Source organism: Triticum aestivum, chromosome 2B (assembly GCF_018294505.1).
Source record: "Triticum aestivum cultivar Chinese Spring chromosome 2B, IWGSC CS RefSeq v2.1, whole genome shotgun sequence".
NCBI classification, from domain to species: Eukaryota; Viridiplantae; Streptophyta; class Magnoliopsida; order Poales; family Poaceae; genus Triticum; species Triticum aestivum.
Window position 1 is genome coordinate 431,545,914 of NC_057798.1, and position 72,089 is coordinate 431,618,002.

Below are 72,089 nucleotides of genomic sequence, written 5' to 3' on the forward strand. Positions count from 1 at the left end.
ACAATTTCTTATAATGAGAAAGGAGCTCCCGAGGACACATGGGAATTATCGTCAAGCTAGTTTTCATCACGCTCATATGATTCGGGTTCGGTACTTTGATAATTTGATATGTGGGTGGACCGGTGCTTGGGTATTGCCCTTACTTGTACAAGCATCCCACTTATGATTAACCCCTATTGCAAGCATCCACAACTACAAAAGAAGTATTAAGGTAAACCTAGCCACAACATTAGACATATGGATCCAAATCAGCCCCTAACGAAGCAACGCATAAACTAGGGTTTAAGATTTTGTCACTCTAGCAACCTATCATCTACTTATTACTTCCCTATGCCTTCCTCTAGGCCCAAATAATGGTGAAGTGTCATGTAGTCGACGTTCACATAACACCACTAGAGGAAAAGACAACATACATCTCATCAAAATATTGAACAAATACCAAATTCACATGACTACTAATAGCAAGACTTCACCCATGTCCTCAGGAACAAACGTAACTACTCACAAAGCATATTCATGTTCATAATCAGAGGAGTAATAATATGCATTAAGTATCTGAACATATGATCTTCCACCAAGTAAACCAATTAGCATCAACTACAAGGAGTAATCAACACTACTAGCAACCCACAGGTACCAATTTGTGGTTTGGATACAAGATTGGATAGAAGAGATGAACTAGGGTTTTGAGAGGAGATGGTGCTGGTGAAGATGTTGATGGGGATTGACCCCCTCCCGATGAGAGGACCATTGGTGATGACGTTACTGATGATTTCCCCCTCCCGGGGGGAAGTGTCCCCGGCAGAACAGCTCCACCGGAGCCCTGGATTGGTTCCGCCAAGGTTCCGCCTCGTGGCTGTGAAGTTTCGTCCCGTAAGCTTGCCCACAATTTTTTCCAGGGTAAAAGCCTTCATATAGCAGAAGATGGACACCAGGGGGCCACCAGGGGGGCCAGGAGACAGGGGGTGCGCCCAGTAGGGGTGGGCGCGCCCCCCACCCTCCTGGCCAGGGTGTGGGCCCCCTGATGTATTTCTTCCGCTCAATAATTCTTATTAATTCCAAAAACAAGTTTCGTGGAGTTTCAGGATTGTTGGAGCAGTGCAGAATAGGTTTCCAATGTTGGCTCCTTTTCCAGCCAGAATTCCAGCTGCCGGCATTCCTCCTCTTCATGGTAAACCTTGTAAAATAAGAGAGAATAGCCATAAGTATTGAGATATAATGTGTAATAACAGCCCATAATGCAATAAATATTAATATAAAAGCATGATGCAAAATGGACGTATCAGTAGGGCACGCCCTCCACCCTCGTGGGGCCCACGGGACTCCCTTCTGGCAACTCTTTATTCCAGTATTTTTTATATTTTCCAGAAAAAATCGCCGTTGATTTTCAGCGCATTCCGAGAACTTTTATTTCTGCACAAAAACAACACCATGGTAGTTCTGCTGAAAACAGCGCCAGTCCGGGTTAGTTCTAATCAAATCATACCAAAATCATGTACAACTATTATAAACATGGCATGAATACATCAAAAATTGTAGATACGTTGGAGACGTATCAATGCATGGGATAGAATTGAAGATTGTCCCCGAGAGAGAGAGAGAGAGAGAGAGAGAGAGAGAGAGAGAGCAGGAGTCCGGGAGAGGGGGAGGTCGCGTTTTATGCATCAAAGATTGATATAAACCATGTTTCGATATAAGCTTGCATTCAAATATTTAAATTGGAGAACATGTTGTGTGCTATCCACACATGAACGGAGATATGCGTATCAAACAAGTTCATTAGTTTGACTTTAAACATGTTCATGGAGTGCTATAATACTGTACAACATGCTACTCGATTGAGGTGTTCAATTTTGGATTTAGTTCACTATTTTGACCTGGTGAATGAGCTATTTCATTGAATCGAGATATTTCATTTTGGGTTTGATTCCAGTTTTTGAGTGGGTCAACTATTTGTCATATAGTAAATCGTTAGCAAGGAGCATGTAAAACACATTAGTCCCGAGCATCATCTCTCCATCTAAAAAAGAAGTCGCAAGCTAATATTTCAAAATTTGATTGGAATCGACTTGGTAAGGTAGACGTAAATGCTCGTTCTCAAAATATCTGAACGAGCCACTAATCACCCTCTCCTCGGTGGAATTCGCCCGAGCAAATAAATGGGAGACACGAAATTACCGGCCTACATGGGACACGCATCAATTGGCCCGTTGTACATCGAGGGTAGGTTCGTAACTTCATCCAAGCGTGCCTTCTCCTCAGTCGAAATGACATGTGCCGAATAATTCATAAACCGTGGGTGGCAAAACACCCTCTCCTCGCCCGAAATCGCTCGCGTCGACTATTTCAAAACATGCCCTCCTCGCCCGAAATCGCTTGCACCCACTATTTCAAAACACGCCCTCCTCGCCCAAAATCGCTCGCGCCCACTATTTCAAAACACGCCCTCCTTGCCCGAAATCACTCGCGCCCACTATTTGGGAGAAGCGAAGTTACTCTACTATCCCCGACCCTCAGTACACAGACCCAAGCCCATAAGCCTAAAGGCAGGGGTACTGTTGTAACTCCCCCCACATTTTAGACAAGTGTGTCCGTAAGACATGGTTCCCCCTTCCAATTCCCCATTCATACCTCGTGGGCGCTAAATCACCTTCTCCCCAGAAGCTTCCTTCTCCCCAGCTGCGAAACCTCTGCCCCTCCTCCATGGCGCCCAACACCGCACCAAATTCACCACCGCCCTCCTCCCCAATGCTAGAGACGTTGTCCATTTGTCGTCGTGCACTGGGTTATGTGCCTCTTACTCCTGCTGTCGGAGCTGCCTCGACGACGGCCGCATGAACCGTACCGAAGCCGATTCACCCCCGCTGTTGTGCAAGGCGCTGGAGCGTCTCCAACTTTGGATACGTCCAGCAAGGCCCCTACGCTGCTTCCCCGTAGCCGTCGACCATCGCGACATCTCTGCTTTCCTGCCGCCGGTAGCACCGCAACCGTGCCGGCCTCACCGACTCGGCAGCTGGAGCTACCTACTTCACCGGGCTGCATGATAGGTCGTACACTCATCTCAAATCACTTTATTTAGGCTTTAGTTGTCTGAATTTTTATTCTGGGCCGATCAATTCCCAATGGGAAGTAGCATCCTTCGAGGTGGTGGAGCTCCTAGGCTGTCGGTTGGCTGGTGTCTAACGTAAGGGTGCGGGGGCGTGATAACCCACAAGTGTAGGGGATCGCAACAGCTTTCGAGGGTAAAGTATTCAACCCAAATTTATTGATTCGACACAAGGGGAGCCAAAGAATATTCTTGAGTATTAGCAGTTGAGTTGTCAATTCAACCACACCTGGATAACTTAGTATCTGCAGCAAAGTGTTTAGTACCAAAAGTGGTATGATAATAAAGGTAACGGTGGCAAAAGTAAAGATAATAGTTTTGGGGTTTTTGTAGTAATTGTAACAGTAGCAACGGAAAAGTAAATAAGCAAAGAACAATATGTGGAAAGCTCGTAGGCAATGGATCAGTGATGGATAATTATGTCGGATGCGATTCCTCATGTAATAGCTATAACATAGGATGACACAGAACTAGCTCCGGTTCATCAATGTAATGTAGGCATGTATTCCATAAATAGTCATACGTGCTTATGGAAAAGAACTTGCATGACATCTTTTGTCCTACCCTCCCGTGGCAGCGGGGTCCTAGCGGAAACTAAGGGATATTAAGGCCTCCTTTTAATAGAGAACCGGAACAAAGCATTAGCACATAGTGAATACATGAACTCCTCAAACTATGGTCATCACCGAGAAGTATCCCGATTATTGTCACTTCGGGATTGTCGGATCATAACACATAATAGGTGACTATAGACTTGCAAGATAGGATCAAGAACACACATATATTCATTAAAACATAATAGGTTCAGATCTGAAATCATGGCACTCGGGCCCTAGTGACAAGCATTAAGCATAGCAAAGTCATAGCAACATCAATCTCAGAACATAGTGGATACTAGGGATCAAACCCTAACAAAACTAACTTAATTACATGGTAAATCACATCCAACCCATCATCGTCCAGCAAGCCTACGATTGAATTACTCACGCATGGCAGTGAGCATCATGAAATTGGTGATGGAGGATGGTTGATGATGACGACGGCGACGAATCCCCCTCTCCGGAGCCCCGAACGGACTCCAGATTAGCCCTCCCGAGAGAGATTAGGACTTGGCGGCGGCTCCGTGTCGTAAAACGTGATGAAACTTTCTCTCTAATTTTTTTCTCCCTGAACGTGAATATATGGAGTTGGAGTTGAGGTTGGTGGAGGTCCAGGGGGCCCACGAGATAGGGGCGCGCCCTATACATGGGGGCGCCCCCCTGTCTCGTGGACAGGGTGTGGGCCCCCTGGTTTATTTCTTTCACCCAGAAATTCTTATTAATTCCAAAAAGTGCCTCCATGGGTTTTCAGGACATTCCGAGAACTTTTCTTTTCTACACATAAAACAACATCATGGCAGTTCTATTGAAAACAGTGTCAGTCCGGGTTAGTTTCATTCAAATCATGCAAGTTAGAGTCCAAAACAAGGGCAAAAGTGTTTGGAAAAGTAGATACGTTGGAGACGTATCAGGGCACAAGTTCACCACGGAAGCAGCGCTTACATGGCTATCTTAGAGTTGCGTGGGTTGAAGGTATTACCGCCGCCGGATCTGGGTGACGGCAAGTCTTTGTGGATTGGCCGGGGGCGGTGCAACCACTGCAGTGCGGTGGGGCGGGGAGCAGGGTTTCGGTCGGAACTCTCACAGCCATGGACGGTGAAGGTAGGCTGCTCTGCCGGTGGTTGCTGGCTCTTCGGGGAAGATTCTGAGCAGTGTCGGCCGGGAAGCACAAGACGGCCATCAAGCCATCCAGCGTAGATCGGACAGTACCAAAATAAAATAAAATCGTGTGACCCCAATTTAGTCTTCAGTCAACAGACGTGTGACCACTCTCGTACCTTACTGTTGATCTCTTAGGGTATTTCTTGAGGTCAGAGATATGTGTCATTCTTAACATTAAGCATTTTCTACATCTTCAGCCACACCATCTTCCTTCTCACCGGAGCTGCTCCAACAAGGGAAGCATACACCAGAAGGGAGCTATAGTCCCCACACAACAGTTCCCTACATCGAATGCGTGTGCCCGACATGGACAGCCACAACTGCAGGGTCATCAACGAGTCATCACATGATGCTCACTCCTATGGATGGCGGCCAGATAGGTGGTACCCTCATCTTACTTGTGTGCAACATTTATGGCTTTGTTATTCATCTAAGCATGAAAAATAGATTATCACATTTCACTGTATATTCATGTTGATCTCTTACGGGTCTTGTTTAGGAGTTAACTATGTTCCATAGTTCAGCTAAGAGACTTGTTCTTTAGGTAAGGTTGTTCCATAGTTATCATCCGTCAGCCAATGCTATCCCACAGGCTAGTGATTATAGTATTATACCACTTCTAGTATTGCCTATGTTGTTCTTTAATACTTTTGTGTGCCATCTAGTTAATCTCGAGTACGAATGATACATATTCTGTAGCTTTCATCTGTGTTCTCCCTTTAGCTTTTGAGAGTTGTTGCTACTAGTTAACCCTAGTCCTACTATTTATTCGTCTCCTATAGGCACTCATTACATAAATATAACTACTAGTTGTCTTCCATGCATGTCAGATATAATTGCACACACTCATATATCCACAAGAGCCTCACGGAGCAATGTAACAGCCAACAAACTTGATGTTAATGATACCCAATATGATGGAACATGTAAAGGCAGTTCTTCAGAAGACTTGCAGAAAGATGATGAATCCTCTTCACCCCACAAGGTCCTTGCTCTAACTTGGCCCGTGATATGGGTACAACATGCATATAATGTCCTAGAGTGCAGCTACTCTGTTGCAATGCCATGTGCTTAGCCTGCTGATCATGCATGTAAATATGTCATGCCTTCCTGTTTTTCAGCACCTATTCCATTCATGATAACATGTTTTGAAATTCAAGTACTGTCATTCTACTCTATCGCAGTGTCATCCGATTAGTTTAGACATCATGCTTCTGAATATCTTATGCATTGTTATTCATCACTATGTACTTCATCTGTCTACCATACCATGTTTTTTTACATTGAAGTGTTGTTCTAGTGGTCTGTTGCAATGCCATCTTAGTTTCCCAATCATACACACATATGTTGCCTTGGTGTTTTTCTGTATGTATTCCGTTAGCATACAGTTTTACATTCAACTAGTGTTTTTTTACTCTATTGTTCTGTCGTATCCCTAGCTCTTACATCATACTCCCTCCTTCTGGATTACATGTTGCTGAAATGGATAAAAATGGATGTATCTAGAACTGAAATACGCCTAGACCCATCCATTTATTTCCGGATGGAGGGAATACATGTCAATATGTCATGCATTTCTATTCTTCAGTACATATTCCATCTCTCTGTTGTATCATGTTTTATAATTGAAGAACCATTCTTCTATATAAGGCATGCAAGGGGAAGACGACTATGTTAGAATCTGAAGGGTTACAAACAAGGTCTTTGCAAATGATCCAAACGCCAGGAGATAGTAAACCAACTCCAGTTTTCATAGATACTGCTCCAGCGCAGAGAAACCCAACTCCTACTGATAATAAGCAGATTCTAGTGGCCAAAGAACTAGTCCACTCCAGTCCAGCAAAAATATGTCAACTCCATTCTAAGAAGCGTGTGCGCATCCTCGCATCATGAAATTTTATAGCATGCTGATCATATTTTCTACATGTTTCTTACCCATCTCTCTTTTAGAAAATAACCTTAACAGATAGAAGAATTTTTGCACTGGTATCGTCTTTGAGGAAAGTATCTTGCGGGAATTCTTTGTGCTCCAATGCTGATGTAAGTACATGTTGTATATCACTATATTTTTACATCAGCGTGCATTTTGTTAATCGTCATGAATCCAACCTTTAACTGATCTAAATTTAGTTGTAGCAAAATGTATAATTAAAGGCGACAATGTTGATTTTTGTAAGGAAAACTGCCTGGTAGTTTTGCATACTGAGCTGCATGAGTGTACTATCTCATATCATGCACATTACTGAACTATAGTGCTGCTCTGGTTGCCCATTCATTCATTGTGTCAATGTTGCTTTAGTATTACCTTACCTGGCTGATGATAATTGTGCCATATTGTGTTAATTTGGTGTAGGCTGGTGTGGTCTGGTTGCCCAAATGTTCGTTGTGTCAATGTTGATTTCCTATTATCTGACCTGGCCAATGATAGCAATGCTAGTGTGTTAATTTGTTGCAGGCTACCGAAGATAAGAAGACAAACTCTGAAAGAAGCAAGGCAACCCCATTGTTTCTTTCCAATAAATCTAGACCATGTAATATGGCAATAACTCTTGATTAATCTGTTCGGTTCCCCTCCTAATTTATGTTATGATGAAGTGGTCAAGGCACTCTCCACTATCAATAATACAAGCCTGCCAAAATCACCATCTGAATCTGTTCAGTTTCCTCTATCTCGAATGCAATAGAAAAGATGTATGTTTGTGAACCAATTATTGGCTGAAGCAATGATGGAAATCGTGGAGGAATCAGAGTTGCACATTCTTGCACAACAACAACTGATCAATGTTTTCAGAGATAGTGTAGCAAAGAAGGAAGAACTTGCTCACATGCTTATCGGCTTCATCCACGCTGAGGTTGCAGATTGTGACATTGTAGATCATTAGGTTCTGTTCATTTATTTGCACTGGCATCAATCTTTGATTGCCCAGTGGATGTAATTTCCTGTAATATATGTTGGATGTGCAACGTTTTTCCTTGTACGCCGCACCTTTGCTTAGCGCGCCTCACATTCCAGCTAATTGGTTGCTAGGAAGCTAAAAAAGCAGTGAAATTATTAGTTAGCACGAACAGTCGTGGGCCCTATATGAAGAAAGCAGCCCACTGCCCTTAATGGGCTTCCCTAATGGGCTCTCCAGGGCCAGAATTCTCATAGGCCTTTGATCGATCGGTTTTGGTCCTGTGCATAATTGCTCGTTGTAATGGGCTCAAACTATCTAATTGGGCCTACAGACATGTTCGAACTTTAGTGGGCCCATTAATGGGCCGTAACCAGGCCGAAATCTCTATCGGGCCGACAGTTAATGCTTGGCCCTGTTATTTCCTGGGTCATTAACACGCCCCATTTGATTTCATGGGGCGTTAACATGCCGATACTAAGGTCAGCCTACATATGGCCCAACTATGTTGTGGGTCTTTAGCAGGCCGAAAGAGAAAGTGGGCTCGTACTGGACCATGAAGAGCATGGGCCGATACGAGGCCGAAAGTGTTGTGGGCCTTTAGCAGGCCGAAAGAGAAACCGGGCTGGTATTGGACCATGAAGAGCATGGGTCGTTAAAAGGCCAAAACTCAAGTCTGACTACAAGTGGCCCAGCTCATTTATGGGCCGTTAACAGGCTGAAAGACACACCGGGCTGGAAATTGGCCCAACACTTAAATGGGTCGCTAAAAGGCCGAAAGTTGTACCTCCTGAAAATTGGCCCATCCCTTGGATGGGCCGTTGAAAGGCTGAAACCACATCAGGCCGATATTGAGCCCAAATATATAGTGGGATGTTAACGGGCTCGAACTGACGATGGGCTGCAATGGTGTCAAATCATTAACGGGTCGTTGACGGGACGAATTGGCACATCTCGTATGGGCCATGGGCTTAAATGGACCTAACACAAGTAGGCCTTATATGGGTCGGCTTGCTAATTTTTATCGGGTCGGCCTTTACACCGGAATGGGCCACTGGTGGACCTTGCCACGTGCCGACGTATCATAGGCACCTCCTGTACTATGAGTGGATGACATCTGTCCCAACACTGAGCCGAGACGTGGATCCTCCGGCGAATGAGAATTTTACATGTGGGAAATCCCTATTGGTCGGGGCTGTTAACAGGTTATCGGATCCAAACCGAAACCTGATAGCTTAACAGCAACCCGTTACGGTGGATGCCACGTGTCGGTCACCCTTGACGAAAGCACTTCTATGATGCGTGATTTATCATCATGGAAGTGGACACTTCTGTGATGATAATTTTGGTAATGTCAAGGAACACTTCTATGACAGCACATGTATGACTATCTTGATTCTGTTATAAAATCGTCATGGATGTACATGCATGACAAAAAACGTGACCTACTGTGACAAACATGTATCATCACGGAAGTGTATTTTTTGTAGTGAAGATCTCATACCACCCATGGAGGATGACATCAAGTGGTGATCGTCATCACGATTGCGGTGTGCAAGTTCAAGTGGAGCATTACGAAGAGATCATGCTTGAAGCTTGCCATTCATTGTGGTGACAATGGACTTGTGAAGATGTGTCGAAGAGTGGCTCACCCATAGTGGAGTATGGGGAAGCAATCATCTAGTCTTCGTCAATCCAACACAATCAAGAACGGTGGTCCAACTTGAGAGAGTCAAGATCGACATCATCTAGCTCAAGTGGACTATGTTCATCAATTCAAACCAACACAAAGAACTTCAAAGAGTGCCCCAAAGTTTCTACCGGAGAGTCAAGATGAAAACATGTGCCAACCCCTATGCATAAGTTCACAAGGTCACAGAACCCGCAAGTTGATCACCAAAATATACATCAAGTGGATCACGTGAATATCCCATTGTCACCACAGATAAGCACATGGAAGACATACATCAAGTGTTCTCAAATACTTAAAGACTCAATCCGATAAGATAACTTCAAAGGGAAAACTCAATCCATTACAAGAAGATAGAGGGGGAGAAACATCATAAGATCCAACTATAATAGCAAAGCTCGTGGTACATCAAGATCGTGCCATATCAAGAACACGAGAGAGAGAGAGAGATCAAACACATAGCTACTGGTACATAACCTCATCCCCGAGGGTGAACTACTCCCTCCTTGTCATGGAGAGCGCTGGGATGATGAAGATGGCCACTGGTGATGATTTCCTCTTCCGGCAGGGTGCCGGAACAGGGTCCCGATTGTTTTTTGGTGGCTACAGAGGCTTGCGGCAGCGGAACTCCCGATCTAGGTTTCTTTTCTAGGGTTTCTGTATTTATAGGCATTTTTGCGTCGGTTTCATATCAGGGGCGGTCTCCGAGTCAGCCACGAGGTAGGGGGCGCGCCCTCCACCCTCGTGGTTGGCTCAGGACTCTTCTGGCCAAACTCTTTTGCTTTGGGGGCTTCTTCTGGTCCATAAAAAATCTACGTAAATTGGCTTGTCAATTGGACTCCGTTTGGTATTCCTTTTCTGTAAAACTTAAAAGCAAGGAAAAGGCAGAATCTGGCACTAGGCCCTAGGTTAATAGGTTAGTCCCAAAAATCATATAAAATAGCATATAAATGCATATAAAACATCCAAGATGGATAATATAATAGCATGGAACAATCAAAAATTATAGATACGTTGGAGACGTATCACCACGCCAAGAAACAAGGGCTCGGGCGCCATTAACGGGGATGTTGAGAGGGAGGTGCATGGTGGATAGAGGTCAAAGGGCTCTCCTCCCGATGAGCATGTGCGTGGGGTCTGATCGCACGCCTCCCATACTCAAATAGCTACCCCGCACGGCACCTCCTAGCGAATAAAAAAAAGGGACGCGTGGCGGCACGTAATTGGTAAGTGGAACGCCCACGGTTTCAATAATAGTTGTGTTTCTGATTTGTAACGTGACATCACTTGTTCCAAAATGACTTTGTTGATTGTTAATGTGTGCGCCTTCGCAAATTGGATAGAAAAATCACCACAGCATGTTGGTGCCATGTCATGACACCACGCCAAGTTTCATGATTTTTAGGCGTGTTTTGGATTTACAGGAATTAAAAAAACAAAGTTTCTCAATCTTTTCGATCGAGCCACCACGCCTAGATGTTTGAATTTCATTCCCATTTCTTGCATGGGACCTAGAAATTCACCCAAGGACACACATGTGATTTTTCAACCAACTTGGTGCACTGGAGCATGTGCTTGTAGTTCAAATTTGAATTATGCACATTAAATTCCCAAAAATTCAATTAATGTATAAAAAGGACAAACGAACCCATAATAATTTCAAAATTTAGCAAGATACTTCTATTTGGTCTAATCTGCCTGTGTAAAAAAAATTAAGGTGGGAGAAGGAAGTGTATGTATGTCTTTTCACACAGGAGGTGACACGTTCCCTCTCGGAACCACGAGCCATCTTGAGAGAAGCTCCGGTTTGCAAGAAGTTTATACCAAAGCTTGTCCCAATTCGGCCAAAAAAAACACCGCGGCATGTTGGCGCCATGTCATGACACCATGCCAAGTTTCATGATTTTCAGACGTGTTTTGGATTTACATGAATTAAAAAACCAAGTTTCTTAATCTTTCTGGTCGAGCTACGACGCCCAGATGTCTGAATTTCATTCTCATTTCTTGCATGGGACCTAGAAATTCACCCAAGGACACACATGTGATTTTTCAACCAACTTTGGTGCACTGAAGCATGTGCTTGTAGTTCAAATTTGAATTATTTACATTAAATATCCAGAAATTCAATTAATGTACAAAAAAGGCCAAACGAACCCGAAATAATACCAAAATTTAGCATGATACTTCTATTTGGTCAAATATGCATGTGTAAAAAAATTAAGATGGGAGAAGGCAGTGTACGTATGTCGTTCGCACACGGAGGTGACACGTTCCCTCCCGGAACCACGAGCCTTCTTGAGAGAAGCTCCAGTTTGCAAGAATCTTATACCAAAGCTTGTCCCAATTCGGCCAAAAAAATTACCGCAGCATGTTGGTGTCATGTCATGACACCATGCCAAGTTTCATGATTTTCAAGTGTGTTCTGGATTTACATGAATTGAAAAACCAAGTTTCTCAATCTTTTCGGCCGATCCACGACGGCCAGATGTTTGAATTTCATTCTCATTTCTTGCATGGGGCCTAGAAATTCAACCAAGGACACACATGTGATTTTTCAACCAACTTTGGTGCACTAGAGCATGTGCTTGTAGTTCAAATTTGAATTATGCACATTAAATCACCAGAAATTCAATTAATATATAAAAAATGCCAAATGAGCCCGGAATAATTCCAAAATTTATATGATACTTCTGTTTGGTCTAATATGCCTGTGTAAAAAATTAAGACGGGAGAAGGCCGTGTACGTATGTCGTTTCGCACACGGAGGTGACACGTTCCTCTCAGAACCACGGCCTTCTTGAGAGAAGCTTCGGTTTGCAAGAAGCTTATACCAAAGCTTGTCCTAATTCGGCCAAAAAAATTACCGCAGCATCTTGGTGTCATGTCATGACACCATGCCACGTTTCATGATTTTCAGGCGTGTTTTGGATTTACATGAATTTAAAAACCAAGTTTCGCAATATTTCCGCCGAGCCACGACGCCCAGATGTTTGAATTTCATTCCCATTTCTTGCATGGGACCTAGAAATTCACCAAAGGACACACATGTTATTTTTCAACCAACTTTGGTGCGTTGGAGCATATGCTTGTAGTTCAAATTTGAATTATGCACATTAAATGACCGGAAATTCAATTAATGTATAAGAAAGTCCAAACGAATCCGGAATAATTCCAAATTTTAACACGATACTCATATATTTCTATGTTGCCTCTGTGAAAAAACAAGGGGGGAGGCAACGTATATCGTTTCGAACACAAAGGTGACAAGTCCCCCCTCGGGAACCACGAGTCTTCTCGAGAGAAGCTTCGGTTTGCAAGAAGCTTATACCAAAAACTTGTCCAAATGTGGCCATTTTTTTACCACAACATGTGGTGCCATGAAATAACACCATGCCAAGTTTTATGATTTTCAGGCGAGTTTTGAATTTCCAGGAATTTAAAAACCCAAGTTTCTCAATGTTCCCGACTGCGCCACGATGCTCAGATGTTTGAATTTCATTCTCATTTCTTGCATGGGACCTATAAATTCACCCAAACATACACATGTGATTTTTCAACAAACTTTGGTGCATTGGAGCATGTGCTTGTAGTTCAAATTTGAATTATGCACATTAAATGCTGAGAAACTCAATTAATCCATAAAAATGCCAAACGAACCCGGAATAATTCCAAATTTAAACACGACACTCATTTAGTTGCATCTTCACTTTACATAAATGTTCTAGCAATTCAAACACCATCCTTTCCCTCTGTAACACCATTTTCTCTTTCAAAACGTAATGAAAAAATCAGGTATACCACAAATAGTTTACTAGAAAGAATTGTGTGGAATGCGATATAAAATATCTTGGCGCACCATCTTGTCTGTCTTATGCAGGAAGCTTCGTCGTCTATAGTCCACCGCCCCCGCTTGAACCACACGTGTGCGCCAGTTTCTCGTGGCACCAAGCGAAATTTTTTTGCCATGGCGGAAATATCTATCTCCCCGCCCCCTCCCTTCCACCAAAAGTCACATTTCCACTGTTCCTCCTCGTTTCCAAGTTCAAACCTTCACTACTGCTTACTGGCAACCCAGCCTCCTCGCCGGCGACCCTTCTTCTTGCAGCACCGCCTCCTCGCCAATGACCCTTCTTCTTGCAGCGCCGCCTCCTCGTTAGTGACCCTTCTTCTTGCAGCGTCGCCTCCTCGCCGCCGACCCTTCTTCTCGCAGCACCGCCTCCTCGTCGGTGACCATTCCTCTTGCTGCGCGGCCTTCTCGTCGTCGACCCTTCTTCTTGGTGCGTGGCCTCATCGATATGGTCAGATAATCCACACCCCACCCACACCATCCTCCTCCTTTCCCGTCCCACATGCCCCGACCGACGGTGTGACACCTTCCGCCGAAGTCACTGTCCCCCTCCTCCAATTAAGTGTCGTCCATAGCCATTTTGCATGCAGTATAACGTGAAGCTTAGTAGCATCTGGCAGCAGAGAAGCAAATCGCGGCCGCGCGCACGCACGAGGTCGCTAAGGCTGCCATGCATGTCGACCGCCAGATCTTGGAGGAGCACCTCGTCTTCGAGGCCACCGTCAACACCGCCACGCGGTTGTCTACTTTAAAATACAGTTCGTACTGTTTTCTCGAGGCCACGGCCAATGCCTTCTAGCGATTTGTCCTCTGTAATGTTAATATGCAATCGGATGTTCAGTTTACAGTTTGGTCCTCTGAAATATAATGTTCAGTTAACACTTTGGTCCTCTGAAATGTAATGTCCAGTTAACAGTTTGGTCCAACAATTGCTACATTTCGTAATAGTGTTCTCAAGCATTCTTTGTTTTGTTAACTGTCTTATCTTCTAGTACATGTTTCTATTCTGCAATGTCGTGCGCAGTTAACTATTTTGGTTCATTTGGTCTGCTATCCATTTAATTGTTTGGTTCAGTTCTGAATTTAGTTTTCTTTTGTTGTGGGTACAATTTTGCATTGTTACGCATGTGAAATAAATCGAATTTGGCTATACTAAATACATATTATACTGATAGTATGATAACTCTCAGTTAACCTGATTAAGATCTTCCTTATGTGTGTTGCAGGGAAACAATGGGAGACACTGCAGTTTACCATCGAGGTTTGTTCAAGCATGGTCCTTTGTCTAATAGCACATTATTGTGCAGTAGTTGCAGGAATCATTCTAATATTTAGGTTTCTTACAATTTGGTCTTGCACATGTAGGTCCTGCTGTCAGAGGCTTAGACCCACTGTTCGACCCATTTTGCATATGGGGAAATGAGATGTCCATGAATATCAGTCAATTTAAGAAACTCGGAAAGATTGTTAAGATGAAGAAACTTGCGACGAATAACAGCAAGATATTTGTTTGCACAATGAAGAAGACATCAGTCAACTATAGGATGGTACTAACTCTTTTACCTTGTTTTTACCCCTTGCGCCATTTCAAAATTAATAGCAGCGATTTATGCATATCTTTGTTTTCAGTACTTTTTAAAGCAGTTCACCGCTGATTACCTCTCAAACCACCTGCATGGTCAAGAGGCGAGGAAGGTATTCATTTAACACCCACGATACAATATTGAAGTCTTGCTGAAGAGGACGAAGGTTAGGCAGGCAATTATCCATAATTACTGGCCTAAAGTTGCAAGGACATTCAATATCACTGAAGGATCAATATTTGCCTTCCGCTTCTGCAGTTTCACAGATGAGATTCATCTATCTATTTACCGTGTATGATGCTACTTTCCAAAAAAAATGTTGCATGCGAAACTTGGTGCTGTTGTATAATGGAGGAACTGAGTGCCGAAGCTATCTGATGTAATTCGATTATGAAATCTTGGTTGTTGTTATACGGATATGAAATATCTGGTGTGTTTTTATAAGAAATATCAATTTGATTAGTACATGGATTATCAATCATAGGCTAATTACCATGCTTATTGGGGTTTTCTATTGCAGACGGTTACTCAGACAACACTGTGGGCGACGAACTCAAACAACCCGCACGGTTTCTAGAAAGTAGACGTGTTCAATCAACTAACAATCACACACGGCTTCTGGCAGAGAACTGTTTGCGTTAGGCCACCTTGCCCAAACGTTTCCACACAAAAAACTATGTGTGATATACATACGAACGGAAATGTTTTTCTGGGATTCACCGTGTGGGATGTACATTCGAACGAAAACAATTGGGTTTCGATGCCCCACCGGATCACACACGAGCTCATTTTACCCCAGCCTGTGTGCCAGAAGGGCCTATCCCTGACGGTTTCTGGGTCGTGTGGGAAGGACCCCCCTATCGCCCACACTCACTTGGCGATGGTTCCAAACACCGTCGCGGAAAGGGGTTAAAAACCGTTTGTATAGCAGGTCTCTGCACCAGTGGGTGTCCATGTTCATCTCCCTCTCCTCACCTGTAATTTGTAAGATTGAACATGTTGATGACATCAATGAATCATTCCTCTTTGTGTGTCATTCATTTATGTTTGAGTGATTGATCTGGTTCTAGGTTGAGGTATGATTTAGTATGCAAAATTAATTTTTGTGGCATGATCTAGTATTACTCGCGTTGCACGTTATGTTGGGAGACGTCCTTTCTTGTAATCTTGTTATCACATGCACGTATACTTGTATTAGTCTGCTGCCACTAAGATGCCCCTATAGTACTAGTGAGACCGAAGCCTAGACACCGTCTTCCCTCTATTCAATCCTACAGTTACAAAATCCCCTTCATTAACTTAGTTTACTTTTCACATTCTAACTTGTAGTTTAGTAAATCCCTTTTATTCAAGCTTTCCTAGCAACCGATAGAATATGCTATTTCCAAACTACGGTTTGGGTGCGGATGTGCTACACTGACAACATAGTTGCGGGGTTGATAGTGTCTTCTTATTCGCTTCATGTGGGATTCGACACTTACTTACCACGAAATGCAATAGCCCTGTGCCCTTGCAGGTCATCAGTATGACATATACGTCAACTATGAGAAATTAGGTGATACCGCGTTGCTGCACGAGTTGTTGCAGTATATTTAATGAGATTTAATTGTGTGGAATATAAATATTTAGATTTATAACACTGAAACAAAATTAAAATACATATGACTTATTATATTTGATTATGTATAGTTCTAAAATGTCAAAAGATATCTTAAGTATATATAGGATTCGGGGCAACTTGTTAATTTCTATATCAGTCAACTAAGTGCTCATAGATAACGTATATCGTGCATGCATATGGAGAGGAGTGTGTCCATGTATAGTGTGTTTCTAATAATTATGTTTTAAGGCGAATCAATCTGAGGTTGGATGGTTAGAAAGACAGCACATTTTTTCTTTTTATTTCAGGCCTTCCGGCAATGTGCTTTTAATGAGAAGAGATATCTCGTCGATTGTGAATACGTCTATGATGACTTGATGAGTCTTAAGATGATGTGTCGGCTTAATCTATTGAAGGTACTCACGAGGATAAGGTGTGCATGCAGATGAGTGTATATGCGTGTCTATGATTTTTTTGCACATGTGTATGTACTGTGTTAAAAATATATATATATTTTTAATAAAAGGGAAACTGCACTGCTCCAGAACGTTCTCGCTGCCTCGCGCGTGCACACCACGGATAAGCCAAATGCAGTGCATCAGGGGTCTCTTCCTTAGCTGGGCTGACCGACCGTACAGTCCAATGTTACAGCACTCGTGTCAGTCGCAGCACACTCCTCGTAGCGTGCGTGCGAGCACTTTGATGTCTGTCTGCGCGGTGGGGTCGAGGGGCTCGGCCTGGACACCACTCGTGGTCCGACAACGCGATTGTACCCGACGTTGGCGTTCGCGTCGCGTGCCCTATATCCCGTGGGCCCAGCTCTCGCCGCCGACTCAATCCGGAGCCAAATTTGGATCTTTGATTTAAGCGCGTTCGACTAAACAAGTAAACAGAGAGGCAGAGAGCAACCACATTTCGGCCCGATCGATCCCAGCCTAGATTCCCTAGCCCGGCCGGTGGGGAGCGAATCCGGCAAAGCGACGGCGAGGGGAGCAGCGGTGGGGGAGCCATGAAGCGCTGCTGCCTGCGGCTACATAAGCCGCGCGCCTCCGTTTCGTTCTGTCGGGGACGAGGAGGAGGAGGAGGAGCATGGCGCGGCAGCGGGGGAGCGTGGTGCTGCGGCGGATCGAGGATCGGAGGCGGCGGGGGATCTGCTTTAGGAAGCGGCGGGCGGGGCTGGTTAAGAAGGCGGAGGAGCTCGCCGTGCTCTGCGACGCCCACGTCGGCCTCCTCGTCATCAACCCCTTCGACGGCACCTTCCAACGCTTCGCCGCGCCCGCGACGTATGTGCTTGTGCCTCCGATCCCTGTCTTTTCTTCCGGTTATTTGCTCTCTCGATTACTCATCTATAAGAAAATATAAGAGCGTTTAGATCACTTAAGTACAATCGAATTAGGCCAATGTTTCGAATATACAGTAGTATTTCTTTTCCGTGCTAATACGCGACTCTACGGCTCATCTCATGCCGCTCGTTAGCTATATTTTTCTTCCGCACGTAGAGGACGAGATCACGAATTCACGATGCCGAACCTGCTCTTACTCAACTGTCTGAGACTCGGGTCGCCGCCAGTTTATTTTTCTGCCGGCGTTCCAGCTGTAACCACACTACAGTACTGTTCTACTGTACACTACAGTATTTTATGCTTGCGTGAACTACAGTTGTAGCTTTTGTTCCTATGATATCACTGGACTAGAATTAAGTAAGAGCTGCTAGCGGATTTACTGTGTTGCCTAGGATCAGTCTTTAAGAGTTTATGGCAACCGTCTGGTTCTTTTTCTTCTTCTAGAGATATTGGATTATTGTAGCCGGAAGCAGTATATGGTGCCAGGATCGATATCAGGCGTTCCTTCTATCGTTTTGTTGCTTCTGAAAGGCATTCAGAACCCGTCAAAGTTGGTTATTTCTTGCTGACTGCTAACCAAATTATTTGAAATCCCTGCTTAATTTCTAAGCAGAAAATGTGTACCAATTTACAAAACTATGTTTTGCCATAAAAATATTTCTTGTTTCTAAATAGAGGTAGGATGTAAGAAAAGCGATACATTATAATTATGAAAACACGTAGTTGGTACAAGTATATGATCAATGTGCATTATAATAGTTGCTAGGTGCCTAAATCCTTGCGCAAAAAATATTATTACCACAATAGTGATGACTCTGTTAGTAATAGTCTTGTCATCATCATATCCATAATGAGAACCGCAGGCAACTTAAGTGCATGCATCATGCATGCCAACAGGAGGAGATTATACTACAATACGAACTAGTATATAAACTGCAAGCTGAACTAGTTTTGATATAAACTATGGAGAAATTTGGGCGTATATATAATAAGATAGTGGTGGTTATTATACATCGGAGTAAGATAAGCCAACAAATAATACTAGATGACAAGGGATTATCTAGTGAAGTGAATATCCCTATGATTTCATGTACATGTAGTGGAGAATTTGCATTTCAGAGTTCATCTTGAGATTTACTTTGTTATCACATATGCAATGTATGTTTTGAGTTTGGCCATGTATGTTTACATGTTGCACCATAAATTATTTTTTTCGAACTTGCATGCGAGATGAGCTATACGTGACCAATTAGAGCTCATGCAGAGAAATAATGAGTGAAAAGTTAGGTGTCGGTCGGGCTACTAGAAATAAAAATCAGTCACCTCCCACTCCGTCTAGTTTGAATTAAGTAATTTCCTTATAGTGATTGATTGCTACAAAAAAATATTTCCTCATGCAACATTTTTGTTGTGTACATGCAATATTGTTGCAACATACACAAAAAATCACTGGAAACTTCACAACATATGCGACATAAAAAATAATGAATTGAGAAAGGGGAAGTGTGTTTGCAATGAACTGGACCCTTAAAAACACAGCCATAACCATTGCAACATGTCATCTGCATATACGCAATAAACAATTTGTGCCTTGGGTTCGCTGATGAAAAATCCACCAACTGATGCCCCGTCATCTCCCGATTCAAGTGAGTCTCGACCCATCCATGCCTAGGCACCATTTTCCTTGAGTCGGATAGCATTGACCGTCATAGCTAGATCATATTTTAGAGATAAGTATTACGGGGGATAGAAACTCATCTATTGTATCTACAGATAAAATGTAAACATCGATACACCATGAGCCCATAACCTAGCTTTTGTATAGCTGCGTACATGCATTGACCTGCACAATTGCTCGTTTCTATTTCATTTCATTTTTCGTCATCCGTGTAGAGGATTTTTTGTGATGGTTAGGTTTTTATCTTCTATAGTTAGAAAATATTTGATTTGTCAAAGCTAAATTGTAGTATATCCTAACCGTAACCCTGATTCAGAAACTAGAGAAGCATACTATAAAAATGTTATTGTCTACAAATCATGAAGCTGATAAACCCGAAATCCGGTACTATGATTGACATAAACATACTTCTAGGCAGTCGAGCCACCGAGAAGGGCTTGAGTTTTGACATGCACAGGTCAACCCATGTAAGATGACAAGTTTCAATTGCCCAACTTTACTAGGAACTTAGTTTTACGTTAAATTAGTTTAGTTATATTGTTATGGTAATTTCGAAGCAAAACATGCTCATTGTAATAAGTAGTGTTCCACCAATTTACTAAAAGAATGACACACAAAGTCTATACCCTTTCCCTTCCATATTGAGGAAAGACTTTATTTACCTACAAAATTTAAAATATGCGCTATGTCCCCTCATAAAGTCACACAACCCTTCTATGCCCTAGCATTTCTCTAAAAACTAACGTTTTCATTTGCTGGCAAGTTAGGGGGCTATATAGCTAGGTATGAAAAAAAATAGTTTCTCCTTGGTTTGGTTCTATATTTATAATAATAATAAAGTTTAACATCTACATAAAATTCTAAAGGAAATTCCATCTACTCAACAAATGAATTATTAAATATAAGAATTGTGTGAACAATATTTGTATGTTGCCATGCAAAATATATATTCGTAAGCACTACTTCTCTCATATAAATATTATATCCCTAAATCTACACCCTACACCGAAGTCTAGGCTCAAGAACATGTTTGTAATTTATTTGTGTTTCTTGTCTCTTGCCAATATTTATGTATTCACAAGCATGATAGGATTTAACACACATCTGAGTGGACACCCAGTAAATGTTTATTCAAATTATCTCCCAGCAAAATAATGTTTTTCATAATAAAAGGACATAGATAGTTGATTCATGAGGCCATGACGCCTCTCCAAATGTAGCATCTCTTAGCACTTTACCATAGAAGATATAAAACTTAAGAGACGACTAGCCCAATGCATTGTTTCTTAGAGCAAGTACAAGACATAAGCAAACTATAAGGACTAGAATATTATATCTTTACTTGGTTGGAGGAGAGAGAAGAGAAGCAGACTCTTGGTTAGTAGCCAGCTGCAACACGAGACCCAAAACGCTTTGTGAGGTTGTAAGATGAGTCAACTACTAATAAAGTAGTACACATCTAAAATTTACTATTGTACATGCTGGCTATGTGGTTGACTCTAGATGACATAGCAACTTCTTATAGACGACCGTTGGCTGTATTATTAACCATGCTCTTACGGGTTGTGTCTAAATTTTAATGACTTGGGGCTCATGCATACATGTGATTGAGATAGCAATATTTTTTGCCTACGGCCACGTGCAAGGGTTGTATGTTAGCTAAGCTACAACCTCCCTCCCCCCCCTCTCTCTCTCTCTCTCTCTCTCTCTCTCTCTCTCTTCAACTACTATGCCACGTCAGCAAAATACCTATGAAACCGTATTAAGAAACCTGCATTGGAAGAGCCTTGAAAAAAAATCAGGATATTAAAACTTGTGGGCTTATGCATGTTTTAACATGTACAAGAAACTTGGTCTTGACTCACGTGGTACTAATTGATTTACAAAAACAAGTTAAACCTACAAACTCACATGGAAGCAAGTGCTTTACTTCTGGTACTCTTTTATCTCCCAGTACTCTTGATAATTGGACACCTAATCTCCACAACATTTTAGGGTACACATCAAGAAACTCCATGGAAGTTCACATGGATATACCTATTTGAACTCCTTGGGAAGGTGAAACGCCTAACTATGAGGCACCCCTTTTGAATTTGGTCACTCTGGATGCCTAAGGATGGTTAGGAATGTGTTTAATACTCTATTTTATCTTCAGAGGTTATAGGTGTTGGGGGAAATAGGGACATGTATTCCTATAGGGCCATAGGCCAGTTTATATATACATATAGGCACGGTAAAATATACAGAAACCGCTTTATACAACGGAGATAGTACACAGATATTATATACAACTGTAGCACTCACCAGACTCATGGGGATTAACACACTGAATTTTAAGAGATAAAAGTCATCATGTGCTCTAGTTTGAGCTTTCATGGAGAAATCTACTAACTGTAGCTTGGAAGGCACTTATTGTGGAGCAATCACCTGATCATGCACATGGGGCCACAGGAAAGAAGCCTCGACACCAATATGTTTAGTGAGCTGATGTGTCATACGGTCACACGCGACATTGATTACACCTATATTGTCGGATGAAAAAGGATTTCATGTAGTCATAGAATCAGCCAAACCCTCAAGGATCCACAGTGGCAAAGTTACCCTTATTGCAGAAGAGACATAGCTCACAACCCAGGCTCTGCACATTAATGGGAAACTACAGTATGTTTCTTTGTTTCCCGGCTAGTGAGAGAACCTACACCAAGAGAATTAAGGTAAGCAGAAAAACACGTGGCAATCTGTTGAGGGCTCGCTAGCCCAATTAGCATTCGAATAGGCCAGATGTTGTAATGAAAATGGAATGTAGAAAGAGAATACGATGTGAAGAGTTCCCACAAAGATATCATAGTACTTGAAGTAGCTACTATCTGTCGGCACACGTAGTATCGGAAAGACTGTCGGCGTATCTATGGCATCACACAATCCGTCGGCATAGTGTGCTGACAGACAAACTGTCGGCATAAAGTTGTCTGTCGCTGTAGAAATGTCTGTCAGCGTAAATATCACCAATGCTAGCATACTTTCTGTCGGCATAAATTTGTCTATCAGCAATGACCTTTCCCGGCAGGACTATAGGCGACAGCTCCCTTCCGTCGCTAAAGTTCTGTGCCGACACTAAATGTGTCGCCTTAGGTGACCTATAACGACAGATTGTCTGACGTTGATTTGAGTGTCGTGGTGTAGTGTAGGTGACTATAGTGAACTAAAGTGGGAGCAAAGACGCGCTGGCCCAAAATATGAACAAGATAGAAGATATCCGGATGAGACACAACTAGATAGGCAAGACTCCTAGCAAGATGATGACAACACTATCGAAGTCTCAATAGTGAGCTCATCAGTAAGAGTATCACACATAAGAAGATCTCGAATGCACTTTAGGATAAAAATAAGCCATCTGAGCTAGAAGAAACCTCAATCCCAAAGAAGCAAAGAGGACCAACATCACACATAAGAAACTACTCGTTAAGCCGAGCATCCACAAATGCAGTGTACATAAAGTCGTTACTAGTGATGTTCTTGTCATCAACATATAAAAGAAGAACCCGGCCATGTGAAAAAAGTTGAAGAAAGGGCATGTGATCTTGATCACAGTTGTCGTGAACCAACATCAATGACCAATGAGGTGAAGCGCTCAAACCAGATACAAGGGGCTTTTATTAAGGCCATGTGGAGAGCAATGAATACAACACACCAAGCAATACAGAATATACTACCTAGGTGGTGGCTGCATATAGACCTCTTCATGCAGCTTGCCATTAAGAAAGGCATTTTGATGGCAATTTGAGAGACTTGACAGTCGCGAATAAAGGCCACAACAAGAAGGGTGCCAACTTGGTTATGGGAGGAATAGTAGCAAATATGTTAGCATAGACTCGGGCATGCTTCCACTAAAAGACGAGGGCCACAAGATGAGGCATGTAACCATCTGAGCAAGTCTTAACCTTGCAGACCTACTTACAAGTTGGGGGACAAACATTGGGCGGAAGGGAAACAAGATCCCATGTGCCATTGGAGTAGCAAGCTCGTCTACCATCGCATGCCATCCTAGATGAACACAAAATTTTTAGAAAAAAAACTATCAGGCAAGTTTAATTAATGAAGCACTTACTGTCATAAAGAACAAAACAACATGACACCATGCCGCAAAAAAAAGTAAGATACAAGGATGCTGAGTAGCAATAACAAAGCCCAATAATCAGAGCCCATAGATGCAATCGAAGGACCCAACATTTTTTGATGCAATCAATCCATGCTATCGCTATTAGTTGGGTGTCAAACCCAACAAATGCCATCCAATCACATCGCCGAAAGGAGCCACTCGTTACCTCGCCCTGGATCAAAGGTTGCTAAACTGTCATACGATGGGGATGCTCACCCTTAAGTCCTGATGGTCAATGATGTTAGGGCCTCAAGGCGAGCCTTGTCAAGGCAACCACCTCGTTGTGCCTAGGTCCCCTAGATAGCACCAATGTCAAGACGACAAAACCGTCTAGACAAAGGAAATAAGTTGTTGTTTGTGAACCACACACCCAACAACCACCATAAATGGACCTTGCTCATGTGGGGGAGCTTCCAAGGAGGAACAATGCCACAACGTCACCACCGTCCGGTCTGGCAAGCCAGACTAAGGGTTTTCACCTAGCTAGATCCCAAGGTAGAGGAGGACACCACACGATGACACCTCCAAGGAAGGAAACGTCACTCAAGAGCATTGTCGCCACCAACTCCTACACCATTGGGCAGAGCTTCCACTCAGGAAATGACCCCTACCACCCACCACTACACCTCCCACAAAGCCCATGATAGGAAGGTGACGTGGTCAAGGAGCGAAGTATACAACACCCAGAATAGAGCAGCATCAATTCGTGGAGGTACTAGTATCCCGCAAGAGTTGAATGCTCTACAATACAAATACAACTTCACTTGTGTCCTCAACATTGCTAACAAGGTGTCAACCTTGCTAGTCTTACTAGTCAGAAAGACGTTTAAAGGATAAAGTGGAAGATATGTATTATCGGATAAAACAAAACTAAAAGTAAGTTGATAGAAGGTGATTCTTATGCTAAAAACTAGATTGATGTTCATTTCACTAAGTGTAACTCTCCAATACATAAAAGTGTGTTATATAAAGTGTGAAGGTACCTAATAATATATTTCATGCTCATACCAAACACAAGAATGTGTTGATTCTACATAGGTAGTACGTCCGTAATACTATTAGATCGAGATACACTCTCTGCATCTTATAGCTAAATAGACTGTCTGTAGATCACACCATCTGGACATTAAGTGTGAACAAGGTAATTTATTTGAACAAGACATATTGTTGTTTATGGGATTCTAGTGAACCCTCTAATAAACCATAACCCTTAGTGGCAACAATTCTATACAAGCCTTTTCCACCTTTTGTCACTGTGATACATTATTTACAATATTGAACCAAACTAATGCACACCTCTCCCACTACTGATTACCGATATAAACTGGCCAAGAGTAAACAAATAACCATAGAGAAATATTCATCTATGGACCAAACAAGATGGCAGTCATAAATCTAAACATTAAGGAATAATGCATCACATGATCTACATCACCACTATGAATACATTAGATTAACCATGATCATGTAGGGCAGCTCATATGGCTATTGTATTGATCATCTAAACACATCAAGGGGGATATTACAACTTGGCTACTGCCATGAACCCATAGTCCAGTGGGTGGTCTCTCATCTTGGAGCACGAGGATCGATTTGATGATGATGTAGATGACCTCCCCCTTCGACAGTACATGATCAGGGCTAAAAATGAAGATCGTATAGGAAACACGATGTGGCAGCGACAAAAAAATGATATATAATTAAGATAGAAGTTTCAAGATGTCTATAGACCATCGGGAACCGGAGCCACCTTGGGGGTGCTCCACATGCTATCGACGCCCCTAAAAGGCGGGCGCCTCCTTGGGGCGCATATGGCCTGGTGGGCCCCACGAGGGGGCTGGGTCTTGGCCCCTGGTCCTCTTCCGGCATGAATGTTCTCAACATCTTTTATTTTATTTATTATTGTTCAACTTTTTATGGTGATTTTCTGGAAAAAAAACAGGAACTGGCACTAGGCACCGGATTAATATGTTAGTCTAATAAAAGTTGATTAAAAGTATGCCCAAAGTGTATGGAATTGATAGCAATGTAGCATGAATCACACAAAATTATAGATATGTTTGAGCATATCACACCGCTGCAATGAAGGCATGCCCCAAGTTTTAGCACGCACAAACTAGGCCGCGTTGCCTCTAGCCAAGACAAGCGGCCACCCAAGCAGCGAGATGATCGATGGGGATGTGGGCTTGCCACAGGCCATAGCCCATTGATGTGGAATGGGGAAGGAGAAGCAGGGGAAGGAGAAGGAGGCGGCAGGGGCACCTCTTGCCACCATGGCCTCACATATGGCCGTCGTCGGCTGCGGCGATGGAAATCAAGGTGAAGGAGGGGTTGCTTGAGGTGGCAGTGTAAATCGTCTTTCGAATTGTGGGAGCGACACACTAGATGCCTAGGGTTTCAAGGGGGTGAGTAGTTGACCTAAGAAGAGCGGCACTAGAATAAACATAATAGTCAATAACTAAAGGTGGATGAACGTGTAAGCCATAAGTAGGAGGTCGGGCATCACCATCACGAGGGAGAGGGAGCAGTTGAAGAAGATAGCTCATCCGAAGAAGATGTCATGTCAGGGGAAGTGGACATGCCAGGAGAAGATGGTGCATCATGAGATGTTGGCCCATCAGAAGAAGGCATGATAGAAGAATCCACAACGCATGGATGACGACTGCTGCAGCAGAAAAGGAGGAAAAGCATGATGAGGAACCATACAAGGGAGCTCAAGTGACAAATGAGGTGGTGATAGTAGCGTGCGGTCCACAACGGGAGTATGTGCAAACCTAGTGGGATGTGTGGAAAGGTGCAATACAATAATGATAGGTTTGTCAGGCTAAGTTGAGAAATAGATAGACTCATTAGAGGAGGTCAAAGGACAAGAGCACGTAGATAGAAAGAGTGAGACTCGTCAAAAGTCACATCATGAGATATGCCTACAGGAACCTAACACTGCTAGCCCTTGTGTTCACCATTGTATCCTAAGAAGATACTCAATAGAGAAAATAGTTCGATGCATTCACATGGTGCTAGAAGAATATATTGAACACAACCAAACAAATGGAGCACATAGTAGTGAGGAAAAAGACCGCAAAGGCCCTCGCAAGATTTCCTCGACAACGGATCACTCGCAAACACTAATTCTTCATGTTCCAATTCTTTAGAAGGGCACACCAATGTCTTCGTGTTTCTTTAAACCAAATCTTCGGGGACTTTCACTTATGTATACTCACAAACACATTAGTCTCTTAACCACTTTTGTCGTCAGTACTCCAAAATCTCAAAGGGGGCACTAGATGCACTTACATTTACCAAGCTTACAACCCTAATAATCTAAAAATACACCTCCTAGGGTAGACCCTTGAAGACCATGATGAAACTTAAGTCGAAAAATGAGAGCCATGCAAACGACCAATGTGACGATACCTCTTCTGAAAAGAGGCGGTAGACAAGGCATTGGGGCGAAGAGGGTGGTGGCGGTGGCAATGGAAGGAACATGGGCTCGTTAAGCTCCCAAAGGACCTGTGAGGTTCTTGTGTGACAAATCATGAACACAATAAAAATCAACGTCAAGAATGATGTAAGAAACAGAGTAAGTAATCTGGCTAGCTGGAAAGAGTTGCATGCCAATTGGCAAGCAAAGAATATTAGCAACATGAGAAACATGAAAAGATGAAGTGTTAAGGGTGCTATAACTAGCAATGGGAAGAGAAGTACCACCGATAGCAAGAACATGAATAGGAGAATTTGGGGGTATAATAAATGACAAAGTAGACAAATAGAAGTTATATGGAAAGATGCTCTAGAATCAAGAATCCATGTGTAGTACCTATTTGTGTAGAAGGTGGTCTCCTAGTGCATGAAAGGTGCGCAACAAAATTTGCCGATGAAGAACCAGAACACACTTAAATCACGTAATATCTTGCTCAATTAGGGACACAACTAAAGAGGTCGAGGTAGAAGCACCACCCCATGTAGAAGAGCCATGTGAGGGGCGTCACTACTGCTTGAAGCGGGTTGACCCAGTGTTAAAATCCTTGTTGCAGTAGGTGCGCTAAGGATGGCCACCACTAGGAGAAGGTTGATATCCATTTCCCATGGGAACCGGTTGAAGAGAGTTGGAGCTTCAAATCGGATTATAGCCGAGGCAATAATTGTTGTAGTAGGCAAATTAGCAGCAAGCATAGAGGGAAGCTTCAAACTATCACAACCCAGACGAGTCTCCACAACATATTCTCAATGAGTGCCTCAAGAAGATAGACACAAGGCACATGCATAAAGAGTTGGGCGTGTCATGTCTCAAACTCCTTAGGAAGCCGCTTCAAGGACCCATAAACACATTGAAGTCGGGTAGAGCCACACCCAGTGGTTTGGATCAAATCTGGTTGATGATTGATAGCCATACTCTGAGCATAAAACTCCTCGAGAGTGGATCGCCATGCTGAAGTCATGCTCCCGATGAACCACATACAAGTACAAAGCATCATTGGGTGGCAGATAATGATGATGAAGGTGAGTCCACATCTGAAGTCTATGGAGAAACCCACAACCTCTACAGAAAAATGAGACAAGACACTGGCATAGAGGACAATCACGGACCTTACATGATCATCAAGCCACTTCAGTATAAGCGATCAACTCATCACAATAAGAGTATACCAGGTACTTAGAGACCTTCTAATCATAGGCACCAATAGCAACATCATCAATAATCTTGGCAGCTTCGACAACAACATGATCAGTAGCCAGGATAGGAGTTGGCGATACGATTGATGAGGCTGCTCCAGAGGAAACATGGCACACCAAGCATGGGACCTCGCGAGAGAGGACCACACATGTAGGCAACACTGTTTTTGTAACTAACGTCGTAATTTTTTTACCGAACAACAAGGAATGGAAACAAAGCCCAATGATAAGACATTGTGCCCATTTTTACTCTTTTTACAAGATGGAATTGAGCTCGATCAATCTACCAAGTGGAATCGGCAGTGGACCAAACGTTATAGATTGATCGAAATAGGGTCGAGCATCAGCTACATGCATGCGTAGAAGAGGTGCACGAGTTGAGTGCGAGCGATGCGATGCGATCGACCACACATGATTCGATAAGTGTTGTCACAACATAGCTCGACTTGATCCAAGGGGTGGTGCCCCATGCTCTAGCCCGATCGAGGTGTTAGCACATGAGATGTGCCACAGGTTAGCCTGATCAAGGTGCTGACACACGCGCTCGATATGGATTAGAGCGCCTAGAATAGACAACACTGTAGGGGCTTGTATCAATGTTGATGCAAAAAGGCGGCGGCGGTATCTAAAGAGAGGATTGCCAAAGGAGTAGCATGGTGGAATAAATTAGAGGCAAGACAACACAGAAAAAACAAGATCAGGCCCTCGATAAAAATCTGAGTCAATCACAGCATAACTTGTTTGTGTGAAAATGGAAACCTAGGCTTTGATACCATGTTTTTTTAGAGAGGCATTGATACCATGTTAGAGAAATAGTAACTTGTATTCTCATGTGGCGAAAGGTCAATATGTACACATGCATAGATAGGGTGAAGTATAAAACTAAGAATTTATATAACAGGGATATTAGATTACTTCATTGAACTACCCGTTATATAAGTTCTTGTTTTTATGATAGGATAAAATATGAGAAGCCTAGGAGAAGCCTTGAATTATGTTACGCTTCTTCATTACCCTTTAATCTTACATCCTAGTTATGCCTATTTAACAATGTTTGACCTTTTGGAGCCTTCAGAAATGGAATGCAACACTTGATCAAGCATATTATTGATCAAAATCTTCGGCTTAGTTGCCTTAGTATTTTGAATATGCTCGGTATGACCTCATGTGCCTTGTGTGCACATAGAGTTGACTACGCAATTGGTTGAGCTAGTTTATCTAATACACAATACCGAGTATAGGAGATATTGTTGTTGATGTCTTTTTATTTGTAGGATGCGAAACCCTTGTGATCTTACCTACAATTAGTCGCATACTTCTAAGCTTGTCACAATTTCATTACCACAACATTCTCTTATTGGTTCCACTATCCTAAGATATTCTTGATTCTTCACTCTATTGTCACACCACCTCCAAATACTTGTCATTCACAAGTTCCAGTTTCTCCCGGGGACCCCACTAACACATCACCTCCAAAGGCACCTTCACATCTCCGGCTAGGATCTCCCTTTTCACTACACTACACTACTAACATTCTCTATTGGTTGATACTTGTTTCACCGAGATGTCTTCCCTTACTTTCACACTTAAATTGTGATTATTGGACTCCTAGATCTCCTCGGTCTTATGCTTGGTCTTGTAACCTCTTACTATGAGTGAAATACCAAGTACATTGACTAGAGGATTGAATAGGCAATTGAAATTTCTTATGTAAATTTCGCCTTGGGGTGAGAATTGAAGCAGATAGGAAACCCACGTTCCCGGAGGTTGGCACAAGCACTCTGGGGTACTTGGTTCATCCATAAACACATTAGAAACTATGGTCACTTTGAAGGTGCCAAGCATGAATGCTCGGGGTTCTTGGACAATTGCACATATTGTCCATAGTTGAGATACAACCATGAAAAATTATGGACCAACTCCACTCGAAAATTATGGACCTAACAGAGGACCATCAAAAATGGACTTAATAGAAATGGCTAAGTCCCCAACTCAGAGGTTCCAGACCAACTTCACTCAAAAGTTCCTAACCAATATAGAAACTACTCTTGTCGAGAAACCCTAATAGACTTAGAAGTACCGGACATGCTACACTCAGAGGTTCTGAACCTAACAAAGATCTCTCTAATTTCATCACTAAATCCATGGTTTCGAGAAGCAACTTGACAATTTTAGATTCACAACTAAGAGAATTTTAACCAACTCTCATGTCACGCAAACAGTTTGGAGGTGTTGGTCGACTGGTCTGGTAGTTCTGTGCATGTTGAAACTTGTGAAATGATATACTTCTAATGGAAATATTTGATTCGCTCGGGAATGTGTTGAGCCGTCGTTCAAAGGCAAATACCCCTCTTATTAGTATGGGTGACACTATGGCTCAATGTGGAGTTGCTCCACTAGAATTCTTAGAAAATTATCCTTAATCTTGTTGTGTCCTTTTAGACTTTTTGCAAGGTCAACAATGAGCTTTCCCACTAACTTGAACTTAATATGGTAGGAGGGCCAATAGTTTTGTATTGAAGCCTCGACTTTCACAATTTAAGTTAAAATGTGGCTGCCCTCTTTTTGTCCATGTTTAGGCCTTATCGAGCTAGTCGTGAGAGGAATGGTTCACTTTATTATTGCAAGGTATCTCTGAGTGGTAGTATAGTCGGTTAGAAGTTACTCAATTTTGATATGGATCATTCTTGCTACATTCGTAAGCTATGTATGGCACCCTTGGTTGAGTTCTACATTGCCTATGCACTGCCGATAGAGCTCTGGTGCACTTGAGGGTTATTTAACATCTAGTAAGTTTGAGGGTTCCTATGAGTAGCCTACATTACATGTGTTGAAGGAGGCGACGCTTTCTCTTTACGAGCGAGGAGAAACGAAGATCAATTATTAGTCCTATAGATAGTTTAGGTCTTGATTGGTCACATTGTTCAACAAGAGGTAATTCAATCATTTCCTTCCTATGCTTAGTATCACATTCCTTGGCATTCCTTACTGCTTACACTACAAGAGATAATTTAGGGACATACACTGCGTCCTAGCGCTAGCAACACATTCCTTATTATTTAGTCATACATCCTTAGAAATATTTGTACTGCCATGGGCCTTAGACATGCGCCAAGCTAGCCTTAGTGTTACACTGTTACTTTTGTCCTATCATTCTCGAGACTTATCACTAGGGCCCCGAGGCTTAGGACTTCAATCCATCGCGAATCTCGGGACCCAAGCATCGTTATTCCTTGTGGCGTTGTGTGCCAGGTCACTTGGGTTGATTGTACCCCATCATGCCTCAGCTTCGTGCTTCATTGTTCTTGGCTTCTTGCGCTGCCTCATGCCACGCGAGGTATTCATCCATGTGTTCGGGGTGTTTTTCATTTGTTGCGCCATCCATGTCTCCCATGTGATTTGACTTGTCCTTAGATTGTTCAATTCACGTGGTTAATAATCTCCAACTAGCTACTTCCTTGTGATTGGGGTTTCAACCGTTTTACATGGGCGATGCTAATGCGTATTGTTGGGTAGAACAAGGCTATTGTATAATATGTGGTGTTATTGGTTCATCACGCATGTACATGTTTTGGCACATTGGTGTTCAAAGTTCATTTGTAAGGCACCTACAAATACAATCACTTGTCTTAATTTGCTGCAATAAAATAGAACTACAATGTACAAAATTGAGTTGATGGATCTTTCATGGCTGATACACCCCTAAATCTATACAACTACAAGATGTTAATCTCTATTTCAACTAATCTAACTTCCAAAAATGTTCCAATAAGCCCCCTAGCTCGCACACATGCATCACGGTTGTGAAAGAACGCCCTTGTCCCCGCCATTCCAATTCTAGCACTTTCAGAGAACATTGTAGCTCATCACCATTTACCACCAAACCTTAGCAGCTGCAAAAACCTGGCATTTAAGAAACTGTGGCTCCTAGCAAAATCAACCAACATTATTAACATTGTATTTCCAACAAGAGCGTGAAGGCTGATAGTTTCAGTACCATCAGTTCTAGATACAAAATTCAGTGATAATGTTAGTTGTTCTATTGTAGCCAAGCCTCCCCCATTCAACAAAGTTGTCAATAACTCTTTGTGACAATTTTCCAATTTTAGTGCATGCATTTTTACAACAGTTTTGAGGCACATTGATGGGGTTCATACCCATCCTCACATTGTAGTAGAGATTACTAGCACTGTGGAAATATCTGAACTATTGTCCTTTTCAAAAGTCTCCATGACTAATACCGCATGTTCTTATGTGGTTGGACAACAATGTCGTCTACTAAAGTATTTGTGGATTGACCAACCTTCTCCATCATTTTGAACGTAGGTTTCTACTAGTTGATCCATCAAAACTTTATATAATATCAGAGCTAAGAGTTCTTGGGCTCAAGTGTTGACTTTCACAATGTAAAATAAAAAAAATCATTGCCCTCTTTTTATCCACATTGAGACATTATTGAGTCAGACTTAAGAGGGGTGTTGAAGTATTTGTGGATTAGCTAGCCTTCTTCATCGTTTCAAACATTTGGTTCTATTGGTTGGTGCATGAAGCTTAATAGGGTATTGGCCCCAAGAGATCTTTGGTTCAAGTCATCGATTCCATAATTAAAATGAAAGATTTTGGCTCTTTTTTCTTCATTTAGGCCTTGTCGATCTACACGTGAGAGGAGATGTTGAAGTACATGCAAATGTACAACCTTCTCCTTGGTTCAAACTTTTGATTCTACTCCCTCCGTCCCAAAACAAGTGTCTCAACTTTATATTAACTCTAGTACAAAGTTGTACTAAGCTTGAGACATTTATTTTGGGGCGGAGGGAGTATTAGTTAATGTATAAACCTTAATATGGTATCAAAACCAAGAGGTCTTGGGTCCAAGCCTCCGCATTTACAGTTTAAATAAAATATTGCTTGTTCTCTTTCTGTCAACCTTTAGGTTTTATCAAGTCACATGTGAGATGAGGTGTTGAAGTATATGTTGATTGTTGAATCTTCTTCATGAGTTTAGAATTTTGATCCTATTAGTAGTGCAGTTAACATGATATCAGAGTCAAGAGATATTGAGTTTAAGACGTAGCTAGTGCAATTTAAATAAGAAAATTTCAACACTTTCTGTCTAGATTCAGGCATTATGTTGGGCCTTCAATTGAAAGGTGCACCTTTGTATTTAATAATATTATTTTAATTATTTCAGGATATGTAAATACAATATTATAGTTATATTTCAATTAAAACCATATTTCTAAGGCATTTTCAAGCCTTTTCATGCTTTTGATTGGAGGCAATCTTGAGCACAAGGCCGACTCGACAATGGGGCTTCAGGTTTGGGCCGTCGGACCGGGCTACCCATGCCTAAGTTTATTTCTGTCCATGTTAAGGCCTTATTAAGCTAGACAGGAAAGAGGGTGTTGGTATATATGTGGACTGTCCAATCTTCTCCGCCTGTTCCAATTTTTGGTTCTACTGGTTGATGCATAAAACTTACTACGATGTCAAAACTAAGAGATCCTAGGCTCTCCTTTTGCAGCTTCTTTGCCTCTTCATGCCATGTTTAGGCCTTATTGAGCCACACACGAGAAGGTATTGAAGTGGATTGCCTAACATTGTCCATTAGTTTGGGTTGGTGCATGAAACTTTTAATACCTTATATGCTTCGATCATACTAAGGACGCCAACATTTCACCTGGAGAGTGGCTATCAATATCCCATGTCCATAATTTTAGTGGCTATCAATATCGCCCAGTCCATAGTTTTAGCTAAAGTAGGTGATACCTCCTCTGATTTCTCTTTATGAGTCCTTTGATGAACTGTTTAAACAAAATTTGTCATAATGCAAGCTATGGCTTGAGATCTTTTACAAGAGTTCTTCAAATTGTTCTCGATACTCTTTTGTTACACAAATAACAACGAAGTCCTGAATTAGTGATGGTCCGCGGCACCAAACTTTGCCTACTGTAGTCATGGATGCGGGGCAAAATACACATCATAGCAGAGTTTGTATGCCCGGAATCAAAGCGCAACATTGCCTTCTTTGTGGATCATCATCCCGTGATCCACATTAAGTCTTGAATATATAACTTGAGTAATCGAGACATTCGTCTCACCAAATGTGCGGATTGTGCGACTGAACTGCAGAAAGGAAATCTTCAACAGGGAATGTTGATCCTTTATGTTGTGTCAGTCAAGGTCTACCGCCACCATGCGGTTGCGAAGACTTGTACAACCCTTTAACAAGCAAAAGACTCGCAAGAGGATTGACATCATCTTTTTCTTGAGTCATTGGCCGGAACAGCCACCATGCGCTCAATCACTTGAGGCCTTGTTCGGTTAGGCAGGGTTTGGAGAGGTTTGAAAGGGATTGGAGTGGATTAAATCCCTTGCAAGTCAAAATCCTTGTCAAACCTCTCCAATCCCCTTCAATCCCTGTGGCGAGGGGATTAAATGAACAGGGCCTGAATGAGCCAACGCGTCGTGCCACCGCTCCATGCCAAGGGTAACAATTGCTGCTAGCCGAACCAGATCCAATCGTGCTGCCATCTGTTGGTGCGTGATGTCAAGAGTCGCCAGGGTGGCCAGAGCCACTACAATTTGGCCCAAGGACTCGCAAGAGAATGAACGGGTGCGCGGTGAGGGTCAGGAGGCACCATCGCAATCTCTTGGGAAATCCATCCGAATTTACAAGTGTTCGGGGAGGAGTCAATGAATCGAAACACCAAATTCCCTACCTTGTACTAGGATTTTACGGCCAAGGGTAACAATTCGACGATTGATCTGGACCTCTGATACCAAGTGTAGCGTCCCTGGTCCTACAATTGAAAGACCGAATTTCCTACCTTCTACCGGTATTTTACGGCCAAGGGTCGAACAATTCCACGATCGATCTTGACCTCTGATACTAAGCGTAATGTCCCTTAGTCCTAGGTGATTTGGGTGTGATATTCATACTGATGCAGGATATGGAGCGATTGGGGATCAACGAAAAGCAAGATAGGGTAGAGAGTTCATTCTTTTCTTGCTGCCTCTGATTACCACTCTCAGGCTATATAGCCAAGGACTCGCGCAACTTGCGCCATCTTTATCACGCCTTCCTAACTCGATGGTGCCACCCTAGTCTCCACTTGTACCACTTCGATTGGGGATTTTTTTTTTTCAAAAAAAACAAGTCCTGTCGTGAATAAACCAAAAAGCAACTCTCACTTGGTAGTCTGCGCAAATGAAATTTCATGGAATAAAATTCTTTTGGAGCCTCATGCCTGTGCATCCGTGTCAGCTCATGTAGACTCGCCTGCCTGCAACCATACCAAGGATGTTTGGTTTTGAAATTTCGGCCTGACTGGACATGAGATGAACTTCACGTGACTAGACTTAAACCCTTCTACAAGAGTGGTAACGTGCAATGGAGAAGTAACATCTCCGGCATAAAGCATACAAGCACACAACTGTCGATGGCCTCGGAAACATGACGAAGCGACAAAATGCATGGGCATTACCATCAGTAGCCAGCTTGTTTCCAAAAAACTCCGTGGATTACTTCTGCCCAAGTAGTTCTCTGAACTATTGTAGCAATACTTGTTACTTTTTGCATCATTATGTCTTTGATGCTCATTTCTCTTGAATATCGAATTGATATACTCTGTTCCACAAAAGAATTATGCATTCACAAACCTTTGTTGCAGTATGGAGAATATCATCAAACGTTATCAGAATTTCCCAGAAGCACAAAAAAGAGCACATGGAAGGAGCCTTCTCAAAGAGGTGACAAAGGACAGAATCAACATCATTAAAACATTATCAAGAGTGTCTATCTTTACCTCTTAATGGATACTAAAAATCAGTTTTGATGCTCTGCTGCAGATACCTTTCTATGAGCAGATCTAGGCACTTTTCCTACAGCAGTAACTATTTTTTATAAAGAAAGAGCATAAATCATGCTATGGGAATGTTACAAAATATGAGTTCACAAAACTGGAAAGTACAAAAGGAATTATGTTGTAATTTAAAGTGATGGTGTTAAATAAATGAGACATTATGCACATTTATGCCCATTTGCTTTGAGAATATTCTCGGTACTGCTAATGATCATTTCCATTTTTCCAGAGAAGAAGCAAGGATTTTCAAGTTCCCATAGTGACAACAGATAGAAGGCCAAACATTCATGACATGTAACATCTCAAAATTGCTTCTGCAAGTACCAATTGCAACTATAAATAGTTCCAAAAGGTTACTAATAATATATTATCAGCAGGTCAATTGATGAATCAAGCATATCCCAGTTGACCATCGAACAGCTTAGCCAAATTGAAAGAAAATTGGAGTATGCACTAAGGAGGGCAAAGACCAGGAAGGTATGTTTCAGTAAGGCATGTTTAGTATGTATATCATTTATTAGCTTCCTAGTCCAAATATATTTTGGTAAACTTCGTCACAGAATTTCCGTTTAGATTCCAATTGAAGACTTTTTCGTGTAAAGTATCAAGGTACCTCAGGGTCTGCAGAAGTAACACATTAAAGTTCTTTGACAGGAAAAGAACTGGGATGTCTATGCAAGTTTGAAATTTTTATTTTTCTTGTCACCATGTAAATTTAACCTACCTTTTATTAAAAAAAATGTGAAAATGGGAATCACACTCCACATAACAAAATGTGAAATTGAGAATCACACTCGATAGAGATGTTTATGTAGTTTACATTCATTCTTGCCTATTAATACTGTAACACTTTTTTGCGGGGTATTACTACTGTAACACTTGTGCCAGGCTTCTCATGCTCAGACAGAAACCCAAAGCATTTATTTTAGTATCTGAGTTTACCATTTATCAGTTGCACTGATACTTATGTTCCATGAATGACTATCGGATTTGTCGTAAACAGACTACCTAGCACAACACATGGCATTTGCAGATCTGACATCAAAGAGGGAATTGGCCCCTTAGTACAACATGACAGTCACTAGTTGGTATGAAAGTTTAACACTACTCATGCCCTAATCTTGCTTTACCCCAAAGATTAGACAATCTAGAAGACTGCAACAACTGATTTTTCACAAGAGGGCATGCTCTTCACAGCACCTGATAAGATATTGGTCAAACAGTTTGAGCGATCTCTCAACGTTTTGGTAAAATCCCTGATATAGATAAGGAATAACAGAAAAAATCCAAGATTTGTCTTTTTTTTTACCTGCTAAATCTGGCTCTGTCAGTGATTCACGATGAATTACCTGTCTTATGGTGAAATGGAAGGAGTGGGTCCAAACTAAGTTTGTACTGTTGGTTGATGGCATAGATGTGAATCTGGGAAGTACATTAGGATGAAGATTCAATTAAGGTTCCACCATCTGAATTCCTATTCACGGCAGGCAGATAACTAGTCCTTTGTCTTACGGTGCCAATGTATAACTAAACTTGTTGCATTACTAGTAATTTTGAATTATATGGTTTATATCTTTTGGCCTTTTAAGATATTTCAGTCTAATATGCCCTCGGATTCATTTTAAAAGTCATACACTTTCTCCTGCATGGAATCAGTTGGAAGCGTATAGGATCGCCACACTACAGGAGAAGGTGAGTCTCAAATATACCAACAAGATTTTTCTAAAGTCCTATTTTATCTGAAGTACGCAGAGCATAAAACTAATTTTAGTACTTAAGAGGCTTACCACTTCCAGCACATGTCTCTATCCAGCTCTATGAAAGAATCATCCAGAAGCAAATCTTTTGCCTCCGTTTCAAAAAAAAAAAAAATCATCCAGTTCACACTGTATAAACAAGCAGCCACATCTACTAGATTTCAGTTCTGCATAATGGATAAAACTCAATCAGGGAAATGCATTTATCCAGTGTATGCGACATCGAGATATTTCTGCATGTGTGCCTTATTTTGAGAAAAAGGGTTTCCCCCCGCTTTGTATTACAAAGCAAACATCCAATACAACCAACGATAGGTGCTGGGGCGGAAGCAGCACAACCACACCCAAAAGAAAAGAAAGAGAAAAAAAGAAAAGAAACAAATGCCGATAACGGCGGATCGACAAAGACGACGAAGCCTCGCGACCGCTGCTTCCACCGGAAATCGTCCCCCAAGCTTCAAGACTCCGAAGCACCGGTACCAATCAACGCCTCCAAGAAGGGACGCGACGATGACGACACTGCTGCCAAGGGTTTCCCCCGATACATAACGAGGAAAGAAGAAGGGTAGCCCCGACGCCCTCCAGGAAGGTCCGATGGCACCCTCAGGCGCCACCGCGTCGGTGTCGGCCAAGCCAACAGGGATTTCTCCCGATCCCATCCTCCCCCTCAGGCACTCCAGCGCTCGCCACCAAACCGACCACCACCCTGCGCACACGGACACGAAGCTTCCCACGCTGTCTCACCACGGCACCGCGAAGATGGCCTGCACAACGAGGAAGGGGAGCCGGGACTAGGGCAGCAGCACCATCAGCATACTGGAGGGCCCCACCTCCACCGTCCACGACGGTAGCCGACCGGACGCCAAAGCGGGAGTCTGCCGAGCCCGTGGCCCCACAGGCCCGGCCGGACCCTCAGAGGCCCGGACAACTCCCGCCTCCACGCCGCAGCTGGCATGCCGTCGGCGTCGCTGCCCCCTGTCCGAGCTGCTCCACCACCTCACCACACAAACGACGATGAAGCCACGCCAGGGGCCGGCCCGCTAGGACCCAGATGGGGCCCGCGGGCCCCGATCTGGGCCAGGGGCGCGCCACCACGATGTCTCGCTGCCAAAGGGGACAAAGCCAAAGGGGCCGCGCCACCACCGTGCGAGCCGCCGGCCACCGCGCCGGGACGCCGGGCCGTCATCAGGCCGAGGGGCACCGCCGCCGCCCCATGCCCCGGGCAGGGAGCCGCGCGCGCGGGGACAGGCAGGCCCCGCCGCCGCCAACACCACCTGGCCAGCGCCGGGGGCGCCCGTCGGCGGCGGCAGGGAGGAAAGGAGCGACGAGGGCGGCCGAAGGGGGGCAGGGCTCGCGCCGCCCCGGCCACCTCCCGGGGAGGCGGCGCGGAGCGGATCCGGGGGAAGGGGAGAGAGGGGGGGGGAGGGGGCGGGGGCGGAGGCGGCCGGCGGCGGCGGCGGGGGGAGGGAGGAAGGAACCCTAGATCGGGGGGGGGGGGGCTTTCAGCCACTTGGTGAAATTTTCTTGCCGTGTGCCTTATTTTTCATGCGTGATGTGTTCAGGGCCGGGGCGGGGGGAGGGGGCGGGGCGGGGGCGGCCGGCGGCGGCGGCGGGGGGAGGGAGGAAGGAACCCTAGATCGGGGGGGGGGGGGGGGGGGGCTTTCAGCCACTTGGTGAAATTTTCTTGCCGTGTGCCTTATTTTTCATGCGTGATGTGTTCAGGGCCTGCTGTTCTATTGGACTGTGGCTCTGCAATGCAAAAGCAAGCAAGAAAGCAGTGGACAAAGCAAAGCTATAACCCCCCCCCCCCCCCCCCACGCACACGCACACACACACACACACACACACACACAAAAAGATGGAACAACTAACTCTGTACCTTCCCGCAAAAAAAAACTGACTCTGTAAATTACATCTTGCTGTCAGGCTCGTTCATGACGTTCCTGATGCATGGTTGCAGGGGAAAGCAACGCTCGAGGAGAGGGATATGATGGAGATGGTCTCGAGGAAGGAGCAGGCAAGTGGATTGATCCATGCAGTTAATCATAGCACTCGGTTTCGCCGTGGAGTTGATGTCTTGCATGTAAACAGAAGCAGGAGGGAGGAAGGTATGTAACTAGAAGCCAGCAAAGCAGCAGGGAGGTGGATTTGACGCTCAGCCTCGGCATCGGCATTGGCTGCAACGTTGGTTGCTCGCGCAGGCACCAAACGCCAATTGACCTCAACATGCCGTGACACAGACATTTTCGGCTGGCTCATGAGTTTCATAGTTGCAGTGACGTTGCATGTGAAGCACCAACAGATTCTCCAGAATTTGCCGCGAACATTTTGAGTTGGCTTAAGTCAAATCTGAAGCTATCATAATTTCTGCACAGGTGCACAGCTTTTCACCCCATTGCGTCTAGGGCTCGATTAAGAGTTTGGTGTTCTTCTTGGGTTCGGTTGTACTAGCACAAGCTTACTGCACAAAAAGTGTGCATTTGTGCTTATCTCCACCAAATTCAAGTTATCTTCCATGAGTACCATGATATGTATCTTCACTGAAACGAATCCATGATTTGTGTTCAACTAATGCAGTAAGGTACCCTTGGTTATAGTGCACAACTCTGGTAAACTCAAGTTATTATGCGTCAAGAAAATATTTCACTATCCCCGCAAAAAAAATCACTAGATTTTTTATGACGGGGTTACTGAGTGAGGGAGAAAGTGAGGATTGTAGATGGTAAACATGTTTTTTTAGTGTCAACATCTCCTCTATTTATTCATAGAAGGATCTCTGCCGAAATAATCAGGCTGAGTTTGTGGGACACTGTAGCTCCGGGAAAAATTAAAGCACACACATGGAGATTGATCCGAAATGGGCTAGCGGTCGGCTCAGAAGTTCACAGGAGAAGAATTAAGGCTGGAGTCTTCTGTGTTGCTTGTGGTCGAGAAGAAACAAATTATCATCGGTTTTGGGACTGTCATCAGCCAGCAAAATTCTGGAAGGTAATGCGCTCGGAATTGGGAGTTCCGGTGGCGATCCCACCGGTTTCAGTAAGCTCCCAGGGTGATCTTTCTAGATGGCTGCTGTCTTGGTTGGCGGATGCCTCTAACGACGAACGAGCTACCATGGTTCGGAGCCTCTATGGGCTATGGTTGGCAAGGTACAGTGCACGGGATGGAAAGAGGATCGAAGAGGCGTCAGATACTGCTCGATCAGTGGTGAAGGTGATGGAGGAATGACAGTCGGTTCATGGCCGCAAGAGCAAGATTGTGAAGCCTGTAACAATGCAGAAATGGGAGCCGCCGGACCCTGGATGGGTGAAGGTGAACGTCGACGGAGCAACGAGCAAGATGGGAGAGAAGGGTGGCGCGGGAGTGGTTCTTCAGAAATCACGAAGGTGCCTTCCTGGGAGGGGTATGCCACTTCTTTCCTCAGTCTATGGAGCCAGCAAAGATCGAACTACAGGCGTGCTGGCGCGGGGCACAGCTAGCTGACGAAGTGAATGCTACTAGACTGAATATTGAGATGGACCGCAAAGATATCGTCAGCAAGCTTCATAACAAGGAGCGTGACTTGTCGATGCTGGGGCAAATGATCGAGGAGGTGAAACAGCTTCTGGAGACACGCCGCCAAGAGTGGAACGTGAGTTGTGGACCAAGATTTGAACCTAGCGGCAACGCATAGCAGCAGCACGATGCAAAGAAGAAACTTGCGCATACCTTCACTGACGAGAGGCTTCCCTTGTACCGCGTTCGTTTGCTTCAGATCTCCATCTTCGATCGCCGGGCGCGTCGGGCGGCGCCGGCGTTGTGTCCGGCCGTCGGGGGAGCCGAGGAGGATTGGGGCTGGGCGAGAGCCAGGGAGAGAGAGTGTCTCTCCATTTCCCCGGCACGTGTCTCAGAGGCTTCCGCAGCAGCCGCCAGGTGCCCCATCAGCTGAACGGTCGTCGGTCGGTGACACGCGCGACGTGCACGGCCCCCGTCAGCCGAACCCCGCTGCAAATGTGAATCTTTCCGCGAGGTCAACTGGAGCAGCCCACGGAGAATATTAGTATTTTTTAAACACGGTAACACAGACACAGAAGCATACGCTCATTTATTTTTTGGCATCAACGCATATACTCACATACACTCACTCTATAAATGCTCGTACACACATACTCCCTCCGTTCCTAAATATTTGTCTTTCTAGAGATTTCATCAAGTGACTACATACAAAGTAAAATGAGTGAATCTATATTCTAAAATATGTCTACGTACATCCGTATGTTGTAATCCATTTGAATGTCTAGAAAGACAAATATTTAGGAACGGAGGGAGTACTATGCATGTGATCACCTTCGGAAAACTGAGCCAACACATTATTTTGAGATTGACGAAGTCGCCATGAACACCTTCATGATCAACCGAAATGTTTCACCAAGGGCCTAAAATACCCCCGCAAAAAAGGGGCCTAAAATAAGTCCAAGAAAATACGACCATCAATGTTGAACCCTCGTGGGTTAGTTTCACAAAAAAATACCTAGTTCACAGGGGAAATACACAGAAGCTCCTGGTGCTCCATACCCCTATACGGATATTAAATGTGAAAGATACCAATTTTTTTTAAAAAGGATATGAAATTTAGGGATATCAAATTTGGATTCTCAATCTACTCCCATGTGAAGTTTCGTGAAAAAATACCAAGAAAGCATATCTGCGGCAAAGGAAATATTGTCGAACAAAAATCCAACCAAACAGTTTTTTTTTCTATTCATAGGGATCTTTTTTTTTTGCCACAGATATGTTTCCTGGTATTTTTTCATGAAATTTCACACGAAAGTAGATCGGACACCCAAGTTTGGTATCCCAAAATTCCAGGAGGTTTTTCAACGTTCTTGGTATTTTTTTAAACTTGATGTTTATATAAGGGGTGGAGCATCCAGGTGCTACAAATCTTCTTCCTAGTTCATAGCTCGTATACATTCTAAATATAGTAATTTGAAACACAGAAAAAGGAAAAAATGGAATGAGATGTTGAATATCCATAATTTTATAGAAACAAGAATCACATAAAAAGAAAAAGAAATGGTAGAAAAACATAGGAATTATTGACAAACAACAGAAGAAAACATGAGATCCGGCTTCCTCGAAAAATTCTAAGGCCCATAGAAATCCAAAGGAATGTATGATAGTAATTCCTCTGTTCCAAACAGCATCAAAGGAAAAATCCTTATAAGAATCCTATCCTTCAAAATTCATGTGATTTTCTTTTGTTGTCCTAAACCTAAAATTGAACACGGAAAGTTTGGCTTCGCTAAAGTTAGCATCTGTGTTGTCATTGACTTACACATTGTAGTCTACAAATGAAGTTGTTTCGTATCACCTCTTGGCAAACATGAATACGCAAAAAAGAAATATGTCTTCTCTTTGAAATTTTTTGTTGATGTGTACATTAAGTATCAGTTAGATCATAATTTTGTTGCATTAAATATGTGTTACTTCCTCTGTTTCAATTATTGTCGCGGTTTTAGTTTAAATTTAAACTAACACCACAATGATAATGACAATTATGGAACGGAGGGAGTATTTTTCTTTTAAGAAACATGGTACAAATGCAAGCGCCGGCGGAAACACGCTATTTTTAAAAAATAATACATTTATTTTATTAATTTTTAGAAATACTATGCGAAATATTTTTTTTAAAAAATAATACATAGGCAGCCATCTGGTGGCCGACTGGATCCAGTTGGTCAAGAGTAGGCCGATTAGTACCATGTCGGCTAACAACAGGCTGATTGACTCCTGCCCACTCATGTCGGCTAACTATTGGCCAACTGAAACTAATTGGCTTATAGTAGGCCGACTGAAACTAATTGACTTACAGTTGGATGATTAGTTCTAATTGGCTTCCCGTAAACTCGTAGGTGCATGTCCCATTTTCTCAGGCGTAAGTTTCCCGCTTCTAGGCACAAAGGTGGGTAAGCATAAGCAAGAAACTTAGGGCCGAAGAAGCTGATAGATGCATGCCCAGTGGCGGAGACAGGGGGGACCAGCAGGGGCCGTGACCCCCCCTAACATCTCATATTTGCTGCTAATCATCTAATGAACAATGCACAATTAGTGTGTATTTTGCTGCTAAAAACCTACTTTCTAGTGATTTGGCCCTCCCCAACCAGTTATAACAGCCCTCGGCCCCCCTGATAATATTTTTCTGGCTCCGCCACTATGCATGCCCCATTTTCTCAGGCCTAAGTTTCCTGCTTCTAGGCACTAAGGTGGGTAAGCAAGAGTTCTTAGGGCTGAGAAAATAGGGCATGCACCTATCAGCTTACAGTAAGCCAATTAGTTCTAGTTGGCTTACTGTAAGCCAATTGCTTAATCGGCCTGCTGTTAGCCGACAGGGTACTAATCGGCCTACTCTTGGCCAACTAGATCCAGTCGACCACCAGTTGGCTGACTATGTATTATTTTTTTAAAAAAATCGGTGTAATATTTCTAAAAATTAATAAAATAAATGTATTATTTAAAAAATTAGCGAAATGAACACTCATTTCTATGAATACACATACTCATATACTACTCCCATGACACATCCGAGAGAGCGAGTAGACAAATCTTGAGATTAACAAAGTCGCCATAAAACGACTTATAGTGAGCGGGAACGAGGTCTTCATGAACATCGTCGAAAGTCCTGGAATAAAAGGATTATGCAAGCACTCATGCTAAGTTTAGGACTTGAACTTGGATGGAATCTTCTATTCTTAAATAGTTGCAACCCACTACCTGTTTTTGCTCCTCATGCAACCATGCCACATCATCAAGTCATGCATTATTTTTACCTCTTCATGTTACCATGCCACATCATCGATTCATGAATGTGGTCATAAGTTATAATTTGTGCACTAATCTACCCATTATTTCACTAATTTTTGTGTGGGCATAAATGGCATATATATTGGACGCTTAGAGCAAATATATGTAGATCATATTACACACTTTTGTTTAAATGGCACCCCATTTACTTTAATTCAATAGTTTATATTTTTTATACATCATTTTGTCAAATGCTTCATATGATTTTTTAAATATAAACTGAGAGCAAATCTAAATTGTTTTCTGCAGTAGTTTTAGTTTTTAGCCCCTATTATGCATTTGTTTATCATGTTTCCCGCAGCAATGCGCTGGGCATCATCTAGTGATTCGAACACATGAAACCATACCATTTAAGCTACACTTGATTCACAAATGTGGTGCTATTGACCGTCCCGTAGTCCCTGCACGCGCTGTCGCCACCGGTCGATGTGTCGCTCCACCATCGTCCCGTAGCACCCCCTCCCTGGCCAAATGGTAGCTGGGTGCGTAGGTCCGTGCGCCACCGCCGCGGTCTGTGGTCGCCGACGTGCACCAACATTGTCATTTCTAAGCCACTGATCAACGGGCCCCACTGGTCATAGTTGACCAGTCAACGGTCAACACTGACCCGCTGACTCAACACCCCTTGGCCCACCAGTTAGCCTCTGTTGACTGATCTGTTGACCCAGTCAACGGGCCTACTGGTCAGTCTCTCTGTTATAGCTCTGTGTACACAGAGTTGTGTGCTTTTAGCATTTAATCTTTATTTTCCAATTTACTTTTAAGTCTAGAAATTTAGAAATCATTTAAAACTTTGAAAAATCATATAAAATAATCCATAATTTGGAAGAAAATAATTATATATTAAAGTTGCTCAGAAAAAATGTCAAATCCTAATATGCCATCCGTTCATCTATCATGTGCCTCTAGCATAGCAAACATGAAACCGTCCCCTCTCTTTCATCTGTCCGGAATCTGTCTAACACCGGGAATTTCCCTCCTCCGTCTGCAACGTGTAGTACTACGTTAGAACACCCCTAGCACTGCATCTGGTCATGTCTTGCATAGTGATGCATCTGTTTGCTTTATATTCGTTGTTTCTTCCCCCTCTTCTCTCAGGTAGACACCGAGACCGACGCTGTTGTCGGGTACGACTACGCCTCTGACGTCCAGCCACTTGACTCAGAGCTTCGATGCAAGCAAACCCCCTTGAGCATTCCGATATCGCCCATTCTCTTCTTTCTTATGCTTGCATTAGAACTGCTACTGCTTTTGTATGATCCTATTTTGATGCATACCTGTTTTTGTAACCTGCAATTGTTACCTTACCTGCTTATCCTAAATTGCTTAGTATAGGTTGGTTAGAGATCCATCGGTGACCCCCTCACATGGTCCCTGTTGCCCCCACCTTATGATCGATGACTCGATCAACGTGATCGACGTCCAGGGCCCAACACATCACTTCACCCTCTTTAGTTGTACGACTCTGCAGGGCTAGTATCGAGTGCCGATGGTGATACCTTGTAACGCATTCCTGATGATAACTCTGTGTGTAGCTATTCAGTCGTGGCCTTCGAGGGTGATTCCTCTTTCGCCACTCCCGATACGACTCTGTTGCGCAACCCATCAAGTGTGAACCTCGAGGATGATTCCTCATACTTCACCTTGATGATTACGTCAAATGAATCCATCGAGGGTGATTCCTCAGATTCCCCTTTGGTGTTTTGATCACACGGATACTTGACTTTACCACGGGACCATGATGAGACCCGGTCGGCCCCGAGGGGTACCCGCCAGTGATGTGAAGTGGGGTTGATCTGGAGGGTACCCGCGAGATAATTACGAGGCATGGTTGGGCAGGCAGACACCCTTGAGAAGAGTTGAACTTGGCCCTTGCCGCATTTTCCTCGAGACGGGGCGACAGAAGCACTGATCGTCATAGCGCGCTCCCAAGTCACTAATGAGATGGGGTATTTGATTTGAGTTGGCCACTGGCCTATACGCACTAACACCACGCAGGAACAGATATGGGCACTCGGCGTCGTATATATGTATCAGCCTAAGCTCTCCAGACGTTAGCGGTTTAGCGGCACGCGCCCGGATGGCCCACGTAAGCACTTGCCTTGTATAAGGAGGTAGCCAGGACTGACATCGGTCGTGCTCACAATACGTTGGATTGCAAAGGACGATTGGCCCATGACCCCTTCGCATTTAGGATGTAGAACAGCGTGCTGACCTCTCTGTTGAGCCTAGGTAGGGCTACGACATGTTGATCTTCCAAGGTCGGGCATGACTTAGGAAAGTGTGTCCGGCCAGAGTGATCGAGCATGTTGGGAAATGTGGTGCACCCTTGCAGGGAAGTTTATGATGTGGTGCACCCCTGTACTCAAATATTGTTGCTTCCGCTGACTCGTTTGTATTCGAGCCCTTGAGGCCCTTGGCTTGTAATATAAAACTTGTATTATTTTAATTTGTGTCTAGAGTTGTGTTGTGATATCTTCTCGTGAGTCCCTGATCTTGATCGTACATATTTGCATGTATGATTAGTGTACGATTGTCGGGGGCGTCACAAGTTGGTATCAGAGCCGACTGCCTCTAGGTTGCCCCTTTCCAACTCCTTGGTCGAAGCTAATTAGTCTAGAACTTTTACTAACATTGTTGTGTGGCTTACGGGCCCACATCACAATTGGGTGGTATTAGAATCTTTTATTCCTCATCTATACTCTTGGACTCTGATCTCTCTTCTATTTGGGTTAAACAATTTTGCTAACTCTGGCATTAGGATCTCGTGATCACATCCACCCGGAGATTTGTATTACGCCTTTCTTGAATTGGGAGCCAGGATCTGCTTCACAGTGTTCATGGACCGCTGGATCCTTTTATTGAGGGCACCCTGCGTCGTCCTTGCAGATTCCTCGCCCCAGCAGTTTTCTCCGACATTGATGTAGCCTTTGCTATGTCTTGTTGTTGTATCCCTCTATCGTGTGCCAGCATGCCTCCTAATTGCATGTCTAGCTGCGGATGTTTCCGAACCCATGTTGCACGTTCGTATCCAACTCTGCACATGGATCAGTATGTCTTCATTTACTACTATGATGTATCTATTGCACTACCTTCTTTGTGCATGTTACCTAATAATTGATTCATTGTCTCTACAATTGCTTAATGCTAAACTACCCATGTTACCTTCTAGCAGGATGGTTTCCCTTGCTGGTCGTGGCCGTGGTGCCAACGATCCACCACCGCCCGAATTCATGGCCAGAATGATACAACAGTTTGAGCTGAATCGCTAGTTCATGGAAGGGGTCATGGCTTAGTTCTCACGCCCCAATATGAATTAGCAGCCATCTCTGGTGACTCTGCAGGACTTCATGTGTATCAACTATCAACCCTACCATCGACCACAGCTCAACTCAGCCCCTTGATGCCGATGACAGGCTTCGCGACATCATTTATGAGATGGAGTCTGTTTGACGTTGTCCCTGCCAGCTATGTCACCTTCGCATCCTTCTTCCTCAAGGGTCCCGCTGTTCAATGGTGGGATAGCCACAGGCGCACTCAACCTGCTGGAACAGTCATCACTTGGCCAGATTTCCAAGCTGCTTTCCGTGCTCGCTTCATTCCTCAGGGAATCATGGACATGAAGAAGTGCGAGTTCCGCAACCTCACCCAAGGCAACAAGGCAATTGATGCTTGCCAGCGTGAGTTCCTGGACTTGCCATGTTATGTTGAAGAAGACATTGCCTTTGATGCATGCAGGTAGGAGAAGGTTCACGATGGACTTCAAGCTGATATCAAGTTAGCGCTCCTTGTGCATGACTTTGCCAACTTCGCCACCTTAGTGAACAAGGCCATCCAGGTCGAAACTAGTTTGCAGAAACACTAGGGATCCCTCAGGGGCAACCGTGACGCTGGCTCATTTTCGGGCCCACCCTCGTAGAAGCGTTGAATTAGGATCCCCCACAGCATGTGCCGTCCAACTGCACCTGCTCCAAGACCGTCTTATGCTGCACCATGTCTGCCTCCTCCACCACCTAGGCATCCAAGCCTTCCAGCTGCACCACCTCGAGCTCCTTCTCCCAATCCCAATGATGGTATGTGCTTCAAGTGTGGCCTTCCAAGTCACTGTTCCAGGAACTGCCCTCAGAATAAGTACCAGCTTGCACTTCCTCCAACTGGTCGTGGTAAAAATCACCCCCGCAACAACAATGTCAGGCCTTATGGTGGTGGGCATGCTAACAACATTGATCTAAATGAAGCTCAAGACCATCCTGCAACGGTGATGGGTACTCTCCTTGTAAATTTTAGTACCAACTTCTATTTTATTCGATATAGGCGCATCACATTCTTTCATGTAGCAAGATTTTGCATTAAATACGAAGAGATGAGCACTTCGCTTTTGGTACACACCGCCGCGGGCCAATGTCAAACCACCATGGTTAGCCACAATGTCACCATTGAAATCGAAGGGTTGGAATTTCACGCCTCCACCATTATGTTGAAGTCTTCCAATATAGATCTCATTCTATGAATGGATTGATTAAAGCGCATACTGCTTCTATCATTTGCGCCACTAAAACCGTACATCTCCTTCACCCTTCAGATGAGATAGAAGCTACCACGCTCGTCTGGTTCAAAATGCCGAGGCATAGCTTTATTCCTTGAATGTGTTGAACAAATAACCACTTGAGGGAATTGAACACATTCCTGTCATTCGCGCCTTCCAAGATGTCTTTCTAGAAGAACTCCCAGGGATACCTCCCATTCGAGATGTCGAGTTCATCATCGACTTGAAACCAAGCACCACTCCTATCGCCAAACGACCCTACAAAATGCCGCCTCATGAACTCCTTGAACTTAAGTAGGAAATCGACAAATCTCTTCGTAGTGGTTTCATTCGCCTAAGTTCCTCTGCTTGGGGAGCACTGCTACTTCTAGAGCTTGCTTTGGTTTTTCCCTTTAAAAGGAAAGGGTGATCCAGCAAAGCAGAGATAAGTATTTACCTCAGTTAGAGAACCAAGGTATCAATTCAGTAGGAGACAACGCACAAGCCACCAATACCTGTACAAACAATCAAACAACTTGCACCCAACATGATAAAGGGACTGTCAATCCCTTCATGGTCACTTGCAAAAGTGAGATCTAATAGAGATAGATAAACAAAAGGTAAAATATTTTTGGGTTTTTTGGTTTATAGATCTGAAAGTAAATGATTGCAAAATAGTAGATCGGAAACTAATATGATGGAAAATAGTAGATCGGGAAATAATATGATGGAAAATAGTAGATCAGAAAATAATATGATGGAAAATAGACTTGGGGGCCATAGGTTTCACTAGAGTCTTCTCTCAAGATGGCAAATAATATGGTGGGTGAACAAATTACTGTCGAGCAATTGATAGAAAAGCGCAAAGTTATGATGATATCCAAAGCAATGATTATGAAATATAGGCATCCCATCCGTGTCAAGTAGACTGACTCTTGCCTGCATCTACTACTATTACTCCACACATCGACCAACTCCTGCCTGCATCTAGAGTATTAAGTTCATGAAGAACAGAATAACGCATTAAGTAATGTAGAGGAATAAACTCAAGCAATATGATGTAAACCCCATCTTTTTTATCCTCGATGGCAACAATACAATACGTGCCTTGCTGCCCCTACTATCACTGGGAAAGGACACCGCAAGATTGAACCCAAAGCTAAGCACTTCTCCCATTGCAACAAAAACCAACCTAGTTGGCCAAACTAAACCGATAGTTCGAAGAGAATTACAAAGATATCAAATCATGCATATAAGAATTCAGAGAAGATTCAAATAATATTCATAGATAAACAGATCATAAATCCACAATTCATCGGATCTTGACAAACACACCGCAAAAGAAGATTACATTAGATAGATCTCCAAGAACATCGAGGAGAGCATGGTACTAGGAATCAAAGAGAGAGAAGAAGCCATCTAGCTACTAGCTATGGACCCGTAGGTCTGTGGTAAACTACTCACGCTTCATCGGTGGGGCAATAGAGTTGATGTAGAAGCCCTCCGTGATCGAATCCCCCTCCGGCATGATGCCGAAAAAGGCCCCTAGATGGGATCTCAGGGGAACAGAAGGCTGCGGCAGTGGAAAAGTGTTTTTGTGGATGCTTCTGGTGGTTCGGGATATTTTGGAATATATAGGACGAAGAATTAGGTCAGGGGAGTCATGGGGGGCCCACAAGGCAGGGGGCGCACCCTCCCCCCTTGTGGCCGCCTCGTGGCTCTTCCGACTTGATCTCCAAGTCTCATGGGTGTCTTCTGGTCCAAGAAAAATCATCGTGAAGGTTTTATTCCATTTGGTATTCCTTCTCTGCGAAGCTCAAAAACAAGGAAAAAACAGAAACTGGCACTGGGCTCTAGGTTAATAGGTTAGTCCCAAAAATAATATAAAATAACATATTAATGCATATAAAACATTCAAAACAGATAATATAATGACATGGAACAATCAAAAATTATAGATACATTGGAGACGTATCAAGCATCCCCAAGCTTAATTCCTGCTCGTCCTCAAGTAGGTAAATGACAAGAATAGAATTTTTGACGTGGAATGCTACCTAACATATTTATCCATGTAATTTTTCCTTGTTGTGGCATGAATGTTTAGGTCCCTAAGATTTTAAACAAAAGTTTAATATTGACATATAAACAATAATACTTCAAGCATACTGACAAGGCAATTATGTCTTCTCAAAATAACATGGCCAAAGAAAGTTATCCCTACAAAATCATATAGTCTGGCTTTGCTCCATCTTCATCACACAAAATATTCAAATCATGCACAACCCAGATGACAAGCCAAGCAATTGTTTCATACTTTTGGTGTTCTCAAATCTTTTCAACTTTCACCCAATACATGAGTGTGAGCCATGGACATGACACTATAGGTGGAATTGAATATGGTGGTTGTGGAGAAGACAAAAAGAGGAAGATAGTCTCACATCAACTAGGTGTATCAACGGGCTATGGAGATGCCCATTAATAGATATCAATGTGAGTGAGTATGGATTGCCATGCTATGAATGCACTATAGCTATAAGTTTAGGAAAGCTCAAAACGAAAAATTAAGTGGGTGTGCATCCAACTTGCTTGCTCATGAAGACCTAGGGCTATTTGAGGGAGCCCATCGTTGGAATATACAAGCCAAGTTCTACAATGAAAAATTCCCACTAGTATATGAAAGTGACAAAATAGGAGACTCTCTATCATGAAGATCATTGTACTACTTTGAAGCACAAGTTTGGAAAAAGAATAGTAACATTGCCCCTTCTCTCTTTTTTCTCTTTTTTTGTTTGGCTTCTTTGGCCACTCCTTTTTTTCTCACATGGGACAATGCTCTAATAATGCTAATCATCACACTTATATTTACTTACAACTCAAGAGTTACAGCTTGATACTTAGAACAAAAATATGACTCTATATGAATGCCTCCGGTGGTGTACCGGGCAATGACTCAAGAGTGACATGTATGAAAGAATTATGAAAGGTGGCTTTGCCAAAAAATACGATGTCAACTACATAATCAGGCAAAGCAATATGACAATGATGAAGCGTGTCATAATAAACAGAATGGTGGAAATTTGCATGGCAATATATCTCGGAATGGCTATGGAAATGCCATAATAGGTAGGTATGGTGGCTGTTTTGAGGAAGGTATATGGTGGGTGTATGGTACCGGCGAAAGTTTCGCGGTACTAGAGAGGCTAGCAATGGTGGAAGGGTGAGAGTGCGTATAATCCATGGACTCAACGGTAGTCATAAAGAACTCACATACTTATTGCAAAAATCTATTAGTCATCGAAATAAAGTTCTACGTGCATGCTCCTAGGGGGGTAGATTGGTAGGAAAAGACCATCGCTCGTCCCTGGCCGCCACTCATAAGGAAGACAATCAATAAATACCTCATGCTCCAACTTCTTTACATAACGGTTCACCATACGTGCATGCTACGGGAATCACAAACCTCAACACAAGTATTTCTCCAATTCACAATTACTCACTAGCATGACTCTAATATCACCATCTTTATATCTCAAAACAATCATAAGGAATCAAACTTCTCACAGTATTCAATGCACTTTATATGAAAGTTTTTATTATATCCCTCTTGGATGCCTATCATATTAGTACTAAATTTATAACCAAAGCAAATTACCATGTTGTTTAAAAAGACTCTCAAAATAATTTAAGTGAAACATGAGAGTTCAACAATTTCTATAAAACTAGTAAATGAGCACATGCAATGCGCGTTGATATTAGGGAGGAAATTAACTGCACGTTGATATTAGGTAGGATATCAATTACGTGTTAATTATGAGATTAATATATATGTTGATATTTGATATGCTATCAATTGCACGCTCAATATGTTGAGAGCTCACCATTGGAGCAATCTAGGTCATTGGATTGACATGGTTTGATGGCCGAGATTAATTGGATCTGGCCCTTTGGGTCTTTTTATATTGGTATAGATAAAACCACCGCCGTGCTCTAAAAATATATAAGTGAAGCACTAGAGCTATATTGCCTAGCTCAAAATATATAAGTGAAGCACATAGAGTATTCTAATAAATTATGATTCATGCGTGTCCCTCTCAAAAGGTGTGTGCAGCAAGGTTGATTGTGGCAAACCAAAAAGTAAAGACTCATATCATACAAGACGCTCCAAGCAAAACACATATCATGTGGTGAATAAAAATATAACCTCAAGTAAAGTTGTCAATAGACAAAGACGAAAGAGGGGATGCCTTCCGGGGCATCCCCAAGCTTAGGCTCTTAGTTGTCCTTGAATATTAACTTGGGGTGCCTTGGGCGTCCCCAAGCTTAGGCTCTTGCCACTCCTTATTCCATAGTCCATCAAATCCTTACCCAAAACTTGAAAACTTCACAACACAAAACTCAACAGAAAATCTCATAAGCTCCGTCAGTACAAGAAAATAAATCACCACTTTGTGGTACTATTGTGAACTCATTCTTTATTTATATTGGTGTAATATCTATTGTATTCTAAATTTTCCATGGTTCATACCCCCCCCCCTCGATACTACCCATAGATCCATCAAAATAAGCAAACAACACATAGAAAACAGAATCTGTCAAAAACAGAACAATCTATAGGAATCTGGAAACTTCAAATACTTCTATAACTCCAAAAATTCTAAAAAATAGGATAATCTGGGAAATTTGTGTACCAATCTTGATAAAAAAAATAATAAGATCAAAATCACAATCCTGTGAATTATGAACAATATTTTCCTGGGCGCAAAAGTTTCTATTTTTTAGCAAGATCAAAACAACTATCACCGTAACCATCCCAAAGGTCTTACTTGGCACAAACACTAACTAAACACAAAACCACATCTAACAAGGGGCTAGATGTATTATTTAAAGCAAAACAGTAGCAAAAGACAAGAACAAAAATAAAATTAGGTTGCCTCCCAACAAGCACTATTGTTTAACGCCCTTAGCTAGGCATAAATACACGAATAGATCTAGGTATTGTCATATTTGGTATGCAATCCATAAGTAGCTCTCATAATAGATTCATATGGCAACTTCATTTTTGTTCTAGGAAAGTGTTCCATGCCCTTCCTTAACAGAAATTGAAATCTAATGTTTCCTTCTTTCATATCAATAATTGCACCAATCGTTCTAAAGAAAGGTCTACCAAGAATAATAGGACATGTAGGATTGCAATCTATATCAAGAACAATGAAATCTGTGGGAACATAATTCCTATTTGCGACAATAAGAACATCATTAGTCCTTCCCATAGGTTTCTTAATAGTGGAATCCGCAAGATGCAAATTTAAAGAACAATCATCAAATTCACGGAAACCTAACACATCACATAAAGTTTTTGAAATCGTGGAAACGCTAGCACCCAAATCACACGAAGCATGGCACTCATAATCATTAATCTTAATCTTAATAGTAGGTTCCCACTCATCATAAAGTTTTCTAGGGATAGAAACTTCCAATTCAAGCTTTTCTTCAAAAGATTTCATCATAGCATCAACAATATGTTTAGTAAAAGCTTTGTTTTGATTATAAGCATGAGGAGAATTCAACATGGATTGCAACAAGGAAATACAATATATTAAATAACAATTATCATAATTAAATTCCTTGAAATCCAAAAGAACGGGTTCATTGCTACTTAAAGTTTTGACCTCTCCAATCCCACTTTTATCAGTTTTTGCATCAAGATCTAAAAACTCCGAATCATTGGGACGCCTTTTGAATAAAGTTGACTCATATACAGTCCCATCTTTATCAAGATTTATATTGGAAAGCAAAGATTCAATAGGAGTCACATCAATCACTTTAAGATCTTCATCATTATTTTCACGAAAACTAGAAGAACACGGTTTTACAAACCAATCTCGTTTAGCATGCATCTTAGCGGTTCTTTCTTTGCCCTCATCAATGGAGATTCTTATAGCCTTTAGACATTCATTGATATCATGCTTGGGTGGAATAGATCTAATTTTCAAAGAATCAACTTCAAGAGAAATTATATCCACTGTCCTAGCCAAATCATCAATCTTAAGCAATTTTTCTTCAACAAAAGCATTGAAACTTTTTTGCGAAATCATAAATTCTTTAACACTATTCTCGAAATCAAAGGACATCTTATTATAATTTCCATAAGAATTGTTATAGGAATTACCATAATTATTAGTGTAATTACTAGGAAACGGCATACGATTAAAATTACCTCTATACGCGTTATTACCAAAAATGTTCCTACCAACAAAATTCACATTTGTAGATTCATTATTATTTTCAATCAAAGTAGACAAAGTCATATCATTAGGATCAATAGAAGCACTCTTGTTAGCAAATAATTTCATAAGTTCATCCATCTTTCCACTCAAAACATTAATCTCTTCAATTGGATGCACTTTTTTACTTGTGGAAGATCTTTCGGTGTGCCATTGAGAATATTTAACCATAATATTATCTAGGATTTTAGTAGCTTCTCCTAAAGTAATTTACATAAAATTGCCTCCTGTGGCAGAATCTAAAAGATTTCTAGAAGCAAAATTCAATCCGGCATAAGATTTTAATCATCCACAAATTCAAACCATGAGTAGGGCAATTCTGTATCATTAATTTCATCCTCTCCCATGATTGCGCAACATGTTCATGATTAAGTTGCTTAAAATTCATAATATCGTTCCTAAGGGAGATGATCTTAGCGGGAGGAAAATACTTGGAAATAAAAGCATCTTTACACTTATTCCATGAATCAATACTAATTTTAGGCAAAGATGAAAATTAAGTTTTAGCACGATCTCTTAGTGAAAATGAAAATAGATTCAATTTAACAATATCATTATCCACATCTTTATTATTTTGCATATCACACAACTCAAGTAAACTATTTAGATGGGATGCGACATCTTCACTAGGAAGGCCGGAAAATTAATCTTTCACAACAAGATTCAGCAAAGCGGCATTAATTTCATAAGATTCCGCACTAGTGGCGGGGGCAATCGGAGTACTAATAAAATCATTGTTATTAGTATTGGAAAAGTCAAACAATTTGGTACTCTTGAGCCATAGTGACAAAGCAAGCAATCCAACACACGAGCACACAAAAGGCAAACGGAGAAGTCAAGCGAAAGAGGGGCGAAGAAAAGGGCGAAGGAAAATGGCTAATCTTTTCGAAAATCATTTTAGAAGTGGGAGAGAGGAAAACGAGAGGCAAATGGCGAATAATGTACTGCAAGAGATGATAGTTTTATGGTGGGTACTTGGTATGTCTTGACTTGGCGTGGATCTCCCCGGCAACGGCACCAGAAATTCTTCATGCTACTTCTTCAGCTTGCATTGGTTTTTCCCTTGAAGAGGAAAGGGTGATGCAGGAAAGTAGAGATAAGTATTTCCCTCAGTTAGAGAACCAAGGTATCAATCCAGTAGGAGAAAACACACAAGCCACCAATACCTGCAGAAACGATCAAATAACTTGCACCCAACGTGATAAAGGGGTTATCAATCCCTTCATGCTCACTTGCAAAAGTGAGATCTAATAGAGATAGATAAACAAAAGGTAAAATATTTTTGGGTTTTTTGGTTTGTAGATCTGAAAGTAAAAGATTGCAAAATAGTAGATTGGAAACTAATATGATGGAAAATAGTAGATCAAAAAATAATATGATGGAAAATAGTAGATCAGAAAATAATATGATGGAAAATAGACCTGGGGGTCATAGGTTCCACTAGAGGCTTCTCTCAATATGGCAAATAATACGGTGGGTGGACAAATTACTGTCGAGCAACTGATAGAAAAGCGCAAAGTTATAATAATATCCAAGGCAATGATTATGAAATATAGGCATCACGTCCGTGTCAAGTCGACTGACTCCTGCCTGCATCTACTACTATTACTCAACACACCGACCGACTCCCGCCTGCATCTAGAGTATTAAGTTCATGAAGAATAGAGTAACGCATTAAGTAAGATGACATGTGATACGTCTCCAACGTATCTATAATTTTTGATTGTTCCATGATATTATATTACCCCTTTTGGATGTTTATGGGCTTTATTTTACACATTTATATCATTTTTGGGACTGACCTACTAACCCGAGGCCGAGCCCGTATTGCTGTTTTTTTGCCTATTTCAGTATTTCGAAGAAAAGGAATATCAAACGGAGTCCAAATGGAATGAAACCTTCGGGAGCGTGATTTTTGGAACGAACGTGATCCAGAGGACTTGGAGTGCAAGTCAAGAAGCAGCCGAGGCCTCCACGAGATAAGAGGGCGCCCCCCCTATAGGGCGTGCCCCCCTGTCTCGTGGGCCCCTCGGGCGTCCACCGACGTACTTCTTCCTCCTATATAAGCCTACGTACCCCGAAAACATCCAGGAAGCAGACGAAACACAATTTCCACCACCGTAACCTTCTGTATCCACGAGATCCCATCTTGGAGCCTTCGCCGGCGCTCCGCCGGAGGGGGAATAGACCACGGAGGGCTTCTACATCAATATCATTGCCCCTCCGATGAGTTGTGAGTAGTTTACCACAGACCTACGGGTCCATAGTTATTAGCTAGATGGCTTGTTCTCTCTTTTTGGATCTCAATACAATGTTCTCCCCCTCTCTTATGGAGATCTATTTGATGTAAACTCTTTTTGCGGTGTGTTTGTCGAGATCCGATGAATTGTGGGTTTATGATCAAGTTTATCTATGAATAATATTTGAATCTTCTCTGAATTCTTTTATGTATGATTGAGTTATCTTTGCAAGTCTCTTCGAATTATCAGTTTGCTTTGGCCTACTAGATTGATCTTTCTTGCCATGGGAGAAGTGCTTAGCTTTGGGTTCAATCTTGCGGTGTCCTTACCCAGTGACAGAAAGGGTTGCAAGGCACGTATTGTATTGTTGCCATCGAGGATAACAAGATGGGGTTTATATCATATTGCTTGAGTTTGTCCCTCTACATCATGTCATCTTGCTTAATGCGTTACTCTGTTCTTATGAACTTAATACTCTAGATGCAGGCAGGAGTCGGTCGATGTGTGGGGTAATAGTAGTAGATGCGGGCAGGAGTCGGTCTACTTGTTGCGGACGTGATGCCTATAGACATGATCATGCCTAGATAATCTCATAATTATTCGCTTTTCTATCAATTGCTCGACAGTAATTTGTTCACCCACCGTAATACATATGCTATCTTGAGAGAAGCCACTAGTGAAACCTATGGCCCTCGGGTCTATTTCTTATCATATTTGCTTCCAATTTACTTTTATACACGTCTTTACTTTTTGCATCTATATTATAAAATATCAAAAATATATTTATCTTATCTTATTATCTCTATTAGATCTCACTTTCACAAGTTGCCGTGAAGGGATTGACAACCCCTTTATTGCATTGGTTGCGAGTTCTTTGTTTGTTTGTGTAGGTGTGTGGGACTTTTGAGGAGCCTCCTACTGGATTGATACCGTGGTTCTCAAAATTGAGGGAAATACTTACGCTACTATTGCTGCATGACCCTCTCCTCTTCGAGGAAAACCAATGCAAGCTCAAGACGTAGCAAGAAGGATTTCTGGCGCCGTTGCCGGGGAGGTCTTTGCTCAAGTCAAGACATACCAAGTACCCATCACAAACCCATCTCCCTCGCATTTACATTATTTGCAATTTGCCTCTCGTTTTCCTCTCCCCCACTTCACCCTTGCCGTTTTATTCACCCTCTCTTTCCCAATCTCCTCCTCTCTTTTCTCTTTCCTTTTTCTGTTTGCTTGTGTGTTGGATTACTTGTTGCCATGGCGCAAGATAATACCAAGTTGTGTGATTTCTCGAATACCAATAACAATGATTTCCTTAGTTCTCCGATTGCTCCTCTTAATGATGTTGACTCTTGTGAAATCAATACTGCTTTGCTGAATCTTGTTATGAAAGATCAATTCGCCGCCCTTCCTAGTGAAGATGCCGCTACTCATCTAAACAACTTTGTTGATTTGTGTGATATGCAAAAGAAGAAAGATATGGATAACAATATTGTCAAATTGAAGTTATTTCCGTTTTCACTTAGAGATCATGCTAAAGTTTGGTTTTCTTCTTTGCCTAAAAATAGTATTGATTCTTGGAACAAGTGCAAAGATGCTTTTATCTCTAAGTATTTTTATCCCTCTAAGATCATCACTCTTAGGAACGATATTATGGATTTTAAACAACTTGATCATGAGCATGTTGCCCAATCTTGGGAAAGAATGAAATTGATGCTTCGCAATTGCCCTACTCATGGTTTGAATTTATGGATGATCATATAAAAATTTTATGCCGGTTTGAACTTTGCTTCTAGAAATCTCTTAGATTCGGCCGTGGGAGGCACGTTTATGGAAATCACGTTAGGAGATGCTACAAAACTTCTTGATGATATTATGGCTAATTATTCTCAATGGCACACCGAAAGGTCTTCTAGTAAAAAAGTGGAAAGATGGATGAACTTATGAAATTTTTTGCTACTAAAAATACTCCTCTTGATCCCAATGACATGCCTTTGTCTTCTTTGATTGAGAATAATAATGAATCTATGGATGTGAATTTTGTTGGTAGGAATAGTTTTGGAAACAATGCTTATAGAGGAAACTTTAGTGCTAGACCGTTCCCTAGTAATTCCTCTAATAATTATGGAAATTCCTACAATAATTCTTATGGTAATTTTAACAAGATGCCCTCTGATTTTGAGAATAGTGTGAAAGAATTTACGATTTCTCAAAAGAATTTTAACGCTTTGCTTGAAGAAAAATTGCTCAAAGTTGATGATTTGGCTAGGAACATTGATAGACTTTCGCTTGATGTTGATTACCTTAAACTTAGATCTTCTCCTCCTAAGCATGACATCAATGAGTCTCTCAAAGTAATGAGAATTTCCATTGACGAGTGCAAGGAAAGAACCGCTAGATTGCGTGCTAAAAAGATAGCTTTATAAAAGCGTGTTCTTCTAGTTTCCATGAAAATAATGATGAAGATCTCAAAGTAATTGATGCGTCTCCTATTAGATCTATGTTTTGCAATATGAATTTTGATAATTATGGGACTGATGATGAGTCAACTTTGCCTAGAAGGCGTCCCAAGAATTCGGAGTGTTTGAATCTTGATGCTAAATTTGGTAAAAGTGAGATTGGAGAGGTCACAACTCTAAATAGTACTGAACCCACTATCTCGGATTTCAAGGAATTTGATTATGATAATTGTTCTTTAGAAGGTTGTATTTCCTTGTTGCAATCCGTTGTTAATTCTCCTCATGCTTATAGTCAAAACAAAGCTTTTACCAAACATATTGTTGATGCCTTGATGCAATCTTATGATGAAAAACTTAATTTGGAAGTTTCTATACCTAGAAAACTTAATGATGAGTGGGAACCTACTATAAAGATTAGAATTAAAGATCATGAATGTTTTGCTTTTTGTGATTTGGGTGCTAGTGTTTCACGATTCCGAAAACTTTATGTGATATTCTAGGTATCCATGATCTTGATGATTGCTCTTTAAATTTGCACCTAGCGGATTCCACCATTAAAAAGCCAATGGGAAGGATCAATGATGTTCTCATTGTTGCAAATAGAAATTTGGTGCCCATGGATTTTATCGTTCTTGATATAGATTGCAATCTTTCTTGCCCTATTATTCTTGGTAGACCTTTCCTTAGAACGATTGGCGCGATTATTGATATGAAGGAAGGGAATATTAGATTCCAATTTGCATTAAAGAAAGGCATGGAGCACTTTCCAAGAAAGAAAGTCAAATTACCTCATGAATCTATCATACGGGCTACTTATGAATTTAGTGCCAAAGATGGCACCCGTTAGATCTATCTTTGCTTTTATGCCTAGCTAGGGGCGTTAAACGATAGCGCTAGTTGGGAGGGAACCCAATTTTTTTATGTTTTTTTATTTTTGCTCCTGTTTAGTAATAAATATTGCATATACCTTCTGTTTAGATGTGTTTTTATCTTTTAATTAGTGTTTGTGCCAAGTAGAACCTATAGGATAACCTATGATGATAGTTGATTTGATTCTGCTGAAAAACAGAAACTTTGCACACACTAATATAATTTTTTTAAATCACAGAAACGTGCTTTTGTGTTGATTCTTTTTTCTGCTGATCAATAAACAAATTGTACATGACTTCCTATTTTGGTAGTATTTTTCATAAGTTTGTGTTAGTTACATATTGCTACAGACTGTTCTGTTTTTGACAGATTCTGTTTTTCGTGTGTTGTTTGCTTATTTTGATGCATCTATGGCTAGTAAAATAGTTTATAAACCATAGGGAAGTTGGAATACAATAGGTTTAACACCAAAATAAATAAAGAATGACTTCATTACAGTACCTTATGTGGTGGTTTTGTTTTCTTTCACTAACGGAGCTTATAAGATTTCCTGTTGAGTTTTGTGTTGTGAAGTTTTCAAGTTTTGGGTAAAGCTTTTATGGACTATGGAATAAAGGGTGGCAAGAGCCTAAGCTTTGGGATGCCCAAGGCACCCCAAGATATTCAAGGATAGCCAAAAGCCTAAGCTTGGGGATGCCCCGGGAAGGCATCCCCTCTTTCGTCTTCGTTCATTGGTAACTTTACTTCGAGCTATATTTTTATTCGCCAGATGATATGTGTTTTGCTTGGAGCATCGTGTATTATATTAGTATTTGCTTTTTAGTTTACCAAAATCATCCTTACTGTACACACATTTTTGGATAAGCCTACTTGATTAGAATTTGCTAGAATACTCTATGTGATTCACTTATATCTTTTGAGCTTGATAGTTTTTGCTCTAGTGCTTCACTTATATCTTTTAGAGCACGGTGGTGTCTTAATTTTGAAGAAATTTTTAGTCTCTCATGCTTCACTTATATCTTTTTGAGAGTCTTTTAGAACAGCATGATATTTCCTATGGTTTTAAAGTTGGTCCTAGAATGATGAGCACCCAAGTTGGGTATAATAAAAACTATCATAGAAAAAGAATTGGATGCTATGATCAATATGATGCTTGATAATTGTTTTGAGATATGGAGGTAGGGATATTAAAGTCATGCTAGTTGGGTGATTATAAATTAAAAGAATGCTTGTGTTGAAGTTTGTGATTCCCGTAGCATGCACGTATGGTGAACCGCTTTGTGATGAAGTTGGAGCACAATTTTATTTATTGATTGTCTTCCTTATGAGTGGCGGTCGGGGACGAGCGATGGTCTTTTCCTACCAATCTATCCCCCTAGGAGCATGCGCGTAGTGCTTTGGTTTTTGATGACTTCTAGATTTTTGCAACAAGTACATGGGTTCTTTTGACTAATGTTGAGTCCATGGATTATACGCACCCTTTCACCCTTCCATCATTGCTAGCCTTTCTTGTGCAGCGCAACTTTCGCCGGTACCATACACCTACCATATACTTTCCTCAAACAGCCACCATACCTACCTATTATGGCATTTCCATAGCCATTCTGAGATATATTGACATGCAACTTTCCACCGTTCCGTTCATATGACACGCATTACTTTTGTCATATTGCTCTTTGCATGATCATGTAGTTGACATTGTATTTGTGGCAAGGCCACCTTCATAATTTTCATACATGTCGCTCTTGATTCATTGCATATCCCGGTACACCGCCGGAGGCATTCATATAGACTCATATCTTATTCTAGCTTTGAGTTGTAATTCTTGAGTTGTAAATCCATAAAAGTGTGATGATCTTCATTATTAGAGCATTGTCCTAGTGAGGAAAGGATGATGAAGACTATGATTCCCCCACAAGTCGGGATGAGACTTCGGACTTTACAAAAAGAAAAGAGAAAGAGAAAAAAAAGAGAAAGGCCAAAAGAAGAAAAGAAGAAGGCCAAAGAAAAAAAAGAAAAAAAATAAAATGAGAGAAAAAGAGAGAAGGGACAATGCTACTATCTCTTTTTCCACACTTGTGCTTCAAAATAGCACCATGATCTTCATGATAGAGAGTCTCACATGTTGTTACTTTCATATACTAGTGGGAATTTTTCATTATAGAACTTGGCTTGTATATTCCAATGATGGGCTTCCTCAAAAATGCCCTAGGTCTTCGTGAGCAAGCAAGTTGGATGCACACCCACTTAGTTTCTGTTGAGTTTTCATATATTTATAGCTCTAGTGCATCGGTTGCATGGCAATCCCTACTCACTCACATTGATATCTATTAATGGGCATCTCCATAGCCCGTTGATACGCCTAGTTGATGTGAGACTATCTTCTCCTTTTTTTTGTCTTCTCCACAACCACCATTCTATTCCACATATAGTGCTATGTCCATGGCTCACGCTCATGTATTGCGTGAAAGTTGAAAAAGTTTGAGATTATTAAAGTATGAAACAATTGCTTGTCTTGTCATCGGGGTTGTGCATGATTAAATACTTTGTGTGATGAAGATAGAGCAACAGCCAGACTATGATTTTGTAGGGATAACTTTCTTTGGCCATGTTATTTTGAGAAGACATGATTACTTTGATTAGTATGCTTGAAGTATCACCATTTTCATGTTAATGTGAACTTTTATTTTGTATCATTTGGATCTGAACATTCATGCCACAATAAAGAAAATTACATTGAGAATTATGCTAGGTAGCATTCCACATCAAAAATTCTCTTTATATCATTTACCTACTCAAGGACGAGCAGGAATTAAGCTTGGGCATGCTTGATACGTCTCCAACGTATCTATAATTTTTGATTGTTCCATGCTATTATATTACCCCTTTTGGATGTTTATGGGCTTTATTTTACACATTTATATCATTTTGGGACTGACCTACTAACCTGAGGCCCAGCCCGTATTGCTGTTTTTTTGCCTATTTCAGTATTTCAAAGAAAAGGAATATCAAATGGAGTCCAAACGGAATGAAACCTTCGGGAGCGTGATTTTTGGAACGAACGTGATCCACAGGACTTGGAGTGCAAGTCAAGAAGCAGCCGAGGCGTCCACGAGATAGGAGGGCGCGCCCCCTGTCTCGTGGGCCCCTCGGGCGTCCACCGACGTACTTCTTCCTCCTATATAAGCCTACGTACCCCGAAAACATCCAGGGAGTAGACGAAACACAATTTCCACCACCGTAACCTTCTGTATCCGCGAGATCCCATCTTGGAGCCTTCGCCGGTGCTCCGCCGGAGGGGGAATCGACCACGGAGGGCTTCTACATCAACATCCTTGCCCCTCCGATAAGTTGTGAGTAGTTTACCACAGACCTATGGGTCCATAATTATTAGCTAGATGGCTTCTTCTCTCTTTTTGGATCTCAATACAATGTTCTCCCCCTCTCTTGTGGATATCTATTCGATGTAAACTCTTTTTGCGGTGTGTTTGTCGAGATCCGATGAATTGTGGGTTTATGATCAAGTTTATCTTTGAATAATATTTGAATCTTCTCTAAATTCTTTTATGTATGATTGAGTTATCTGTGCAAGTCTCTTTGCATTATCAGTTTGCTTTGGCCTACTTGATTGATCTTTCTTGCCATGGGAGAAGTGCTTAGCTTTGGGTTCAATCTTGCGGTGTCCTTACCCAGTGACAAAAAGGGTTGCAAGGCATGTATTGTATTGTTGCCATCGAGGATAACAAGATGGGGTTTATATCGTATTGCTTGAGTTTATCCCTCTACATCATGTCATCTTGCTTAATGCGTTACTCTGTTCAACTTAATACCTAGATGCAGGCAGCAGTCAGTCGATGTGTGGAGTAATAGTAGTAGATGCAGGTAGGAGTCGGTCTACTTGTTGCGAATGTGATGCCTATATACATGATCATGCCTAGATAATCTCATAATTATTCTCTTTTCTAGCAATTGCTCGACAGTAATTTGTTCACCCACCGTAATATTTATGCTATCTTGAGAGAAGCCACTAGTGAAACCTATGCCCCCCGGGTCTATCTTTATCATATTTGCTTCCAATTTACTTTTATTTGCATCTTTACTTTTTGCATCTATATTATAAAATACCAAAAATATATTTATCTTATCTTATTATCTCTATTAGATCTCACTTTCGCAAGTGGCCGTGAAGGGATTGATAACCCCTTTATTGTGTTGGTTGCGAGTTCTTTGTTTGTTTGTGTAGGTGTGTGGGACTTTTGAGGAGCCTCCTACTGGATTGATACCTTGGTTCTCAAAACTGAGGGAAATACTTACGCTACTATTGCTGCATCACCCTCTCCTCTTCGAGGAAAACCAACGCAAGCTCAAGACGTAGCAACATGATGTAGAGGAATAAACTCAAGCAATATGATGTAAACCCCATCTTTTTATCCTCGATGGAAACAATACAATACGTGCCTTGCTGTCCCTACTGTCACTGGGAAAGGACACCGCAAGATTGGACCCAAAGCTAAGCACTTTTCCTATTGCAAGAAAGATCAATCTAGTAGGCCAAACTAAACCGATAATTCGAAGAGACTTGCAAAGATATCAAATCATGCATATAAGAATCCCATGAAATTCTCTCTCCTGATGAACTATATATTCATGGAATACCACGACAAGTTCGTCATGGTTTATCTGGATGATATTCTTGTATAAACCAAGAACAAAGAAGAACATGCTGAAAATCTTTGACTTGTTCTGGAAAGCTTCGGGGGCATCAAATATATGCCAAGTATTCCAAGTGTGAATTCGGGCTACCCGAAGTTACCTACCTTTGGCATGTCATCTCCAAGGATGGTATTGCCGTCAACCCAGAGCGAGTACAGGCTATTCTTGATTGGACTCCTCTGAAGAATGTCAAGCAAGTCAGAAGTTTTCTCGGATTCGCCAACTACTGTTGTCGATTTGTCGAGAACTTCTCCAAGATCGCCAAGCCCCTGACCAATCTACTTCATAAAGGCGTCTGGGTCAAATGGACAAAATAGTGTCAGGAAAGTTTCTAGGCGCTCAAAGACAAGCTCACATCTGCCCCAGTGCTTGCTCCCCTAGATTCTAAGAAGGATTTCGTCATTTACTGCGACGCTTCATGTCAAGGATTTGGCTGTGACCTAACGCAAGAGTGTAGAGTGATTGCTTATGCCTCTCGTCAGCTACGCCCTCACGAAGAGAACTACCCAGTTCATGACCTCAAGCTTGCTGCAGTCATATATGCACTAAAGCGGTGGCGACATTACCTTCTCGGTAACCGTTGCAAGATCTTCACCGAACATTGCTACTTTTTGAGCTTGCGTTGGTTTTTCCTTTGAAGAGGAAAGGGTGATGCATCATAGTAGAGATAAGTATTTCCCTCAGTTAAGAACCAAGGTACCAATCCACTAGGAGAAACGCGCAAGTCCCCAATAGATGTACCTACACAAACAATCAAACACTTGCACCCAACACGATAAAGGGGTTTTCAATCCCTTCACGGTCACTTGCAAAGGTGAGATCTGATAGAGATAGATAAAACTAAAAAAAAGATAAAATAATTTGGGTTTTTTGGTGTATAGATCTAAAAATAAAAGATTGCAAAATAGTATATCAGAAACTAATATGATGGAAAATAGACCCAGGGCCATAGGTTTCACTAGAGGCTTCTCTCATGAAGGCAAATAATACGGTGGGTAAACAAATTATTGTGGACCAATTGATAGAAAAGCGCATAGTTATGATGATATCCAAGGCAGTGATTATGTAATATAGGCATCATGTCCGTGTCAAGTAGACCGAAACGATTCTGCATCTACTACTATTACTCCACACATCGATCGACTCCTGCCTGCATCTAGAGTATTAAGTTCATAAGAATAGAGTAACGCATTAAGTAAGATGACATGATGTAGAGGAATTAACTCAAGCAATATGATAAAACCCCCATCTTTTCATCCTCGACGGCAACAATGCAATACATGTCTCGCTACCCCTACTTTGTCACTGGGTGAAATCATGCAAGATTGAACCCAAAGCTAAGCACATCTCCCATTGCAAGAAATACAAATCTAGTTGGCCAAACCAAACCAATAATTTGAAGAGAAATACAACGATACCAAATCATGCATATAAGAATTCAGAGAAGATTCAAATAATATTCATAGATAAGCTGATCATAAATCCACAATTCAGCGGATCTCGACAAACAAACCGGAAAAGAAGATTACATCAGATAGATCTCCAAGAACATAGAGGAGAACATGGTACTGAGAATCAAAGAGAGAGAAGAAGCCATCTAGCTACTAGCTATGGACTCGAAGGTCTGAGGTAAACTACTCACGGTTCATCGGAAGGGCAATAGAGTTGATGTAGATGCCCTCCATGATCGAATCCCCCTCCGGGAGGATGCCGAAAAGGCCCTAAGATGGGATCTCATGGGAACATAAGGTTGCGGCGGTGGAAAAGTGTTTTCGTGGATGCTTCTGAGGGTTTGGGAATATATTTGAATATATAGGAGGAAGATCTAGGTCAGGGGGTCACCGAGGGGCCCACAAGGTAGGGGGCGTGCCCTCCACCCTTGCCGCCGCCTCGTGGCTCTTATGATTTCAACTCCTAGTCTCCTGCGTGTCTTCTGGTCCAAGAAAAATCATCGTGAAGTTTTATTCCGTTTGGACTCCATTTAGTATTCCTTTTTTGAGAAGCTCAGAAACAAGGGGAAAATAGAAACTGGCATCGGGCTCTAGATTAATAGGTTAGTCCCAAAAATAATTTAAAATAGCATATTAATGCATATAAAACATCCAAAACAGATAATATAATAGCATGTAATAATCAAAAATTATAGATACGTTGGAGACATATCAATGATCAAAGTCTGAAGTATCTGCTTACTTAGCCAGATTTGAAACTTCATTAGCAAAGATGGATGGAGAACGTAGTAGATTTTGACTTGGGTATTTCCTATACCCCAGGCAAGGATAATGTAATGGTTGATGCCTTGAGCTGCAAGTCTTATTGTAACCACCTCGAGGTTCGAAAAGTTTGGCCCCTTCTCGTTGAAGAATTCAGAAAGTTGAACCTCCATATTGTTCCTCCGAGTGCACTATCTCCCCCTCCTAAGGAATTTCAAAAGACGAACCTCCGTGTTGTTTCCCAAGGTTCCCTTAATACCCTGGTTGTCGAACCGGGTCTCCTGGACTTCATCAAGAGAATTCATCCATAAATGGAGAAATCATCCATTAAAACCTCAACAATCTTTTCACAAAAGTCAGAGAATATAGCAGTCACACATCTTTGAAAGGTAGCAGGTGCATTGCATAAACCAAAAGGTATACGTCTATAAGCAAAGGTACCGAAAGGGCAAGTAAAAGTGGTCTTTTCTTGGTCCTCTTTTGACATGACTATTTGAGAGAAATCAGAATAACCATCTAGAAAGCAAAAATGTGCATGTTTGGATAGTCTTTCTAGCATTTGATCAATAGAAGGTAGAGGGTAATGATCTTTCCTAGTAGCTTTTTTTAATTTGCGAAAACCAATTACCATCCTATAATCTGTAACAATTCTTTGTGGAATCAATTCATTCTTATCATTAGGAACAACAATAATAGCTCCCTTCTTAGGGACACAATGAACATGTCTTACCCATCTACTATCAGCAATAGGATAAATTGTACCTGCCTCTAGAAGCTTTAATATTTCATTTATTACCAGTTCTTTCATCTTAGAATTTAATAGTTGTTGATTATCAACAACTGGTTTAGCATCAGGCTCCAAATTTATTTTGTGCCGACAAAGAGTGGGACTAATTCCCTTAAGATCATTAAGAGTATATCCAATAGTGGCACAGTGCTTCTTCAGAGTTTTCAATAACTTCTTTTCTTCATGCTTTGAAAGGTTAGCACTAGTAATGACATGATATATCTTCTTTTCATCAGGATAAGCATATTCCAAAGTATCAGGTAATTGTTTAAGATCAAACACGAGATCACCCTTGGGTGGAGGAGAATCCCCAAGAATTTCTACACGCAAATTGTGTTTCAAAACAGGCCCTTGATTAAAGAATATTTCATCTATTTCCCTTCTTTCATTCATAAACATATCATTTTCACAGTCTAGCAAATATTGTTCTAAAGGATCAGCAGGAGGCACCTCAATAGAAGCAAGACCAATAATTTCATCCTTACTAGGCAATTCTTCATCATGGGGTTGTCTACGAAATTTGGAGAAATTAAAATCATGAGACATATCCCCTAAACCGACAGTAACAATATCTTCCTCACAGTCTATCTTAGCATTAACAGTATTCAAGAAAGGTCTGCCAAATATAATGGGACAAAAATCATCTTGTGGGGAACCAAGAACAAGAAAATCGGCAGGGTATTTAACTTTCTCACACAAGACTTCAACATCTCTAACAATGCCAATTAGTGATATAGTATCTCTATTGGCAAGCTTAATAGTAACATCGATATCTTCTATCTCAGCAGGTGCAATATCATTCATAATTTCTTGATATAAGGTAAAAGGAATTGCACTCACACTAGAACCCACATCACAGAAGCCATGACAACAATGATCTCCAATTTTAACGGAAACAATAGGCATGCCAACAACAAGTCTATGTTTATCTTTTGTATCGGGTTTTGCAATTCTAGCAACTCCATCACAGAAATAAATAACAAGCACATTGATGACCCACAAGTAAGGGGATCTATCGTAGTCCTTTCGATAAGTAAGAGTGTCGAACCCAACGAGGAGCAGAAGGAAATGATAAGTGGTTTTCAGCAAGGTATTCTCTGCAAGTACTGAAATAAGTGGTAACAGATAGTTTTGTGATAAGGTAAATGGTAACGAGCAACAACCAACAAAAGTAAATAAAGTGCAGCAAGGTGGCCCAATCCTTTTTGTAGCAAAGGAAAAGCCTGGACAAACTCTTATAATAGGAAAAGTGCTCCCGAGGACACATGGGAATATCGTCAAGCTAGTTTTCATCACGCTCATATGATTCGCGTTCGGTACTTTGATAATTTGATATGTGGGTGGACCGGTGCTTGGTTACTGCCCTTACTTGGACAAGCATCCCACTTATGATTAACCTCTATTGCAAGCATCCGCAACTACAACAAAAGTATTAAGGTAAACCTAACCATAGCATGAAACATATGGATCCAAATCAGCCCCTTACGAAGCAACGCATAAACTAGGGTTTAAGCTTCTGTCACTCTAGCAACCCATCATCTACTTATTACTTCCCAATGCCTTCCTCTAGGCCCAAATAATGGTGAAGTGTTATGTAGTCGACATTCACATAACACCACTAGAGGTTAGACAACATACATCTTATCAAAATATCGAACGAATACCAAATTCACATGACTACTAATAGCAAGACTTCTCCCTTGTCCTCAGGAACAAACGTAACTACTCACAAAGCATATTCATGTTCATAATCAGAGGGGTAATAATGTGCATAAAGGATCTGAACATATGATCTTCCACCAAATAAACCAACTAGCATCAACTACAAGGAGTAATCAACACTACTAGCAACCTACTAGCACCAATCCCGGACTTGGAGACAAGAATTGGATACAAGAGATGAACTAGGGTTTGGAGATGAGATGGTGCTGGTGAAGATGTTGATGGAGATTGCCCTCTCCCGATGAGAGGAGCGTTGGTGATGACGATGGTGATGATTTCCCCCTCCCGGAGGGAAGTGTCCCCGGCAGAACAGCTCTGCCGGAGCCCTAGATTGGTTCCGCCAAGGTTCCGCCTCATGGCGGCGGAGTCTCGTCCCGAAAGGTTCTCTTCTATTTTTTCTCATCGAAAGACTTCATATGGGAGAAGATGGACGTCGGAGAGCCACTAGGGGGCCCACGAGGTAGGGGGGCGCACCCAGGGGGGCGCCCCCACCCTCGTGAGCAGGGTGTGGGCCCCCTGGCCTTCATCTTTGGCGACGATTTTTATTTATTTATTTTAAGGTGTTCCGTGGGGTTTCAGGACTTTTGGAGTTGCGCAGAATAGTCCTTCAATATTTGCTCCTTTTCCAGCTCAGAATTCTAGCTGCCGGCATTCTCCCTCTTCATGTAAACCTTGTAAAATAAGAGAGAATAGCCATAAGTATTGTGACAAAACGTGAAATAACAGCCCATAATGCAATAAATATTGATATAAAAGCATGATGCAAAATGGACGTATCAACTCCCCCAAGCTTAGACCTCGCTTGTCCTCAAGCTAAAAGCCGATAACAATAAATATGTCCTCATATTTAGAGGTAGAGGCATCGATAAAAATAAAATACGGACATGAAGGCATCATGATTACTTCATAACAGCAACATATATAAATTTTGTCATATGGTTACTCATGTTCAAGTGATAATCTTTTCACAAAGCCAAAGTATGAATTAGAAACCTTATTGAGCACCAACAAATTATACCCTCAGTCATTGAAACAATTGCAATTTATCATAACATCGGAAAGAGTCTATGTCAGAGCTTAAAAGCAAGTCCACATACTCAACTATCACTTAGTCCTTCATAATTGCTAACACTCACGCGATACTTGTGGTTACGGAGTTTTAATCGGACACAGAGAAAGATAGGGGCTTATAGTTTTTGCCCCACAACCTTTTACCTCAAGGGTAATGTCAACAATAATAATTCATGCTCCCCCACATCCAATTAGATATATATATATCATGTTCTTTCCAAGATGCTGAGCTTGCCAAAGGATAAAATTAAAAAGGAAAGGTGAAGATCACCGTGACTCTTGCATAAGGTAGAGGATAATAATAAAAGATAGGCCCTTCGCAGAGGGAAGCAGAGGTTGTCATGCGCGTTTAGGGTTGATGCACAAAATCTTAATGCAAAAGAATGTCACTTTACATTGCCCCTTGTATGTGAAC

At 41.9% G+C, this 72,089-nt stretch overlaps 1 protein-coding gene across 3 annotated transcripts; it reads left to right on the top strand.

Moving 5' to 3' along the window:
• The first annotated feature begins 17,331 nt into the window (after nt 1-17,331).
• On the top strand, nt 17,332-40,580 carry LOC123045305 (truncated transcription factor CAULIFLOWER D). Of its 3 annotated transcripts, XM_044468305.1 has the most exons (7): nt 17,332-17,763; nt 36,008-36,086; nt 36,429-36,493; nt 36,577-36,676; nt 37,856-37,891; nt 39,917-39,973; nt 40,048-40,580. In XM_044468305.1, exons 1-7 carry the CDS (start codon nt 17,570-17,572, stop codon nt 40,189-40,191), a joined length of 675 nt encoding a protein of 224 aa, XP_044324240.1. In that variant the 5' UTR covers nt 17,332-17,569; the 3' UTR covers nt 40,192-40,580. The 3 variants fall into 3 exon arrangements, with proteins under 3 accessions (XP_044324240.1, XP_044324241.1, XP_044324242.1); XM_044468306.1 differs by lacking the exon at nt 37,856-37,891; XM_044468307.1 differs by lacking the exon at nt 37,856-37,891 and having other exon boundaries at nt 39,917-40,580.
• Nucleotides 40,581-72,089: the final 31,509 nt, after the last annotated feature.

Coding starts and splice junctions, on each gene's coding strand:
- LOC123045305 (XM_044468305.1), top strand. CDS start 17,570: ATGGCGCGGCAGCGGGGGAGCGTGGTGCTGCGGCGGATCGAGGATCGG. Junction 36,087..36,428: donor GAAGGAGCCTTCTCAAAGAG/GTGACAAAGGAC, acceptor CCATTTTTCCAG/AGAAGAAGCAAGGATTTTCA. Junction 36,677..37,855: donor GGAGGGCAAAGACCAGGAAG/GTATGTTTCAGT, acceptor GCATGGAATCAG/TTGGAAGCGTATAGGATCGC.